This window comes from Monodon monoceros, unplaced genomic scaffold, assembly GCF_005190385.1.
Source record: "Monodon monoceros isolate NGI ecotype Baffin Bay Population unplaced genomic scaffold, NGI_Narwhal_1 Super_Scaffold_13, whole genome shotgun sequence".
Classification (NCBI taxonomy): Eukaryota; Metazoa; Chordata; class Mammalia; order Artiodactyla; family Monodontidae; genus Monodon; species Monodon monoceros.
This window is the reverse complement of record NW_021703769.1, coordinates 58,211,911-58,283,999: the sequence shown is the minus strand read 5'-3', so window position 1 is coordinate 58,283,999 and position 72,089 is coordinate 58,211,911. Positions and strand designations below refer to the sequence as shown.

The window sequence follows — 72,089 nt, the reverse complement described above, 5'->3', positions numbered from 1 at the left end:
TGTGTAGATTAAATGAGATTCCTATGTGCACATAAAATAGAAAAGGCTTGGTAAGTGTTGATGTTGTTACTATTGTGGGTAACACTTACTGAGTCTTTACTAAGCCTTACTAAGCCTTTGACATGTGCTGCCTTTTAAAATCCTTACAACAACCCTATGAAGTCGCTAATATTTCTATCCTCATTGTGTAGTTGGGGAAAACTGAGGTCTGTAGGGAATGGTCATGGTTGTGTACTAAAATACAGCCAAGTTAGGATTCAAATCCAGGCTATCAACCTGAGAGCTCCCATAGTGAATCACTATTCTATAGTGGCTCCTGTATGAAATTGTTTAGGAGGCCATTCAAGATTAAATGTACCCAGGGACTTCCCTGGTGGTCCAGTGGTTAAGACTCCACACTTCCACTGGTTCCATCCCTGGTCGGGAACTAAGATCCCTCATGCTGTGCAGGCCAAAAAAAAGAGGCAAAGGATCTGAATAGACATTTCTCCAAGGAAGATAAAATAGCCAGTAAATAGTCAGTAAGCACATGAAAAGATGGCCAACTGCCCAACATCATTAGCCATCGGGGAACTGCAAATCAAAACAATGATATACCACTTCAGATCCACTAAGATGACCATAAAAACAAACAGACAACACGGACAACAACAAACATGGAAAATAACAAGTGTTGGTGAGGATTTGGAAAAATTTGAACCCCCATACCTTGCTGATGGGAATGTCAAATGGTACAGCCAGCTTGCAAGACAAGCTGGTAGTTACTCAAAAGGTTAAACATAGAGTTACTCTATGACCCAGCACTTCCAGGTGTATACTCAAGAGAATTGACATAGAGTTACATATGACCCAGTATACCAGGTGTATACACAAGAGAATTGACATAGAGTTACATATGACCCAGTATACCAGGTGTATACTCAAGAGAATTGAAAACATATGTCCACACAAAAACTTGTACATGAATATACTGCCCTTACTCTCTGTTCATAGCCCAGAAGTGAAATAATCCAAATATCCATCCATTGATGAATGGATAAACAAAATAGTATATGTATATATGTATACATGTATATAGTATATATGTATATCAACACAATGGAATATTATTCAGCCATAAAAAGGAATGAAATACTGATACATACTATAACATGGATGGACTATGAAAACATTATGTTCAGTGAAAGAAGTCAGTCACAAAGGACCACACATTTTATGATTCCATTTATACAAAATGTCCAGAACAGGCAAACTCATAGAGACAAAGTAGATTAGCGGTTGCCAGGGACTGAGGAGTAGATGTTGGGCGGAAATGCAGAGTGACTGCTAATTATTAAGAAGATGAAGAAAATGTTCTAAAATTGGTTGTAGTGATGGTTGCCCAACTCTGAATACACAAAAAAATTGAATTGTTCACTTTAAATGTGTGAATTGTATGACATCAATAAATCTCTTTAAAAAAAGTTTCAATGTATAAGTAAATTTTAAGACCTTTGTATTTGTCACATACCTCACACACATCAAGTAATCCTTACTGAGACACATGTCACAATTTTTACTCTGGGAAAGCAGAGTTCATGGGCCAGGTCCCAGAACAGACACCAGTTGAAAAACTAAGAACTCACCAGCGAATGACCCAACTCATTCTAGTCACATGCCAGACCCAGAGTCAGTTACCTGTAGGGCTGGGGGCTGGGCAAAGCCTATTTGGACACGTAGTGGTACGTCTCCCTTCTAGATACCTCAATTAAATTGCTTACAGACTGTCTTTATTGCTGTTCAGTGGTGCTTTACTCTCTTGATGAAAGATGGGCACGGTTCATGCTTTCCAGCAACTGTATCACAGCAGATGATCTAGCAGCTGATTTCTTATGCTTTGGACCATCCCGTCCTGTTTCTAACTGATACAATTTCTCCAGGACTCTGGAAAGCTGGAGGAGGGGGACATGCTTTCTCCCTTGCCCCTCATCCCTTTTCACCATCAACTTACCTGTCAGACCCTAAGCCAAAATTAAGGCTAACATTAAAATTAACCCTCCCTAGGGTCCAAATGAAATTTAGCAAATCATCAGTGTCTTAGTCTGTTTGGGCTGCTATAACAAAATACCATAGACTGGCTGCTTTATAAACAACAGAAATGTATTGCTCACAGTTCTGGAGGCTGGAAGTCCGAGATCATGGGACCAGCATGATCAGGTAAGGTGGTACAGAGTTCTCCCTGTGTCCCCACAAGACAAAAGGGCACAAAGGAGCTCCCTGGAGCCTCTTTTAAAAGGGCACTAATCCCATTCACAAGGGCTTGGCCCTCATGACTTAAGCACCTCCCAAACACCCCACCTCCTGATACCATCTTATTTAGGGTTAGGATTTCAACATATGAATTTGGGAGAAACACAAACACTCAGACCATAGGAATCTATAAAAGTAGAAAGCAAAGATGTCTGCTGATCTAGTGAAGAGATTCCGCCTTGCCTGTCCAAAGGCTCCCACTTCCTGTGAGGAGAAGGCAGGAATGCTATGTCACACACCTCCAGGAGACAACATTCAGATCATTGTTCCCGGAAAAGTGGCGTCCCGATTTGAGCAGGCACAGCCTACACAGCTCTAAAGAGAGGAGATACCTCTCCTCAGAGCGGAAACAAAGGATCCCTGCACTCATCTTCATATCCTCAAAACATCACTTCACCTCCCAAAGTAGCATCGACCACACCGCCTGGGGCTCTGTGGACTTGGTAAATATTTTGTTTCCCCAACAGTATTCTAAGCATTGAAGGCAGGGAAGATAACTTATTTTCCTTGGAATCTTCCACATAACCACGTAAATAGTTATAAATCAAACTTTGGACATATGGAGTGGTAGGCTGAATAACAGCCCCCCAAAGAAATCCCCCAAAGAAATCCACATCCTAACCCCAGAACCTGTGAGTGTTACCTTACATGGTAAAAGGCACTTGGCAAATGAGTTTGCAGATTGAGTTACGGATCTTGTGATAGGGAGGTTATCATGGACTATGGGCTCAATGCCATCACAAGGGTCAGAGAAAGGTAAGAGAAAGCCATGAGGGTCAGAGTCAGAGAAGGAGAGGTGACAGCCGGAGCAGAGGTTGGAGTGATGGAGGACTACGAGACAAGGAATGCGGGCAGCCTTTAGAAGCTAGAGAAGGTGAGGAAATGGATTCTCCTCTAGAGCTTCCAGAAGGAAGGCAGCCCTGCTGACCCAACTTGGACTTCTGATCTCCAGAGCTATAAGAGAATAAATTTGGTTGTTTTAAGCCATTAAGTTTATGGTGATTTGTTACAGCAGCAACAGGAAATACACATGGTACCATCTTCCTCCTCTTGTTCATCATTATCTTGGTGAACACTGATTGAGTTTACTGATGTAATCTTTGTTAAAATGAATAAATGGAAGGTACTATTATTACCCCTATCTTACAGGTGAAGAAACTGAGGCTCAGGGAGATTACATAATGGAAGGTTTTGCTTTTGTTTTTGTTTTTTTGGTTGCAAACAGCAGAAAGAGACTCTGGCTAGCAGAAAGGGAGAATGACCCCAAGTAGTATGAAACATGGAGGAAGTACGATCTGGGCAACATGGCAGCCGCTGAACATGTGTCTTCCCTAGTGACACTTTGCCCTCCACTACACCTTCTTTATGAACTTCTTGCCTTTCATTCATGAAGTATTTGTTGAGATCTTACTATGTGCCAGGCCCTAGGCTAAGCACCGGGGATATAATGTTGAACCAAAAACCTGGCACGATTCCTACTCTCATGATGCTGTGATGCTTACAGCCAAGTGAGAAAACACATTAATCAGATCATCACCCTGAAAGACAATACACTGCAACTGTACTAAATGCTGTTAATGCAAAATTCGAGGAGTGCAAAGGACAGGGGAGCAACAGGTGAGCTGATGTGTGGGGAATGAGTAGGAGTTACTAAGTATTAAGAGTTGGAAGGGAACAGCCACCTGCTCCTCAGTGGTGTCCTAGATGATAACAGAACATTTTAAAATTTTTGGTTCTCTTTCTCCATATTTAGTACCACTGCTGGAAGAGAGAGATGCAGCAATACCACATGGAACTTCCTGCTGATGATAACGTTTTTTTCTATTATTTCTTTATTGTGGTTATTGTGATAAAACATATGTAACATGAAATGTGCCATTTTAACGATTTTAAAGTGAACCATTAATTACAGTGGCATTAATTACATTCAGCATGTCATACAACCATCATCATCACTATCTCTTTCCAAAATTTTTCATCACCTCCAACAGAAACTCTACACTCATTAAACAATACCTCCTCATTCCCTGCCTCCCCCAGCCCCTGGTAACCTCTATTCTTTCTGTCTATGAATTTGCCTCTTCTAAGTACCTCATATAAGTCAAGTCATACGAAATGTGTCCTTTTGTTAGCATAGTGTTTTCAAGGTGCATCCGTGTTGTGGCATGTATCAGAACTTTATTCATTTTTATGGCTGAATAATATTCCATCATATGGAGATGCCACTCTAAGCCTGCATCCATTCAAATATAGTGCTAGGCCTTCGAGTGAGTTTCTTCTTTGGACACATCTCTATGTTTGTTTCTCTTATAGTTTCCCCATCTGTAAACTGGGAACATTTCTTAAAGGCAAGGCACCACAGAGAAGGAAATTCTTCAGCCAAAGCTAGTCCACAATATCTTGGGGCCACACTGTAGATGGAGCAGAAACGGATGAGATACACAGAACTCCAGGTGTGTGTACTCCACCATCTGTACAGTCACCCCTCAGTATCCATGGGGGATTGGTTCCAGGATCCCCTCAGATACCAAAATCTGTGGATGCTCAAATCCTTATGTAAAATGGTGTAGTATTTGCATGTAACCTACACACACCCTCCCATATACTTTAAATCATCTCTTGATTACTTATAATACCTAATACAATGTGAATGCTATGTAAACAGTTGCCAGAGCACGTGGCAAATTCAAGTTTTGCTTTTTGGAATTATCTGGATTTTTTTTTTCCCCAAGTAGTTTTGATCCATGTTTGATTGAATCCACAGATTCGGAAACTGTGTATACAAAGGGTCAACTGTACTCCACCCAGCAGCCAAAACGCACCTAGGAAAGATGTTCAAATACCCACAGTCCTGCATCCCAGGCTAAAGCAGGGCTGCCAATCCTCCTGTCTCCCCAGGGCAGGCAAGCAGTAGAAATGACAAAAGCAGACTGAGCATTAGAAAACCAACACAGGCCTGAGGGTAAGTGGGAGACAGTGGGGAGCAGTGGGGACTGTGGAGAACTGGAGAGAACACGGTCCCTATCCGCTCCCATCACTGCCATGTGGGAATATGAACCCAACGCTGTCAGAGCTTTCTGTTAAAATATGCTGGAAATCTGGGGTTTTATGTGAATTTGCCTGATTTTAAATGCTGGCAATTAATTTTAGAATATTAAACACAAAGCAGCCAAACAAAACATGTCTGCTGATTGCATATAATCTGAGGATGGCCAGGTCCAAGAGCCTACTACTAAGAAAATACACAAGACCAGTGCCTCTCCCCCATCAGAACCAAGAACTGATGGTAGACGGCAAACTTCTTCTGTCTAAATTGCTGTGTGGTCTTGAGCACATCACTTCCCCATGATGGACCTCAGGACCCTTAATCTATGCAATGATGGGGTAGACCAGATGTCCTCTGAGATCTCTTCCATCTCTGCTATTCTAATATTGGACCTTCTTTAAGACTCTGCCCCAAAGAGAACCCGGGGGATGGTCTGTTTATTTTTTAAATTGTGGTAAAATACACATAACATATAATTTACCATTAGTGGCATTTCGTACATTTATAACATTGTGTGTGCAACTATCACCACTATCTACCTCCAGAACATTTCTTCACCCCCAAAAATCTGTCTTCCATGTGCCTGATTTTCAAGGAAAAGGACGCTCATATCTGATCCTGAAATTTATTGCCTTAAGAAATAAACCAGAACCCCTTGGTAGGTGGGGTGCAAGAGAGAGGAGGAAGCGAAGGAAAGAGGAGCAAGTCACAGTGTATCAGGTGGTAGCTTAAGTCTCAGGAGCACAGCCATGCAGCCAACTGATGCCACCCGCAAGGCTGGCTCTGCTCTCTTGAGGTCTCAAAGGGGCCCTCACCACCAGCTGAGCACAGACAGAGGGCCCTTGCTGCCTTGGGTCCAGCTGTTATTTTCCATTCAAGTACAAAGCATTTCATCCAGCAGGAAAGCCCTCCCTGAGTCTGCAGCTCCCTTCCCCCACTGGGGACACATCACTAGGATTAGATGAAAGGGAAGTGCATCCATGAGTTCCTGGTTTAGGGGGATCTTCACCTGCACTCTTTGAGAGGCTGATGGTTTGAGAGCCCTGCACATTGTAATGACAGCAGCATACAAGTCCTTCCCTCATTAGCAGGAAGGGAAGTGAGAGCAGCCAGCCCTCAAGTCTTCCTTCCTCTCCCCAGGGTGTTTGTGTAGCCAGTTTCAGGGTGAACTGACAAAAGCGGGACATGGAACAAGTTTTTCCATAAGGCTAATTGTGCCCAGTTGAAAGGCTGGACTTTTCTGAAAAGATGTTATTGATGTTTATATGATCTTCCTTTTATGAAATGATGACGGAGTAGATGGGAGTTTTAAAATTTTGTTTGGTTTTCTTTTGTTTTAATTTGGCAAAAGGAAAAGTTGACTTTGTCCTTTACCCAAGTTTTTGGAAAATTCACGTATCTGTGAAATTCTAAATTCTGGGGAGACCCTGACCTACTTGTGACTACGAGCAGCCCCCAAGCAGGGAGGGTTACACAGGCAGGATAAGAGCACCGCGCTGCTGCTTTAATTGTCCTGATGAAGGAGCACGTCAACCCTTCAAAAAGTAAAGAGGACAGTGTAACAAACCCTCATAAACCATCACCTGGCTTCAAAAATTATCAACTATGGGCCAAGCTGGCTTTATTTTTACCCCCACCTACTTCCTCCTGGATTATTTTGAAGCAGTGCCCAGATATCATATCATTTCGACTGTAAATATTTCAGAATGTATGTCTAAAAGGTAAGGACTCTTTTTGAGAAAACCTAGCCAAAATATAGTATTATACCAATAAATTTTAAAATTGAAGTATATTTGATTTACAATATTGTATTAGTTTCAGGTGTACAAACTGATTCAGTTATACATATAAATTTTTTCACAGTTCTTTTCCATTATAGGTTATTACAAGATGTTGAATATAGTTCACTGTGCTATACAGTAAATCCTTGTTGTTTATCTATTTTATATATACCAATAATTTCTTAATATCATCAAATATCTTATTAGACATTCCTGACACACATTCCCTCTCTCTTTCTCTTAGTCTCTTCAAATCAGGATCCAAATAAGATCCGCACATTGCAACTGGTTGATATGCTTCTTAAGTGTCTTTTAATCTACAGGTCCTCCCTCTGTCTCTTTTTTTTTTGCCCCTTCCAATTTACTTGTTGAAGAATTAGGTCATCTGTCATTTGTCCTATAGGGTGCCTATGTGGAGTCATTTCATATCCCCCATGGTCCTCTGTATTTCCTATTAACTGAAAGTTAGATCTACAGCCTTCTTTATATTTAGGTTCAAGTTTTTTGCCAAAAAATTATTTCAAAAATGGTGCTGAGTGTGTGTTCATCACAGGCACACAATGACTGTCTTTCTGTGGTGTTAGAAGCCATTGATGCCAAGATCCACCAATTCATTAGGACTGCTTCTATATTTCTATTTGGTGAGGTCATCGGGTGACCAGCTTCTCCTGGTTTGCCTGGGACTTTCCCAGTGTTATTACGTTGAGTCCTGCATCCCAGGAAACCACTCTGTTCCAAGGAAACCAGGTCAGTTGGTCACCCTAGCTGAGGTTCCATGTTCTCAAGAAGTGATTCTTCCCATGACCCCTCCTTCCCTTTGCCATCCTGGGCAGAGAACTCAGAGACCAAATGTGGGTAACAGAGCAGAGAATGCAGGGGTAGGGCCACCGTGTTAAGCAGCCAGTCTTGGGTGTGGTTGACACCTTAGTGGCTGCCCACTCAGCTTTCGTCTCTACCTTCCTTGCGATACCCTGATTTTTGTCTAGGTAGTGATCTCTACTCACATCCCCAGTGCTTCAGAAGAGCTGACCACAGCCCCAGCTCCAGGGATGGGCTTTCCCTTTCCAGAACCAAGGCCCAGACCAGTAAGTACATGCCATTCCCCAAGCCACAGCTTGGGCCACTGAATCCCAAGAAGTGGTTTGCTAGGGGCATTGGGAAAACATTCTCTCTCTTTTTTTTCCTAACGTACTATGAACCATTTCAAGCACACAATTGAATGATATTTAGTAAATTTACTTAGCTGTGCAACAATCACCACAATACAGTTTTAGAACATTTTCATCACCCCAATAAGACCCCTCATGATCATTTATAGTCAACTCTAGTCCCACTCCAAGCCCCAGGCAACCACTAATCTATGTTCTGTCTCTATGGATTTGCCTCTCCTGAACATTTCATACAAAGAATCATACAGTGCACGGTCTTTTGTGACTGACTTCTTTTACTTAGCATATTTTTGAAGTTTCTCCACATTGTAGCAGGTATCAGTACTTCACTCCTTTTGATGACCAAATAATATTTCATCATAAGGATGTACCACATTTTGTTTATCCATTCATCAGTTGATGGGTTGTTTTGATTTTCTGGCTATTATGAGTAATGCTGCTGTGAACATTCTGTACAAGTCTTTATGGGGACATATGTTTTTATTTCTCTCAATTATAAATACCTAGGAAATTGATTGATCATACGGTACATTTATGTTGACGTTTTTAATAGACTGCCAAACTGTGTTCTAAAGGGGCTGCACCATTCTACATTCCTACCAGAAACGTATGAGCGTTCCTGTTTCTCCACACCCTCACCATCTGTTAATTCCGTCTTTTTGATTATAGCCATCCTGGTAGATATGTGGTGGTATCTCGTGGTTTTAATTTGCATTTCTGTAAGGCTGAATGTTGTTTAGCATCTTTTCATAAAGCACATCCTCACTCTTAAGAGCAAGGCATGAAGAAAGAGCAGTCTTGTTTCTTCTAAACAGATGTGAGGTCCGTGACCTTCCCATTATTCTAGGACCAAGTGACTCAGAGGAACAGTTTCAGAGCACTGATGAAACAGTACTCAAAGTCCATCCAACCTCCAGACTCCTTCAGTCACAGGAGCCAAGAAATCCTTCGTATTGTTTAAGCCAGCTTGAGATGGATTTTCTTCAACTTGCATTTTATTGAGTAGAGTAGAGAAAGGCACATTTCCTTATCAATTCTGAAGCAAAGACCAAGCATTTGGAGTGAACTTTGCATGCGTGCTGAGGTGAGGACAAAGGATTCAATGCAAATAGCACAAAGGACTTGATATAGGGAAGCAACTGCCTCTAGCAGAGAGATCAAGGAATAAGAATAAAGGAAGGTAAGAGAAGAGAATGAGCTAAAAGTGGGAAGCTGAAGAAAAGAGCACTAAACTGAACCACAGCCAGAATATTATTTTAGCCCAAGCTAAGAAATGTGTAAAGGTCCTTCGTGAGAAAATACAAGAAATATCAGAATGAATCCCATTGTATAGAACACATAATCCACTGCATGCCTTTCTATTTAAGTTATACAGTTTTCATTCCATAGTATGGGTTCGGTCATTCTCTATTTATCCTTTTCTCATCTTAATAAAGTCCCAAAAGCCCCAATATTGGTTAGATGTTGGATAATTAATACCCAATAGTTGCATAGATAAAATAAGATGGAGAAAATTATATGACTTTAACAGCAAATTAAGAATCCCTTCTAGGGAGGGAACTGTCTTGGTTGGTAAAGATGACTAGATAAGTGCTTGGGTTAGAAAGTGAGTCTCCTCTTTTTTCTCAGGCCTTAGGTACCAAGGCTTCAGAGGAAGTGGAAATTACCCAAAAGAAGAGAAAGAGAAGAAGCTGGACTCCCCAGGGGAATCCTAGAGGGAGAGGATGGGGGGCAGAGACAGGAAGAGGAGAGGATATACAAAGCCAGTAAGATGGTAGGAAGCTATGCACTATATGATGGGGCCACTCTCTACAATTTCCCCTAAAATCTCTGCTTGATTGGACGTTGTGGAAACTGAAGAAGTTGAATTCACATTGGGTTTGACATGGTGCGGGAAAGAGACAGCACATAAACAAACCAGAACCCCAAGAGGCAGCGGACACCAGGAAAATGTAAACCTCCTGGGAAGAAGCAGAAATCAAGAGGAGGACTTTGGGTTTCCACATGCCCTGGGTGTAGGATGGAAGGTGTTTCTAAGACAATTTCTTATTTCATCTAGCTCTACTGTGGCAGGAAGGTCCCCAGCTGGTGTCTGAGTGACACACACATATCTGGACTAGATGAAGCCAGTGAAGCCCCTGCATCCATACGCTGGAGAGAGACCACAGCAAACTCTGGGTCCCACTCTTAGAGATGCCTATGCCTGTGGGGTTCATTCTATTCAGAGGAACTCCATACATCTTCCCCACTCTCGCTGCAAGACCACTACTGTTTGCTGGATTTCAGGCTATCTCTATCCATCGTGGAAACCTGGGTTCAAATCCCAGCTCTGACAGTTACTAGCTGTGTGACCTCCAGCAAGTTACTGATCTTCTTTCTAAGCTTCAGTTTACTGCTTCAGTTTACAGCTACCTAATAGGGTTGTCATGAGGAATAAATATGGTGATGCATGCAAATGGCTTAGCACAGTGCCTCACATACTATGCATCCATTACATGTTAATTACATGTTGGCAGTTATTGTTGTTGTTATTACTATTACTGTTGTCCCATCTAAGGATAAAGTGGGAGGGCAGCTGGTGGCAATAGCTTTCACAGAATCATTTAATCTCATAAAGTCCTTGATAAGGACTTTGTCATGTAGCCCAATCTCCCAGCTGATGTTTGATCCTACTAGGTTGTCTATAACACCATTCTCTTCCATCAGGTGGCCTGTTCCATCTTTTGGACCATTGGAAAGTTCTACCTTGTTGCTGAGGACATTTGGAGCTGCTTCCTGTGCTGAATGGTTTCCACTTACCCATCCAGATTCACCCTCTACCTCCTTTACCCTGCTTTTTGCCCCAGGATGCTGAGAAGTGTGGACCACATCAACAGTAGTTAATCCTTGCTCTCTTGCTCAGAGTTGGGTTCAGCCAGTTGAAGACATTGGCAGGAGAATAGCCCACAGGAGGAAAGAGGCTGGGGTATTAATATCCTTAGCTCCTTCCCTGCCAAGACACAGCATGTTGGCTGCATTCCTCTACCAAAAGCCACAGCTCTTGCCAGGCAGCCCTGTTGTACATCTATAGCTCTTTTTTCTGGGTTCTGTTAACTGGTCTCTCTGTCTGCAAATTCAAACAGGAAGGTAAGTGCTGTGATCAGGGAAGCAGAGACTGAGATGGGAGCAAAGAGAGGGGGCATCCAACTCAGACTGGGGGAATAAAGAGGGTCAGAAAATGTTTACCTACAGGCTCCTGAAATTGCAAGCCTTCTGCTTGTGATCAAAACTAGTAATTTTCCTTATGTTTAGGCCAGAAGCATCTGGGGCCAGTGAACTGGTCTGGTTTCCAGCAATTTTCCACAGGTCAAGGTGAGCTTGGGAGGGCAGGAAGCGGTTTCGCTCACTGCTATGTCCTCAGAACCCAGCACAAGGCATGAGGCTGCCAAGCTGTACAACCCAGGGGTACCATGTACTTTGTATCCTCTGTGAATTGCACCCCATCCCCCAAGAAGTGCACAACATAGGGAACTCTATCAGTAGGCACTCAATCAATACAGATCTGTCAAATAAATGGATGAAAGAATGAGCTCCAGTTCCCAAACCAAACCAGCCACAGACTCATTTCATTTGGAAGATTTCTCTATGGATCATGACAGGGAGAAAGGAAAAAAGCCTCAAGTAAGTGGTTGTGAAGTAAGTGAAAGTGGTTGCATTAGTCAGGGTTCTCCAGAAAAAGAGAACCAATAGGAGACATATATTTAAAAAAAAAAAAAAGGCTTATCAAAAAACAACCCGCTCCCACCAAACGCAGTATCTGTGAAATGCAATAAAACAAGGTATGCCTGAAATAATAATAAAAATGCCCCCCCACACACACATAGGTTTATTTTAAGGAGTTGGCTCACATGATCTCGGAGGTTGAGAAGTCCCAATGTCTACAGCTGGTGGGTTGGAAACCCAGGAGAGCCAATGGTTGTAAGTTCCAGCGTGAGTCCTGAGTCCCAAAGCAGGAAGAGACAGATGTCCTGGCTTGAAAACAGCCAGGCAGAGAGCATGAATTCTCCCTTACTTACCCAGTTCTCAGTCTGGAGAACTGAGTAGTTCTCCAAAGAATTGGATGAGGCCCCTCACACTGGGAAGGGCAATCCAATTTACTCAGTCTATGGATTCAAATGTGAATCTCATTCAGAAATACTCTCACAGGGCTTCCCTGGTGGCACAGTGGTTAAGAATCCGCCTGCCAATGCAGGGGACACGGGTTCAACCCTGGTCCGGGAAGATCCCACATGCCATGGAGCAACTAAGTTTGTGCGCCACAACTACTGAGCCCGCGTGCCACAACTACTGAAGCCCGCACACCTAGAGCCCATGCTCTGCAACAAGAGAAGCCACCACAATGAGAAGCCTGCGCACTGCAATGAAGGGTAGCCCCCGCTCGTGGAAACTAGAGAAAGCCTGCACACAGCAACCAAGACCCAACGCAGCCAAAAATAAATAAATAAATAAATAAAATTTTTAAAAAAGAAAAAGATATACTCTCACAGACACATTCAGAATAAGCTTGAACCAAATATCTGGGCACCCTGTGCCCACTTGAGTTGATACATAAAATTAACCATCACGGAGATAAAGCTTTCAAAAGCATTAGAGCCAAGAGTACCTGATGGCCGGAGAGTCATCCAGGCAGAGCAACAGGAGTACCTGGGCATCCAATCTTCAATCCCACCTTCCTCCCCAACCAGGAACGGTTGGTTGGTTATGCATTTGCTCACTAGGCAGAGATGCTGGGACCACTGCCAGTTCTCTAGGAAAACATGGCAAAGGCTGGAAACAGCCAAGAAATCTCTCCACCAGCCTCTGCCAGGTCTCCATGGTTGTACCTAAATGCCTCTGGGGGAGGGCAGAGCTGGAAGACAGCTGCCCTCCATTCAGGGGCCTGGGAGGCTGATGAACCTTTCACAGCTGGGCCGGTGAGGGGTGGTGTAAAGAGGAAGGGGCGGAAGACCACAAGAACTGGCTTTTATTAACCACCCGAATCTTACTAAATCCTCACAACTGCTGCGCCGCCCTCCACTCCTCCTCTCACTCTAGTTCATTTCTTGGAGCAGAAACTGAAGCCCAAAGAAGTTAAAGGACTTGCCCCATTTCACAGATGAGGAAACTGAGGTACAGGAAGGTTAGATGACTTAACCATGATCACAGAGCTGGCAAGTGGTGATACTTGAAAAGATGACGCCAGACTTTCAAAGGAGAAAGGAAAAGGGAAAAGGCCACTGGTCAGGGAGGGGATGGAGGAGAGAGCCAACCCATTCCACATTTTGACTTGTCCTTTATTTTTCATTCCTATTCACCATCCCAAACCTTCTCTGAGATGCCTTTCCTGACTCCCTCCCTTCCTCCAATTCCATCCTGCAAACTGACAGCCTCCAACGAATTTTGTTATTAACCCCAAAATTGAGAGGTTGCACACTTTAAATATCTAGATTTCTAGCCTCTCTTAAAAATGTAGGCATTTTGGTAGTCCTGGGCCAGGACTGCCCCATGGCAGGGGGAAGGGTCTGCACCATTAGCGGAGGCCTGAGCCCCACCCTCTGGGTCCCTCATCCCTCAACCTGTTTGAACTCAGTTCCTTCTTGAACTCTGTTCCAGCCACATTGTCCTTTAGGCTTTTGCTCAGACATACCCCGCTCCTTTCCAACAAAGGACAGAGGCCCTGTCCTATACTCAATCTGTTCTTGGAGCCCTCCTTCCCTGGTCTCTGTCAATTGTCCCCCCACAGAGCACCCAACCCAAAAGAGCAGTATGCACCCCCCTCGTTATGGGTTGAATTGTGTCCCCCTAGAATAAGATACATTGAAGCCCTAATTCCCAGTACCTGTGATGTGACCTTATTTGGAAGTGGGGTCTTTGCTGATATAATCAGGTTAACATAAGGTCATTAGGGGGCCCCTAATCCAATACTGGTGTCCTTATAAGAAGAGGGAAATTTGGACATAGTCACACAGAGAGCAGGCCCTGTGGAAACAGAGGCAGAGATTGGAGAAATGCTTCTACAAGCCAAGGAAGGCCAAGAGTTGCCAGCTATCCCCAGAAGCTAGCAGAGGCAAGGAAGGATTCTTCCTTAGAAGAATGGCAGCTTCTGAGCCAAGTCCAACCATCCTTAGTCCAACCATCCGTGGTAAGTAGGTGGAATAACTAGTACAAACACAACCATCTAGGGTCACCTCTTTTGAAAGCATATTGTGGGTACTTCCAAAGAAGGAGGAAGTCGGGACTTCCCTGGTGGTCCAGTGGTTAAGACTTTGCACTTCCACTGCAGGGGGCGTGGGTTTGATCCCTGGTCGGAGAACTAAGTTCCCGCATGCCATGCCGTGGGGCACGGTCAAAAGATTAAAGAAGAAGAAGAAGAAAGTCACCCAAAACAGGGAGGAAGAGAGAGATAATGATGATGGTGTGCCCCAAAGCACCAATGACTAAATCCCTGGACAACATTCAACAGGTTTTTATTGAGCACCTACTCTGTGAATGCACCAGAGTTTAAACTCAGTGCCAATGGTTCAGCTATTCTACTTAACCCACATAAAGACTACGAGTTGATAAGGTACATCCCTCACAGGAACTGAGAGCCTTGATTGTGTTCAAAACAAGTTCAAATGTCTCTGGCCCAGGGACGCTAGCACCCAAGAAAGCATTAACAGACCTGAAGCAAACTTTATCACCATGAATACAGTTCTTGTTATACTACTTCCTCCTCAAATGTTCTACTGCAAATTTCTGCAGGAAGATCCCGAAGGCACTGACAACAATGGTGATAATAATGGCAACAATAATAATAGCTAATATTTACAGAGGGATTAGTCTTATATTCCTGATGCCTACTAGGCATTTTTACATTCGTTTTCTCATTAAAGGGAGGCTATGATTATGATTATTATCGTGTCTCTTTATAGATGAACCTGATGCACACAGAGATTTGATTACTTATTCAGGCTGGTACATGGTGAAACAAAATCTCTCTGAGTCTAGGGCTTTAGACCATTATTTTTTTTCTCTATCTTATGCTTTAATTAAAAAATTTTTTTTTTTAGTAGGGGAGTGACAGGATCAGATTGGAGCTTTTCTTTTTTTAAATCCTTTCATTTATTTATTCATTTATTTATTTAGGCCACGCCTCGCTGGCGTGCAGGATCTTAGTTCTCCAACCAGGGATCGAACCCATGCCCCCTGAGTTGGAAGCATGGAGTCTTAACCACTGGACTGCCAGGGAAGTCCCTAATTTAAAATTTTCGTGTATGTTTTATAATGTACATAATATATTAGTGCCATAGGACATGTTACAAAATAAACAACTAAATATTAGGCACACACTGAAGTTTGGGTTCAACCTCAGAATTCAACCAGAATCTTAATTGACTGTAGACCCCTATTTTTTATGCTATCTTCCTAAAACTGGACCATCCATTCATGACAGCTGATGCAAGAGAATAAAATAAATGTCATGTAGATACAAGAAAAGTGGGAAGCCGGTTCACTGTCACAAAGACAAAGCCATTTTCATTTGAATATCACTGCCCAGATCTGCACAAGTCTTCTGTATCCCAAGGCCGAAAAACTATGGGCAAGTGGAGACAAAACTTCAAGACCGAAAAACTATGGGCAAGTGGAGACAAAAACCAAATGCATCTTCAGAAAAAAATATTCAATAACAAGGGTACAAATATTTATCCAGGAAGTATCAGAAAATATCAGGCAAATTATCATTCTCTGATTTTATGTTTAATTAGAAACTGGAAACACTCAGTTTCCTTTCAAATGAACAGTTTGGTTTGCTAACTGGAAATCAGCCAGTCTTTCCACCAAGTAATTATAAACAGACTCTAATCGCCTGTCTGGAAGTGAGATGCAAGCTTGCTGAGTCGAATGCTGCTGCTGCTATTCTTTTTTTTTTAAGATTTTTAATTTTATGTATTTATTTACTTATTTTGGCTGTGTTGGGTCTTTGTTGCTGCATGCGGGCTTTCTCTAGTTGCGGCGAGTGGGGGCCACTCTCTGTTGCGGTGCGCGGGCTTCTCATTGTGGTGGTTTCTCTTGTTGTGGAGCACGGGCTCTAGGTGCACAGGCTTCAGTAGTGGTGGCACACAGGCTCAGTAGTTGTGGCGCACGGGCTTAGCTGCTCCGCGGCATGTGGGATCTTCCCGGACCAGGAATTCAACCCGTGTCCCCTGCACTGGAAGGTGGATTCTTATCCACTGTGCCACCAGGTAAGTCCCTACTGCTGTTATTAGCTTGGTGACATTAATAGTGTTTAGTAAGAGCCTCAAGGATTAGCACCCGCCAGCTGGGCTAATTTGACAAAGGCAACTGAAACCCCAAAGAAACAGGACGTAATTATAATTTACACTGTGGGCAGCAGTGTAAGCAGTGCAACTGCTCCACGAGGCATTAGGGAATGTGGGTTGAAAGGGTCTGAAAATATATATATTCTTTGACCCAGAAGTTCACATCCAGGAATTTATTTTATAGAAGTAAGGAAGCCGTCAAAGATTTGGTTACAAGAATGTTCATCATCATGTTGTTTAAAACTGTGAGAAATTGGTTTAATCAACTGTATAGAGCATCTATACAATGGAGTACTATGTAGCTGTGAAAAAAAGATGCTACAGAACTAGATACCCTGACGCATAAAGAAGAGACTTTTTTTTCAAAGAAGATCTGCAAATGGCAACAAACACTTTAAAAATGTTCAACATCACTAATCATTACAGAAATGCCAATCAAAACTGCAATGAGACACCACTTCACACCCACTAGGATGGCTACTATTAAAAAAAAAAAGGAAAACCAAAACAGAAAACAAGTGTTGATGAGGATGTGGAGAAGTCGGAACACTCATGTGCTATTGGTGGGAATATAACAGGGTGCAGCCACTGTGGGAAACGGTATGGTGATTCCTCCAAAATTTTAACTTAGAAGTACTATATGATTCCGCATTTCCACTTCTGGGTATATACGCAAAAGAATTGAAAGCACGGACTCGCTACAACATGCATGAACCTAGAGGACATTCTGCTAAGTGAAATAAGCCAAACACGAAAAAGGTAAATACTTTATGACTCCCATATACCCTTTCCTGTAGAGCAGAGATCTGCTGATCAAACCAGCACAGGATTCCAATCGCCTCAGCAGTGACATTTTTCTAGGTACAGTAATGAACTGACATTTTTCTTTCTATATCAGGTTCTTAAGATTTTCGTAATTATGAGTCAGTCTTTGAGTCTAATAACCTCTGAATGATATTATGTGCTGAATAATTAAATTATAATGGAACACAGATAGAGATGCCTCGGATCTCCTTATCTCACATTTTAACTGATGGCACGGTCATTATAAAATGACTAAGGGTGAGGAATATGAGAGAGAGGAGTAGAACACAAACACACCCCTTCTTCTCTCCGCAAAGCCTTTCTAGCAACCTCTCCCCTCAACCATCCAAGCTATCTCCCAGTACTGAGATGTCGCAAGATCACCCTTGACTTAAACCCCAGTCTCATATGAATTACCACAAAAGCATCTTATTCTCTGATAACACATCTCACATCAGGTTCTGTAACTTAAGGCTCCACGAGGGGGTACTTCCCTGGTGGCACAATGGTTAAGAATCCACCTGCCAATGCAGGGGACACAGATTCGATCCCTGGTCCAGGAAGATCCCACATGCCACGGAGCAACTAAGCCCATGCGCCACAACTACTGAGCCTGTGCTCTAGAGCCCGCAAGCCACAACTACTGAGCCCACATGCTACAACTACTGAAGCCCATGCGCCTAGAGCCCGTGCTCTGCAACAGGAGAAGCCACCGCAATGAGAAACCGCGCACCTCAACGAAGAGTGGCCCCTGCTCGCTGCAACTAGAGGAAGCCCAGGCACAGCAACAAAGACCCAATGTAGCCAAAAATAAATTATTAAAAAAAAAAAAAAAAAGACTCCACGAGGAATCCTGTAGCCTTTCCAGCTTCACATGACGCCCCCTCCTCTCTGCTTTTGTTCATTTGGGTGTGACTTCACTTCCTCTTTGCACATCAAATAACTGACTTGTTTTCCAGGTATGCAGAGGAAGACTCAGAGTGGGAAACAGAGATATTTTGTAGATCTTCTAAACTGACTCTCCACCTATTACAGACTGACTGTGTGCCACTCCACAATTACCAGTCCCCTGCTGTGCCCTTAGTATGAATTTTGATGTCCTCTGATGACCCTTATCAACATTCTCAAAGCCATACATCATGACCTGGATGCATCCCTAGAAAGCAAACACAGCAGAGTACTCATTGTCTGGGGCTACTGATCCCTTGGACTGTTCTCTGGGGCTGAATCAGATGTCAGCTCAAGGAGTTGCATTTCTACCTCCTTAAATTCCCTCTACAACTTTCCATAACATAAACTTTGCCTACTCACACTGTTCAGGAGTGAAAGATCATCAGGGTCTCAGGCCACAAAGGTCAGTTGCTATTTCCAGAAGCCTGGCATGGTACATGAAATGATTTAGGAGGAATATGAGAAGACTGTGTATGATAAAGAGGCATGCTATTAAATAACATTAAGTCACACAGTGCGACAATTATTCTCCACTCAATTACCCTTTGATTAGTTCTAGAAGACAGTCCCTGGTGAATTCTACCCTGTTTTTAATGCATCTCCAAGGCCTGCTAACCTCCACCTTGAACACAGAGAAAGTGGATCTCAAGCAGGTAACAGTATCTGGCCAAAATGTAATAATATTTTGTTTCATTTGTATGTAGTTTTTAAATTATCTTTTTTTCATGGTACGGGAGGCTTGTTTTCTATTTACTATAGTAAATAAAGTTTCCTTTTAAAATAAACTTGGTGAAGAAAGGGTGTCCATTTAAAGAAAAAAGCATTAAGTAAATAATAGTACAGATGGTAAGCACAGATGGCAAAAATGTGAAGACTGAAGCTGGGGTCCTGGTTTGGGGTCAGATGCAATAGCACAGGGAGATCAGCTCGGTGCTTTGTGTCCCCCTAGAGGGATGGGATAGGGAGGGTGGGAGGGAGATGCAAGAGGGAGGGGATATGGGGATATATGTATACGTATAGCTGATTTACTTTGTTATACAGCAGAAACTAACACACCATTGTAAAGCAATTATACTCCAATAAAGATGTAAAAAAAAAACCAAAAAAGAATGGCCTAGGTTTGAATTTTGGCTGTGCCACTTGGTAGCTCTGGGATCCTGGGCCAGTTATTTCACTTGTTTGAGGGGATAATCCATTCCCTATGGAGTAGCTGCATGGATTAAATATGTGGATTAAATATGTAAGCGCGGGCTTCCCTGGTGGCGCAGTGGTTGAGAGTCCGCCTGCCGATGCAGGGGACACGGGTTCGTGCCCTGGTCCGGGAGGATCCCACATGCCGCAGAGCGGCTGGGCCCATGGGCCCGCTGAGCCTGCGCGTCCGGAGCCTGTGCTCCGCAATGGGAGAGGCCACAACAGTGAGAGGCCCGCGTACCGCAAAAAAAAAAAAAAAAAAAAATATGTAAGCGCATCACCGAGCAAGGTATGTGACTCATAAAAGCAGCCCACTCAATGGATACTTTTGGTATGACTATTGCCCCGCCTAACTCTGGACCACAAGTTGTGTTTGCTTTCCAGACTGAGGAGTCTGCCCCCACAAGGGTCCATCCCTGGCCACATAAGCAACACAGAAAAGGCTGTTTGTGGATGAGCCCCACACTGGCACGCCTGGATGCTCTCTGCCTTCATCTCTTCCATGGTCATCCATCAGTGGACTCTCCCAGCTCCTGACCTTCCCTCCTGAGTGCAGACAGCCCGATCTTTTCATTCATTTCTTCATTAATGGGACACGTACTTATTAAGCGCCTGTCAGGCACAGGGGAGACAGCACTGACCGTGGAAGCCGAGCCGCAGCTCTCAGAGCACCTCCACTGCGGATGAATGCAGACGAGCAGTAATCAACAAGAAGACACAGACATGGAACACTTTCAGATAGTTTGTGCCCTGATCTCCTCCTGAAAAGGACACTTGCTTACAATGTGAGAGCAGAAACAAGAAGGCAGAAGACAGCTTTTCCCCAGCTCAGCAGGGAATGTGCATGTCAGATGACAGAAATTTTTTGTCACTCTACACGTGTCCAAGAATGACCGAGAAAGTGTTTCGAGTATTGATTTGGGGGTTACAAATAAATTCTAGTGAGCAGACATATTCGCAATATCAAATCTGCAAATAATGAGGACTGACTGTAAATTAGTGTGATGTGATAGAGAGTGAGGAGGAGGAGGTTTCAATTTTCAATGGGGAATCTCTCTGAGGAAGAGGTAACATCTCAGCTGAAACTTGAATGATGAGATGAAGCCAGTCATGTGAGGTTCAGGGGACACAGTGTGCCAGGCAGAAGGAGCAGCAAGAGTACAGGATGGGAGAAAGAAACAAGCTTGGCGAGTCGGGGACTCAGAAAGGAGCAGCTGAAGTGTAGAGAGTAGCCCGTGATGGGGAGAGAGGCAGGAGATGAAGTTGCAGAAGTGAGGTTGGGGTGGGTTGGTCCTCAAGCCCACATAGATCCTGGCCCATCACCTATATAAAACTCAGATCTTCCTCTAGACAAGGGGCTCCTTTCTGGCCACCCCCATGGTCCTACCCTCAGCTCCTACCTCTGATGGACCCTCCCAAGTAGCCCTGGCTGGCTCCCCCTGGCAGCCCAGACCCTGCTCTCTCTCTACCTTGGGCATGCTAACAAGTAGGAAGTTCTTTCTTATGTATAACCTAAATCAGTGTTGCAACAATTCAAATCCATTTTCTGTTGTCTTAAGTAACACTATAGGAGAGTTACCATCACCATCCTTAATATATTACAATTCCTTAACATATTACAATTAGCACTTTCTGAGCACAAGCAATATGCTAAGAGCTTTAAGGGGAAAGGCTCAGAGAGGTTAAGTAACTTGTCAAAAGTCACACAGCTAAATGCTGCAGGAAGATTCAGACCCAGTTCTATCTAACTCCAAGCTGAACTCTTTCTGTTATGTTCTACTTCCCTCCCCTGGCTCTTCTCAAACATACAGACTCTCAACACTTCTCTTTATGGATGGTCACAATAACCTGATTTATCTATATATAAACAACTAGGTGGCTTTTCTTGTTCCCCATACCTTGCCCTGTACAGGCTGAATCAAGAGTCAGTCTCTATACACACTACTATATACAAAATAGATAACCAACAAGGACCTACTGTATAGCACAGGGAACTATACTCAATATCTTGTAATAACCTATAATATAAGAGAATACAAAATATATATATATATATGTATAACTAAATCACTTTGCTGTATACCTGAAACTAACACAACATTGTAAATCAACCATATTCCAATATAAATAAATAAATAGAGTCAGTCTCTACGGCTTATTCTTATTTGCAAAGTTTGTAATCAGCAAGAGTCAGTTCAGTGTATAACCAACGGCATATTATTTAAATCCTGAAAATAGTAGATGTGAAATAACATTTGTTAAATGAATGACAAACCAGGAAGGATCACATTCTGCTAGTTTGGCTGAGGGGACAAATGACGTGGCATTTGTCAGGCAGTAGCCATGCCCTGGCATTTGTCATGCTGTGTCCACGTTGGGTGGACATTCTGCTACCCTTCAATAATTAGGTCATTTCAATAAATAAAACTTATTCTGCTATAGAATTATTGGACCATACACTTCCCCAAGGTCTCTATGAATTATGCATATTATGCAGAGTTTATATTGAGGATCATTTCCCTGTGCTGAGTAATTGGACCTAAATATTGTGAGAAGTCCATGCAGCCTTCCTCAATCAACAAATCTTGATATCCTTTCTCCCTTCTCCCCTTTTTCTATCTTGGTTTCTGACTTTTCTCTTGTTTCATGCTTTTTGGCATTATTGTCCCTACTGTTTTATTGTAAAATGCTTCCAATCTTCTTTGGAAATTGATAGGGTTTCAAATCAGTGACATTTTTAGAATGTGCGGCCATCCTGTTGGAATCAGTGAAGGTTTTAAAACCACAGATTTGTTTTTAATCCAACTGATCAGAAAACAGCTTATTTGTTAAAGCAAAGCTTTAAAATATTCTTTACAGGAGCTAGTTTGTGCAGTTTCTGATTGAGTCCCTATGCAAGACACACGAGTGATGTTAGCATTATGTGTGAAGATGTGGAGGATGAGCCCCAGCTTTGCAGTCTGACAGATCCAGGTTCAAGTCATTCAATTTCTCTGAAGTTGAATTTTCTCCCTTTGACAACGGAGATATGACCCTTCAGGGCTGTTGTGACACTAAAGATAAATAAATTTTGAAGTTACAGTAAAGATAATAACCGTAAGAGCCAGCAATTCCACTTCTGGGTATATACCCAAAAGAATCGAGAGCCAGGACTCAAAGATACTTGTATACCAATGTTCACAGCAGCATTATTCACAATAGCCGAAAGGTGGAAACCACCAAGTGTCCATCAACAGGTGAAAGTGTTAGGGGAAACACTAACTGAAACCCTGGCCAGGCAAGATAGTAGCCACTTGCATGAGTTATCTTACAACAGCAGGTCCTGGTAAGGAAAGCGGAACTAACAAGCTACCACCAAGAATTCGGGAAAGGTCAAAAGGAGAGACTCTAGTCCATATGTCCTACCAACCTCCCAGAATCCTTCTCACTGGAATCCGTCTTGGCTGAGCGATGTGTGCGCCACCAGGAAGGACCCTGAGTCAGAATGATTGGCCAGAGACAACCTGGAAACTAACCCCATCACCATAAAACCCGAGACTGCAGGTCACGTGGCAGAGCAGTTCTCCTGGGTTCCCTTAACCTGCTGCTCTCCTCCCGGGCGCCCCTTCCCAATAAAGTCTCTTGCTTTATCAGCACGTGTGTCTCCTCGGACAATTCATTTCCAAGTGTTAGACAAGAGCCCACTCTGGGGCCCTGGAAGGGGTCCCCCTTCCTGCAACAAATGGATAAACAAAATGTGGTATAAACCTACAATGGAATATTATTCAGCCTCACAAAGGAATCAGATTCTGATACAACATGGATGAACCTTGAAAACATGCTAAGTGAAATTCACCAGACACAAAGGGACAAATACTGTATGATTCTACATATGAGGTGCCTAGCATAGGCAAATTAACAGAGACAGAAAATAAAATAGAGGTTATCGGGGGCTGGGGGAAGGGAGTTATGGTTTACAAAGTTTCTGTTAGGGATGATGAAAAAGTTCTGGAGATGGATGGTGGTGAGGGCTGCAGAACAGTATGGATGTACTTAATGCCACTGAACTAAAAGTGATTAAAATGGTAAATTTTTGTTAGATATATTTTACCCCAATTCTTTAAAAATAAAAAATTAAAGATAATAAAGATAGTTATTTTTGTTAATAAATTATAATTGCTGTCACTACATATCTGTATAATATATACATGATTTAGTAGGCTAGCTGTGCAGCTTAAAACTACTGAACCTAGTCGGAGTTTCCCTCGTCTTACCTGTACCAGACCTTTCTCAACAAGGGGTCTGTAGAAACGTGCGGGGACCCTGGACAGAAAGGTACAGGCTCTTAGGTGTAAAACATCACAAGCACTATGGAAATACCTCAGGAATAATGAATGCTGATTTCTGCAGAATGAATCAACTTTTCATCTGAGTCAGCTGACTACTATCAGACTTTCTGTGCTCTCTGTTATGGGTCTTTTACGTTCACAAAGGGAACGTAATGAGATAATCATTAGCCCTCAGACAGCTATCTCAAATGTAAATCAATAAGCCCGTGGAACCTGGGGACTGCTGCTATTTAGACACCTTTTTTTTTTTTTTTTTTTGCGGTACGCGGGCCTCTCACTGCTGTGGTGTTTCCCGTTGCGGAGCACAGGCTCCAGACACGCAGGCTCAGCGGCCATGGCTCACGGGCCCAGCCGCTCCGCGGCATATGGGATCTTCCCGAACCGGGGCACGAACCCGTGACCCCTGCATCAGCAGGTGGACTCTCAACCACTGCGCCACCAGGGAAGCCCTAGACACCTTTTAATGGCCAACCTCTGCTAACCCAGGGAGACAGTTGGGCCCTCAGTTGGGCTGAGGAAACAGGCAGCTCTTAGGGTGGTCCTGGTAGTTTCATTCTGCTTCAGGGGGACAAACCCATTTACAGGGAACCCCAGGAGGTCCGCGATCATTAAACTTCTTGGATTTTGGCCACGGAGGGCACTGGGATTACCTTGACTAAGATCTCTGAATACAAGCATTTCCTTCAGATGAATGAGCAAAGTGACGTAAAAGATTTACTCACAGAAGCATCTCTGATTCCTGGGGAAACCAGAACAACGAGTTTTCCTGGCAGTTCATTGGAAAGGTGGTTAACACACAGGAGCCGGTGAGGAAGCCAATTTCAGGACAAGAACCAGTTGATTAACCAAGACGGAGTTCTCAGGCTCAAAGTCATTGTGATCTTGTTGGCATCACCAAGTTTTAACAACATTGTAAGCAGATAGGGTAGGGTCCCCAGAGAAACAGAAACAGGCATGGCTTTCTTGACATAAAAGAAGGCATTTTGGGTCTAAGCCATTTTGTGATCTAAGCCTGGCCACAAGGCTTGCCCTTGAACAGGTCTCAGTAATTAGTGATCTTAAGGGAAGTGAGGGAATGCAGGAACAAAGGAAAAACAGTCAAGAAACAACAGTTCAGCGATAAAACAGAGTCCTAGTTCCTTCTCAAGGGATACACATCACAATCTAATACAGTCTTTGAGTTCTGCAGGAACTCAGGTGGAGGACAGAATGATGTTGACCCTCGTGACTTCAATCAACTGAAGATTGGACTCTGTTGACCTTGGCCCCAATTCTATGCTGACTTCTCTTCGCAAGCTCCTTCATGAATATGCATGTACCCTTAGCTTAAAACCTCCCCAGTTTTGCTGTTCAGGGAGACACTGCTTTGGGAAAGATCCCCGGTGTTTCTATACCTGCTGCAGATGATAAATCCTTCCTTTCCCTGCTCCTTGGCTTGGTTGTGTCTTTTGGCTGGACACCCACCCAGAGGCGAATCGAGTTTTTCAGGTAACAATATCACTGTCATCATCGTCATCGTCATCTGCTATCAATTCAGTCTTCCCTTACCTTTTTTTTAAAAAATTTTTATTTATTTTATTTTTGGCTGTGTTGGGTCTTTGTTGCTGCACGTGGGCTTTTCTCTAGTTGCAGCGAGCAGGGGCTACTCTTCCTTGTGGTGCGCGGGCTTCTCATTGCAGTGGCTTGTTGAGGAGCACCGGCTCTAGGAGTGTGCGTTTCAGTAGTTGCAGCACGCGGGCTCAGTAGTTGTGGCTTGCCACTCTAGAGCGCAGGCTCAGTAGTTGTGGCACACAGGCTTAGTTGCTCCGCACCATGTGGGATCTTCCCGGACCAGGGCTCGAACCCGTGTCCCCTCTGTTGGCAGGCAGATTCTTAACCACTGCGCCACCAGGAAAGCCCTTTTCCCTTTCCTTTTAAATCTTTTACAATGCAATCTTCTTTGTGAAGAATTGTTTATGTATTTGTGACTCATCGAGACCCCTTTTGATGTCACCTCTTAGGTCATTTCATTTCAAACTGCATTTCCATTAATCTAGACTTAAAAAACAAACAGGGACTTCCCTGGTAGTCTAGTGGTAAAGAATCCGCCTGCCAACGTGGGTTCGATCCCTTGTCAGGGAACTAGGATCCCACGTGCCATGCGGCAATTAAGCCTGTGCGCCACAACTACTGAACTCGTGTGCCTCAACTAGAGAGCCCATGTGCCGCAAACTACAGACCCTACGTGCTCTGCAGCCCGCACCACAACTAGAGAGAGAAAACCCACACGCCACAACTAGAGAGAAGCCTCCACGCCACAACAAAGACCCGACGCAGCCAAATAAATAAATATTTAAAAATAAATAAATAAAAACCAAACAAATACCACGACGTTTGGTGATGGTGTCACACCTGTGAATATACTAAAACCACTGAGTTGTACGCTTTATTGTTAATTTTTAAATATTTATTTAATTTATTTATTTGGTTGCGCTGGATCTTAGTTGCAGCTCGTGGTCTCCTTAGTTGCAGCTTGCTGGCTCCTTAGTTGTGGCATGCAAACTCTTAGTTGCAGCATGCATGTGGGATCTCGTTCCCTCACTAGGGATCGAATCCAGGCCCCCTGCACTGGGAGCATGGAGTCTTAACCACTGTGCCACCAGAGAAGTCCTGAGTTGTACCCTTTAAATAGGCAAATTGTATGGCATGCAAATTAAATCTCAATAAGCTGTTAAAAACAAACAAACCACACAAAATGAGAAAGTCTAGCCAAAATGCAGAACCAGTCAATTTACCACAGTATTTGTTGCCAATTTCAACAAAATGTTTGCTGGGTGAGGAAATCAAGCAGCAAGCAGTGTATTTTCTATTCATTATTGCTATCTGGGCTGGCATGCCCCTCTGGTTCCAAATTTCTATGAATAATTCAGAGTTGGCTACATTTAGCAAGAACAAAAACTCTGGTGGGGCAGGGAGGGATAAATTAGGAGTTTAGCGTTAACATATACACACTACTATATGTAAAATAGATAACCAATAAGGACCCACTGTATAGCACTGGGAACTATACTCAATATTTTGTAATAACCCATAAGGGAAAAGAAACTGAAAAAGAATATATGTATATTCTTTTCAAGAATGGTAAAGTGGGGACTTCCCTGGTGGCACAGTGGTTAAGAATCTGCCTGCCAATGCAGGGGACACGGGTTCGAGCCCTGGTCCAGGAAGATCCCACATGCCGCGGAGCAACTAAGCCTGTGCACCACAACTCCTGAGCCCGCACACCACAACTACTGAGCCTGTGCGCCTACAGCCCGTGCTCCGCAACAAGAGAAGCCACCGCATTGAGAAGCCTGCGCGCCGCAACGAAGAGTAGCCCCCGCTCGCCGCAACTAGAGAAAGCCCACGCGCAGCAACAAAGACCCAATGGAGCTAAAAATAAATAAATAAATAAATAAATTTATTTTTAAAAAAAAGAATGGGAAGGTGATCAAATTCTGGCCAATGACATGAGAGGAGATACCTCATAGAGGCCTTCTGGGAAAAGTTTCCTCATTCCTAGAAGAGGGCTGCAGGATGATATGCTCTCTCTTGCTTCTCTGGACGTGGCATCTGGAACTCTCATCTGGAGTCCTGCAGCCATCTTGGGACCAGCCTGAGGATGAAGCCAACACCCAGAGCAGCAGACAGATGGAAAGATGTAGGTCATTGGTGATGTCATTAAGCTCCCAAACAAATGGACTAAGAAGTCAGTCCTATCTTAGGGTTTATAGTTATGTAAGATAATACATTGCTCATGGTTAAATCTAGTTTGAATTGAAATTTCTGTAACTTGCTTCTGCAAGGATCCTGACACGTGTACAAGTACTGTCAGTGTAACAAAAAACTGGCAATAACCTAGAAGTCTATCAATAGGGAAATGGGTAAAAAAAAAAAAATGTATAAATAGATGGAGTTATTGTATAGCAGTTAAAAGATAAACACATGAAAGAGATTTTGTATACTATATGTAAATCTTAAAACAACATAGTGTATCTTTCATTGATTTGTATGTTATATGTATATAAATATGTCTTTAAATAGATTCAATGGATCACATTAAATATATGAGTGGTTGCCCTTTTTGAGGGGGTAGAATAGGACAGGGTTGGGTGTAAAGAGGTGGCCTGTGCACTGGAATTGTTCTATTTCTGATCTTAAAACATGAATCAAGATAATGTTAAAAATTGACAATCCTGGACTTCCCTGGTGGTGCAGCAGTTAAGAATCCGCCTGCCAACGCAAGGGACACGGTTTCGAGCCCTGGTCCAGGAAGATCCCACATGCCGCGGAGCGACAAAGCCCATGTGCCACAACTACTGAACCTGCGCTCTAGAGTCTGCAAGCCACAACTACTGGAATCCGCATGCCACAACTACTGAAGCCCGTGCTCCACAACAAGAGAAGCCACCACAATGAGAAGCCTGCACACCACAATGAAGAGTAGCCCCTGCTCAACGCAATTAGAGAAAAGCCTGTGTGCTGCAACAAAGACCCAACACAGGAAGGGAGGGACAGAGGGAGTGAGGGGGGTGGGAGGGAGGAGGGAAGGAAGGAAGGAAGAAGGATTAAAAAAAAATTGACAATCCTGACATGCACACGCTGCTATATTTAAAATGGATAACTAACATCGGCCTACTTTTAGCACTGGGAACTCTGCTCAGTATTATGTAACAACCTAAATGGGAAAAGAATTTGAAAAAGGATACATGTATATGTATAACTGAATGATTCTGCTGTACACCTGAAACTAACAGAACATTGTTAATCAACTATACTCCAACACAAAATAAAAAGTGAAAAAAAAATTGACAATCCCGCGATTGTATGTAGCTATGTGAGTGTTTGTGATTCTTTGTACATTCTATATTTATAAAATCCTCAAAGGTGAAAAAAAATCTCCCTCCCCCAATGCTACCCCTGGCGCAAACAAATTTAATTAAGAAAGGCAGAAAAAAAAACATTCTTTTGGTAAAGACTTGGGAACTGAGGCTAACGTCTGTATAATTACAAGTGGGCTCTAAGAGTTCAGAAAACATGGCTTTTTGTTAGTATGAGAGTTTTTAACCTTTTAACTTTTTATTTTGAGGTAATTAGAGGCTCATAAGAATTGGCAAAAATATTACAAGAGGTCCTATGTCCCCACTACCCAGCTTTCCCCATGGTAACATCTTACATAACTATAGTACACTATCAAAACAAGGAAATCGACATTGCCACAATACAATTAAGTAGATTGTATACCTTACTGGGACTTCACCTGTTTGGTTGCACCGCACAGCCTGCAGGATCTCAATTCCCCAACCAGGGTTGAACCTGGGCCACAGCAGTAAAAGCTGAAAGCGCGGAATCCTAACCATTAGACCACCAGGGAACTCCCTTTAATGTCTTTAAGTTATAAAAACAATTTGCTCATCAACGAATTAATGGATAAACAAGAAGTGGTACATCCATACAAGGGAATATTTCTCCACCATAAAAAGGAATGTAGTACTGATACATACTACAACATTTTGAAAACATTTTGCTAAGTGAAAGAAGCCAGATACTAAAGGTTATATATTGTATGATTCCACTTATATGAAATGACCAGATTAGGTAAATCCTAGAGATAGAAAGGAGATTGGTGGTTTTCAGCGGCATCGGGGAGAGGAGATGGGGAGCATGTTCCCATGGGAATGGGAACCGTTACCACAACAGTTATGGGTTTCCTTATGCCATGATGAAAATGTTTTGGAACTATATAGAGGTGGTAGTTGCACAACACTGTAAATGCACTAAATATCACTGGATTGTTCACTTTGAAATGGTCAGTTTTATGTTATTTGAATTTCATCTCAATAAAAACATTTTAAAAGCAATTTGCTTGTTGTAGGGAAGTCCAAACATAAAAGTATAAGCAAAAATTGACAATTTTTTCTTCTCCCAGCTGCTCGCCTCTCCACATCCAATCCCACCGCACAAATACACCTTCCCTTAACTGCTTAATAGGTAACAGCCCATGTTTTAAAAAGCTTTGTAACATACAGAGAGATACATATGTTTCCTTCTCTCCTGAATGTTTACTGAGCACTTTATCCATGTCAGGCAGGCAATGTTGTACCTTATGGGAAACTCCATGGTGAATAAGACAGACTGATGGAATTAATTTTCTAGTAAGAGGTGGGCAGTAAGCATGGGAATGAATATGAATTTCAGATTGTGAAAAAATGTGAAAAACTAAAAGTAGATAAGATGGTAGAGAGTGATGTGGGTTGGCAGAGGGCCAGGGTGGCTAGGAGAGGTCTCTGAGCTGAGGACACAACATGTGAGCCGAATGACAACAAGCTAGAGAAGTGAAGATCTAGGGAAAGAGCATTCAAGGGAGAGGAAAAAAAGCTAGCTATCTTTACAGAAATAGGAGTGTACTAGGTACATTGATCCACTAGGTACATTGATCCACTAGGTACAATGTACACATATTAGATATCTTGCTTTTCCCCTACTTTGCCATATATTATACATGTATTTCCATGTTGGCCTCTCACTCTTTTTAATAGCTGCATGTTATTCCATAATATTGATACACCATCACTTAACCATTTCCCTGTTGATGGACATTCAGGTTGTTTCCAGTTTGGAGCTACTGCAAAAAATGTTGGAAAGAACAGCTTTTCACACTTGTGTTCATATTTCTGTAGAAAACATCTCGAGGAGTGGGACTGCTACATCAGTGTCCATTTGTGTGCGCACATTTTCACCCACTAAAAGCCCGGGACAGCTTTGACTCTTCATATCAGTCTCATGTTCAGAGGTATAAAAGATAAACTCTTAGGTTAAAAAAACAAAACAAACTACTGTGTATTTGATTAAAGGTGCTAATGCTGTGACCCTGATTTAAAGGCAGAATAACTAAGCTGGGGGCTTGGATGACCACAGAGAATGAGAGAGAGAGAGAGAGAGAGAGAGAGAGAGACTAGGAATGCCAGCAGGGGGGATTTGCATTGGAAGATGGGAATATCTGTGGTAAAATGGCTCAGACTTGAACAAGCATAGCTTTGCAAAGTTAAGCTGTTGTCAAGCTAACCTTGTGTGTGTATCACAGGGAATAGCAGGACGTCCTTGGAAAACTATCTCTTAAAGTTGACAATCCTGTGTCTCAACAGTCCCAGATGAGTGTAAAAGGGCAGTAACATCCCAGACTCCCTACTGATTCCTGCATTCAAAATTTATTAAGAATGTTTTTTATGCCAGGCATTATACTGGGCATTACAAATATAAAGAAGATGAATAAAAGATTCTGACCTCAAGTTGCCCAGTCTTAACACAACAGTAATTATCAAGACATTGTAAATCAACTATACTTCAATTAAAAAAAAAAAAGAAAAACGTGGGAAAAAAAAAAAAGAGCTTCTCCCTTTTCTATTTGGAACAGTGTCTCTACTCAGGCAGGTCAAAGCTTTTGAAAACAGAGTGGATTCTTTCCTGAATAATTATCCTATTCAGGGACAGTTAATGACATCAACTTTTCTAAGCTGCAGTCTTAGCAGTTTCTTTGTTCCTACAAAAAGCACCAAAAGAAACTCTGCTAATTTAATTAGATGTGAAGAACTAACCTATCAGAGTGATCACCCAGTGCCCTCCGGGTGATTCCTCTTGAAGTATGGTATCTGATGACAAGGGTTGAAGAAGGACAGTGTGGTTCACCATCTGAGTCAGTTGCTTGTGTTGACACTTTCTTAGGAGTAGGTTGGGGAGAGCAAATCTTGAGTCAGAAGTCACTTTAGGCACTTTATTTCTGACACATTGTGTTTTCTTCTTCTTGTGACTCTGAGTCAATAGCAAGGCAGGTCTCCTATATATGAAAGAAGGTCTAATTTTTATATCAATCATTGGTAAATTCTCTGTAAACCTGAGGGCAATCACTTAATACCAACTTTAAAGCAGGTCACATAAGAAAGATCCAGTGGGGTCTTCAGAGAACTATATTAATAGGCTGTAAGCAGATTTTTGTATTAATCAAAGGAATAAATCCTCTGTTGTGGGGAGGAAAAAAATATCAACGTCCAGAAGATTTCAGGGAGCATGAACCACAGACCTGTCGAGAAACTTAAAGCCAGCCTTGTGATAATTGAGGTCACTGGTTTCTTTACATTTATAGGGCTCAATTTCCCAAGTGTTATGTGTTAAAGAAACAAAGCATCCATCAAATTTGCTAATTTAATATTAAACACAATTTCAAACCACTTAGGACTGGTTTTCAAAGGTAACTGACAGCTTTGTTTTTGATTTGTCTCATTAGGCTGAGTCCTCTTTTACCTTTAAAATAGACGTTTAAAATTAATACCTAGATCTAGACTTTGGACCTTAACATAAGGTTGTTAAGAAACATTCTTTCTGTGTTCCCCCCTGTACTCTGTTATTTCTAGCTAACAGGTTAGTTGCACTCTGTCTAGGCTTCTTGCTGAAAAATATCAACAATGTTTTTCTCTGTCTTGGGATCCACAAGGGTGAATTAAAAGAAAACTTAACAGGTACTTTCCTACTTCGAGCAGTTGGGTCTACGTATTTATCTTTCGCTTTTTTTCTTTTCCCATGTTTACGGAACCGCAACCTGGCAGCGTGAGATGCAGTCAATCAAGTATTTCGGGAAAACCTGAGCAAATCCGACCATTCAAAAGAAAACCACTTCACCTGAAGGTGTATAACGACGCTGGACGCACAAAAATAACCCTGTCAGTTGGGTCCAGCTGGCTACATCATGGAATATGGCAAACTTCTGTTTAGTTTGCAAAGCCCTTGACCGGGAGGAGGAAGGGACGGAAAAGTTTGAGTGAAGGCTTTAAATGACTAGTCATACAGACAGTGAGTCATTGTAAGTTTCCAGTTAATAATCCCCTCTGCCGGGGTAGAACCTGGGCCGGAGCGCTTTATAAGCCACTTTGCAGTTTTAGTGGTAATGGGTCACGGTTTTATTGTCTCTTCCACCAAATGAATACAGAAAATGAAGGACGCCCTGCGTCGCCTTTGAAATGTAGGGCAAACTCTGGCTGGGGGCGGGGAGGAGGAAGGTGGAAAGAAAGAGAACACTGTGCGGAGACTGTAAGGCAGGGAACGCAGAGGGCTGGTGAAAAGAGAAAGAAGGAATGTTCAGGAGTTGAAAGCTTTTTTCTCCACCTTAGAACTGCTGCTGTTCGTTTTCCCGCGTCCTGTGTAGAACAGGACGGAGCGGGCCACCCCCGCGAGCTGAGAGACTCACGGTCCGCCGCCCTGCGCCGAATCGCACCAGGGCTCGCTCTCACCCCTGCCCCCACCCGGTGACAGGTGGGGCCGCCGAGCTTCGACCAGACCTCCGCCTCCTCGCGCTGCATGCCGGGAGCCGGCGCCGCTTCCGGTTGCTTCCGGCCCCGAACTCCGACTCCCGTCTGCCCCCGGGAAAACCGCAGAGGCGTCGCGCGGATCCTGTCGGAACTCGTAGTTCCGCCTTCTGCCGCGCTTCATAGGTGGAAACGGGGTTGACCGGGGCCGAGAACTACCGAGGCGAAGGTACGGGTAGCGGCGAGGGGTCAATCTGCTCCGGGCGTGGGGTTGGCGCTGAGACGGTCGGAGGTGGTTGGGGCTGGGTGGGAGGAGATCCGCTCGCACACACGAGGAGGGTTGAGCCGCTGCTGCCGTTGTCGTCGCGAGTGCGGAGTCGGGACTGGAGCTGCTGCCGCGACAACGTCGGGAATTGTGCCGCTAGCCCCCGGGCTTTCTGCCTCGCCGCTTCCCTGGGTCAGCGCGGCCTGCTCCTCCCCGGCCCATAGCCCCCGCCTCCATTTCCCGCCCTCGCTTTACCACACACACGGCCCCCCCGATCATGGATCCTGGCAGTGGTGGCGGCGGTGGTGGCGGTGGCGGCGGCGGGAGCAGCAGCAGCAGCGACTCAGCACCGGACTGCTGGGACCAGGCAGACATGGAAGCCCCCGGGCCAGGCTCGTGCGGCGGCGCCGGCGGTCCCTTGGCGGCGGCGGCCGAGGCCCAGCGTGAGCACCTCAGCGCGGCCTTCAGCCGGCAACTCAACGTCAATGCCAAGCCCTTCGTGCCCAACGTCCACGCCGCCGAGTTCGTGCCGTCCTTCCTGCGGGGTCCGGCCCAGTCGCCGGCACCCCCACCTGGCGTCGCCGCCAACAACCACGGAGCCGGCAGCGGCGCGGGAGGCCCTTCGGGTAAAGGGCCGGGACGCGGGGCAGCCCCGGGACGCGGGAGGTAGCCGGGCTGCGAGGGCGGGAGCAGCCGGCCTGGGGGCCGGAGCTCACCTGGGATGGAGCCCGGGATGGGGTCGAGGGCGCGCCTCGCCGGGCCGGGGACGCGTGGCCGTGGGGCCGGGCGGCACGTGGGGCGCTGACAGCGGCGCCCGCTGTCCTGGGTGGGGCGGCCCCGGTCCGGGGAGGCGGACTGCGTAGGCTGACCGCGGCGGAGGGCCGGTCGGGGCGGGAGCAGGGTGCCGGGCACACCGGAGGGGCCTGGTGTCCGCTCCTCCCCCCCGGGGCCGCACTTCCCCGCTGGAAGTGGGAACAGTATGGGACGGAGAGGGGGACGGCCGCGGGTCAGTGCCACGAGGCCTAGAAGCGAGGACAGATGGAGCCAGGAGGAGTCGGCCGGATGGGCGTTGAGAGAGATGAGGAGTTGGGGAGGACGACTGGTCGAGTTTTCCCTTCACCTTGGGCCTAGGCGAGAGAGCGTCTCTCGCTGCAATTTCTGTTACTGAAACTGTAATTACATTTAACAGATCTACGGCACCGAACCGTCCTGAAGGAATCCCAGGATGCATTGCAGTCTTGCGATGGGGCAGAAACTGTTGGCTATCTATAGATCTTTTTCACCTTTAGCATTTTGTAAGCTTGTGAAGTTCATAGTGTCCCAAAGTTAAGAGTTCCTCACTTAACATTAAAGTGCGTAGGAGGCTACGCTGATTTGTGTGCCCTTTTTATAAGTGGGATTTGGACTCTTCTCCTTAGTTGGTGACACGTTTAGAATTTTTATTGCGTTAAAATCGTTTGCCTTATTAAGGTTGCTTGGTGTAACTCTCTCTCTGTGCTCCTGTGTCAGGAATTAGTCTGTTCAAACTTATTAGGTGTCACGCGTCGTTTTGACCATAGCGAGTAGACAGGCTTTCTGTGGTTTCGAGTTAAGTTGTCTTCAAAACTCTTTGAGTATTTAGGGGCTGCTTAAGTGATGGCATGCTTTCAGGTACTGATTTTGTAGGAATGTCAAATGAGTGAACTTGATTTCTCTTTAAAGTTCTATATTGTAGCATTTCTTGGATAAGTAGACATTGTAAAAGTGCTCTAGGAGTTTAGTTTCTTCAGAGACTTTGGCTACAGTTTTCTCTCTAGAGGCAAAAAGCGTGTTTGGGGAAATGTTTTTGGGAAGTATGTCTGTGAGCACAAAGTTCGGATTTGCTTGTTTTATTGACTGGTATTTCTTTTACTGTGTGAAGCCGTTGAAGTTTGCCCTTTGAATAAGGAAGCTTAGCTTTGCTTAGACCAAGTCCTTTGGGCCACATAAACTAGTTCGCTTACCAACTCCTAAAAGTGCCTCTTTCCCCAAACCTTATCATGAAGTTTGCTTTTATCCAGCCATTTTAGTTTTTGGCCCTCCCTCCTAACTCTGGAGTTGCCAGTCATCAAGGGACCATCATCCTTAGAGCAGTGGTCTGGAATGGTGGTCGTTCTTGAGTAAGTAGGCATTACCTCTTATGTAGAAGGACTGTCTTTTCTCTTCCCGGTATTTGCCAATTTGCAGTTTTAATCCTTTGCTCTGTGACACTGCTAGAAATTGGAGATGTAAGAATGTATAGGAAAGTGGTTGTCCCTACCTTATGGTCCCTACATTGTGGTCGGTTTTTTCTTTTTTTAATCAGAAACCTATCTTGGTGTTACTGACTCTATCAGCTGCTTCTGCAAAATGCCAGTTAATGTTAAAACAACAACAGCAACAACAACAACCCATCCTCTGTAGGATGTCTGTTTGGAAAAGAATGGATTTTCTAAATTGAGGTCCAGAGTTAATGTGGCACCGTTGGATTGCATGTTCCAGCTCATTCAGGTCCATAAATTACCAGCATCAGAGCAGAGAACTACGGAAGAAGCAGGGAAAAAATTGGAAATAGCACTTAGGTTGAAATTTACAAAGGGGAAACCATAAAGTTTGCAAGTTTTTTATACTGAGGAAATGGACTGTAGGGCTAGCATGTTTTCTTCTGTTGTTAACCCATAGCTGAAATTGGTGGTGGGTGTGTTTTTAAACTAGATACCAGGGGAGCTCTTGAAGGAGTCTAGAGGTAGAGCACTAGAATGAATGACTTTTAAAATGAATGAACGACTTTTAAAATGTCTATGTCTAGTATGAATATCTGTCATTCTCTGGAAAGAGGGCTAGTTTTCTCTTTTTCTCTCTTCTTTTCTTTTTTATTCTTTCTTTTTTTTTTTTTGAAATAATTTCAGTGGTGCTTTGAGCAGCAGGTAGAGGAAGATGCTTTGGCACAAAGCGTCATTCACTTTCACTGGCAGGCTGCTGGTTAATGCTTATATCCAGCTATCTTGAGTCAAAACATGGGATTCAGTGTTGACCTTGGATTCCTTTGAAAATTTTTAATATAGGTTTCCAGATTAATGATTAAGTAGAACTCATGTAAGTGTAATTAAGTATAATTCACTTAAGAGCAGTTCTCTACAGATGCAAGTAAAATGGCTAAGTGATGGTCGTTTAGAGTCCCTGAAATGAATGAAAATGTAGACAAGGGTTGTGTGTGCTAGAACATTTTCTGTGATCGAATGTACTTATTTTCAGTTTCAATTTGCACCAAGTTCAGTCTTGCTCTGTCTTTTTTAGTGTGAAATGAGAAACAGGTTCAGCAATGTTAATCAGGGTTACTTGGTGTCTTGGTCTGATTGGGCTGCTATAACAAAATACTGTAGACTTGGTAGCTTGTCAGCAACAGAAATCTATTGCTCACAGTTCTGAAGCCTGGAAGTCTGAGATCAGGGTGCCAGCCTGGATGGGTGAGGGCCCTCTTTCCTCTTCTGGATAACAGAATGCATACTGACTTCTTTCTGTGTCCTCACAGGGCTGAAGAGGCAAAGGAGCTCTCTGGGGCTTCTTTTAGAAAGGCACTAATCCCATTTATGAGGGCTCTGCCCTCATGACCTAAGGCCTCCCAAAGGCCCCACCTAATACCATCACTTTGGGCATTAGGATTTCAACAAACGAATTTTGGGAGGAACGCAAAACATTCAGGCCATAGAATCTGGACTTTTAGACACTGCCAGAGCTTCTAAAGTAATGGTGTAGAGTTCGTAGAGTTGTTTCTGTCATCCCACCCTCAATGCCTCTCAAAACTCTGCGGTTGTAAAATGGGTATAGAATAAAAGTAGCAGTCCCCAGTGAGCCCTTAGAGGGGGCTTATCTCCCAAATGTAACGAATTATATTGAATTTTAAAGAGAAATGTTCTGTTTTGTAGTGTTTGGTTTTTGCTGAATGCCTTGTGGAGAAGGGACTTTTTTTTGATGATTGTTATGATTCACATACCATAAAATTCACCTTTTAAAAGTTCAGTGGTTTTTTAGTATATTCACAAAGTTGTGCTACCGTCCCCACTTGGTGGATGCTTGTTAATCACTGAATTTTCCCAAAGGTGACCTCCTCAGGGCCACCGAGTAGAGAAGATCCAGAGTCAAAGTAATGGTTGTTTTGTCCTGAAGGGCTCTTACACTTTATGTTAAAGAACACCAGCTGACTGATAGTTAAGTTTACATAGATGATAGATATGGTTCTCCACTTGACACTTGTTTTTCTTTTCCTATGTGACTGAAATGCCTGCAATAACAATTCTAATAGAAAGGACTTTTCAGATGGGACAGTGAATGGGATAAGTGGGTTGAGGAGATTAGAGAAAGTATTGTTCCTGGAGTATTATTTCTTTTCCTACCTTGACTTACTGATTATTAGAGATCATTCGGTTTTGGCTCTTGTTTCATGATTTTACATGTTGGAACGGCTCAGGTGTGAGGATATAGGGAACAAGTGAGGGCATCCGCTAGTGCTATGCCATGTTGAGCAGCTGTTTAAACTGTTAGAAATTTTGATTGGGAATAAACCTTCTTTATTTATTTATTTTTTTGGCCATGTCACTGCACGTGGGATCTTAGTTCCCTGACCAGGGATGGAACCCGTGTCCCCTGCAGTGGAAGAGCAGAGTCATAACCACTGGACCGCCAGGGAAATCCCATGTGAATAAACCTTCTTTAGAGCAGGTTTTATTCAGTGCTTTTTGCTTCTGTGTGTGTGTGTGTCCTTTGTTTATTTTTCACCTTTTCTGGAATTGTACTGCATGAAAAGATAACAATTAAAACATATCACAGCGAGTTAGGGAAATATTGTAGAGAACAGATTTTAGCCTTGTTTTTTTTGCTGGGGAGGAAAGTTAAAATAGCGTTGTCTTTCTGATTGGAGAGAAAGGAAGGAAGAAGAGATTTGATAAACTTTTGGGGTGAGTTAGCAGTATTAGAATGAAATTTTTTGAGATATGAATCTCTGGTTTTGCTCAGATATATGTATAGCAATTAGTGAACAGACATTTGCCTGCCTACAGAAGGCAGGATGCTGTGCTAGGCACTTGAAGTGGTACCACCAAAATGGAGAACTGTTTCTCAAGGAGTCTAAAAAGGGATCAGATACCCAGTTTAATGGAAGACACTTCTTGGTAAGAGGGCCAGGTACAGGGTGTAGAGGGCTTTCAAAGCTGAGAAGAATTGTTCACAGGTACCCTTGTATAAATTCAGTCGTGAAATCTTAAAACCAAAGATCTATTTTCTACTAAGTGTTCTTTGTGAATACCATAAGATTGGGGGTGGGTTTTTTGAGCTATAATTAACATATAAAATTCATCCTTTAAGTTTGTTAGAAATTTGCTAAAGTAGAGCATCAGTCATCTTTACACTACTTGTAAGTAAAGGCTTGTTTATTTCATATCAAACAGCAGTGAGTTACTGTGATTCTGGCTGTCTATTAGGCATGTTAATTTAGAATTTCATCATTCTATTCACAGTTCTTAGAAATGTTGGGGAAGCAAGAATTTGGCTACTAGTTGAAGGTCCTTGATCTTTCTGCTGTCCTCAGACTCCTTTTTTAGCTGTCAGTTGCTGATTCATACCAAAGCTTCTTAAAAGGTGTGTCCTTGTTTTCAGTAGATTTTAACAAAGCGTGGCTGGACTACAGATGTGTAGTTGGTTTTTTCCATAAATGACTTTGTTCTAAGGAAACCTAGTCGTTACAATACTCTAAGTTAAACCAGTGCCCATTATACTCTACTTCCTAGGTGAGAGAAACACTTAGCAAGGATTTTTTGAGCATCTTTCACTAGCCTAGCTTGAGAGTGGTCACACCAAATTCCAGACCACATTCTGAAAAAGTAATTGTATGTCACTTCACTTGAAACAAAAAAAGCATACCTTAGCAAACTACTATGTATAAAATAAATAAACTACAAGGATATATTGTACAGCACAGGGAATATAGCCAGTATTTTATAACAACTATAAATGGAGTATAACCTTTAAAAATTGTGAATCGCTGTGTTGTACACCTGAAACTTATGTAATATTGTGTATCAACTCTACCTCAATTAAAAACAAAAGTGCGTACCTTAGGATGTCCCTGGGGAAATTTCCCAGTTGACTAGTTCTATAGAACTCCAGTGGGTTGCTGTACTGCTAAGTAGTCTGTGTCCATCTTCTTTGCAGAGTTTGGTTGCACATGGGTGTTTTTCTGTTTTCTTTGTGCTTTTTTGTGGTATCTGAAATTAAATATCTCATTGTTTTTGCAGTAGATAGGATATAAATCATAAATAAGACTATCTTTTAGGTTTGTTTTAAAAGAGGGGAATTTTAGTTACTCTACAGAAAAGCCTAATCAGGTTGATATGTGGCATTGCTTTAGTGACTGAGTAAATAGGTTCTTAGAATGTTAGGGCTAGAAATGACCTGGCAGTAATACAGCCTCATTTTCAGATGAAGAAACTGAACCCTACAGATGCTGAGTGAATGCCTAAGGTCACTCACAGATTTAAGGACACAGTTGAGTCTAGAATCCAAATTTGCCAGCGCTAATTTAGTGCTCTCACTGCCACACCATGCTGTTTAATAATGGGGAAAAAGGGCATGCCTAGAGCTAATTACTACAACCTGCATGGATTTTCTGAGAGAGTGGCCCTGGAATTTGCTTTTCTTTATTTCATTCTTAAAAGTTTTTGTAATTATTATGGGGCTTTGAAATGCTTGTAATAATAATTTTTTTTTTTTTTTTTTTGTGGTACGCCGGCCTCTCACTGTTGTGGCCTCTCCCGTTGCGGAGCACAGGCTCCGGACGCGCAGGCTCAGCGGCCATGGTTCACGGGCCCAGCCGCTCTGCGGCATGTGGGATCTTCCCGGACCGGGGCACGAACCCATGTCCTCTGCATCGGCAGGCAGACTCTCAACCACTGCGCCACCAGGGAAGCCCTCGTAATAATAAATTTATTGAGCAGTTACCATGTGGTTAATATGCCCTTATCTTCACAACAACCTCTTGAGGTATAGGTACTGTTGACCCATTTTTACAGATTAGAAAATTAAGGTTCAGAGAAGCTAAATAAACAGGTGAGGTGACATCCATGAATAAATGGAGGAGTTAGGATTAGAATCTAGGTCTGATTGCAAAGCTTATTCCTAGTAATAGTAACTCCACTAGTTTCTTTGTGATTGGACATTAAAAGACCTTTTTGGCTGAGACACTTTTTCAGAAACTGGGCCTATGAGTTTGTGCACTATGGCACCGTCTCTATGTTCTTTCTCAGTAGTAGCTGGGTGACATTGTCATAAGTAGGCAATGCTCTAATTTAAAGTAATATTTTGAAATTACTTCTTCATACATTTTAGGAAATCATACTTTAAACAGCTCTGTTCACCACTGTCTGTAACATTGTGTGTTTTTATTTTTAGAGTGTTAGGTAGTTAAGGCAAAACCAGGGACTCTTGTATATGTTCTGTGGGCTTTTCTTTCTGATGTCTGCCTTTACTATTTAACAGTGTTGTCTGTGGGAGAAAAATGCCTCAACGTGCAGTTTTGGTAAGACTATATGGTCACCTGTGTGCTAGAGAATTTTAGTTTTTTATTCAAGCTGTACTTTAACATCTCTTGGATATTGTTTCTCTAGCTCCTTTCTTAGAAAATTGGCACATATAAAATTGTTTTTACTCTACTGAACCCTAACGGAAACTGCTTGAATTAATTCAGTAAAAATTAACTGTATATTTATTCTATACAGTACACTGTGCCAACCTGTGGAGATTACAAGAGTAGAGACAAAAAAGCCTCCATATTCCAGAAAACCAGTCATTCTGGCAGTCCATAATCTCCTAGGGAACAAGAACTAAGCTATGTGTGTAGGTGGATCTATAATTGAAAGAAGGGTCATATCCTAGAGGAGTTCAGAAGAGAGCTCATTAGCCCTTCGGGGTGGTGGGGTGGACCGGGAATGGGATAGAAGTGGAAAACCAGATAAGGCAAGTTCCTACCGCAATTGAGGAGACTACTCCTTCAGAGGAACTAGAACTGTGTACATGTGGCTATTTAATTTTAAAATTAAATAAAATCTAAAATTCAGTTCCTCGGTCACAGTAGCTACCTTGCAAGTGCTTTAATAGCCACATGTGGCTAGTGACTATCATCACAGCACAGATATAGCACATTTCCACCATTGTAGAAACTCGTATTGGACAGAATTGTCACACTGTTTCTCACTTCCATGCAGTGTAGGACACTTGTGACTTCTGTGACAACGCTGAAGTTTTTGTTTTTTTTCTTTAATGAACACACCATTTAGCTAACAGGCGTAAGATATTTTAGTTAGGATGGCTATTTTAAATATCTGTATTCAGTGTGTAAAGAGGATTAGAGATTGGTTTTATATCTAAAGCAATGCAGATTTAAATTGCTTATTTATGAAATATATGGATTAAGCACTTTTCAAGAATTGGCCATACGTTTGGGGCTTCCCTGGTGGCGCAGTGGTTGAGAGTCCGCCTGCCGATGCAGGGGACACAGGTTCGTGCCCCGGTCCGGGAAGATCCCACATGCTGCCGAGCGGCTAGGCCCGTGAGCCATGGCTGCTGAGCCTGCGCGTCCGGAGCCTGATCTCCGCAATGGGAGAGGCCACAACAGTGAGAGGCCCACGTATCGCAAAAAAAAAAAAAAAAAAAAAGGCCATACGTTTGTGTTTAAAACATGTAGCCAGAATTAAAACATGGTTTTCATTACCTGACACATGTATGTTCTTGACTAACCTGTGCTGTACTGTGAACTGGCAAAATAGGAGTCTCCATGTTGAAGTCCTTTGATCCATGATCAAATCTTTAAAAACTTTTTTATATTCTTTAAAAAAAATCGAGCTGAAATCCGTATAACATAAAATTAACCATTTTAAAGTGAACAATTCAGTGGCATTCAGTACATTCAGTGTTGTAAAAACCATCACCTCTGTCTAGTTTTTTTTCTAATATATATATTTATTTTATTTATTTTTGGCTGCGTTGGGTCTTTGTTGCTTCGCGCAGGCTTTCTCTAGTTGCGGCGAGCGGGGGCTACTCTTCGTTGCAGTGTGTGGGCTTCTCACTGCGGTGGCTTCTCTTGCTGTGGAGCATGGGCTCTAGGCCCATGGGCTTCAGCAGTTGTGGCACATGGGCTCAGTAGTTGTGGCTCACGGGCTCTAGAGCGCAGGCTCCATAATTGTGGCGCATGGGCTTAGTTGCTCCGTGGCATGTGGGATCTTCCTGGACCAGGGCTCGAACCCGTGTCCCCTGCGTTGACAGGTGGATTCTTAACCACTGCGCTACCAGGGAAGTCCCCACCTCTGTCTAGTTTAAAAATATTTTCATCACCCCAAAAGGAAACCTGTACCCATTAAGCAGTTACTTCCCATTCCCCTTTCCTTCCAGCTTCTGGCAACCACCAATCTGCTTTCTGCCTCTCTGGATTTACCTATTCTGAATATTTCTTGTAAGTGGAATGGTATAACGTGACCTTTTGTGACTGGCTTATTTCACCATGATCAAATTTAACTAGCAATTTTAAGACCCAGATTATCATCTGTGTTAAACCACAGTCAGTACTGTTGCCCGACTGTTTTTTGGTAAAATCTTTTCTTGTTTTAAAAATTGTGGTGATAATTTTACCACAGTTACTTCTCTTTTTAACTTAGGGTGTGGCAGTTTTATTCACTCATACACTCTGATAACTTTCCTACTTAATTAGAATTATTCCTTTGAACACTTGATAAGGTTATGTTTCTGAACATGGAGATACCATTGGAAAATATGAAACCATAATTTCATTCCTTGGGAGGTTTACTTCTCTTTCACTAACAGATATGAACCATGCAGGACTTGAGAAATCAAGCACTAATAGTCACCTGTTTGCTAACCATAAACAAATGACTTTGGGCCTAGTAGAATTCTAAGTCCAGGATCAATAGTAGCCAGTAAATCTGGATGTGATACGCATTTTGAGTAAGACCAGAGTAGAATGAACAAGAAGGGGTTGCGTGTGTGTGTGTGTGTGTGTGTGTGTGTGTGTGTGTGTGTGTAGACTGGCTACAACTATACTGAGAAGCTTAAATTTAGGGAACATCTTATTATTATATCTGTGATTTTTCTGGTTCATTATTCCAAAAACATCTATTACTTTGCAGATGTCTCTAGCATTGCCATTAAGTTTATAATGTTATCCGTGGTCTGAATGCATGGAAAGCTTTTTTCCACTATGGGAAAACTATGGTCAACTTCTTATTTGGGGCCCCTTTAATAATACCATGAGGTGTATATTAAGCATTTAATTGCTTTTGGTACTTGACTCTGTAAGCTTTATAAACTTAAAACAAACATACTATAAAGGTTAAGATATTTTGAAAAACCGTGAACAGATTTTGCATTATGCATCCATGGGGGTGATTTCATGACTGATGTCACTGTCATGAGAAGTTCCTTACAGCCTAATGCACGTATTGTATACTTGTAAATTTAAGAGTTGGTTCTAGAACTAGGTGATCAGGTGTATGTACTACTTCATTGCTCACTTGCAGTTTGGGTCATCTTAATAAGTGACAGGAGAGTCCACCATACCAGTTATCTCAGTCTTTTCCTGCCTTAAAATATTTGTACATCATCACTTACTCTGTTTACTTTTTCTTTTTTTTTTTTTTTTGCGGTACGCGGGCCTCTCACTGTTGTGGCCTCTCCTGTTGCGGAGCACAGGCTCCGGACGCGCTGGCTCAGGGGCCATGGCTCACAGGCCCAGCCGCTCCATGGCATGTGGGATCTTCCCGGACCAGGGCACGAACCCGTGTCCCGAACCCGTGCCCCCTGCGTCAGCAGGCGGACTCTCAACCACTGCACCACCAGGGAAGCCCTCGGTTTACTTTTTCTGAGTGATTTTCAACAGGGGCTGTCTGAGGAAGGGCAAGATGGCACTTACATAACTTGGAAAAGCCCAGTTGAGTCTGATACGTTAGATAGTAGTTATCTATTTCATAGGGTCTTCAGGGGAATTAAATGAGACAGCAGTTAGCACATAAGGGCTCAATAAAAATTAACTGGAGTTAGGGTAATTTGCCACCAACTTCACCCCCATCTCCAGCACTGTATGGATTGGTGAGTGCTTCTTATCCTTGTCTAGCCCATAATAGACACTCAATACATGTTAGCTGATAGAATTGAATTGATACTCAGTCATGTTTGTAGGTGGAGACTCATATTTGTTGAATATCTACTAGGTGCCACAAGTTATTTAATTGATACTATACAAATGTATTCTCTCATTTAATCTTGTCTGGCAGATGGCATGCCATTTCCATGATTCCAGTGAAATAATTGTATCTCATAATTTATAAATGACAAGCCAGGATTTAAAGCCAGGAGTCAGCTCAGTTCTGCCCTCTTGCTACTACCCTGTGCCACCTCCTCCATCCCTAGGGTGGTATGTGAACTTGATTCATTTATAGCACTGCCTGGCTTTCTCTGAAAATTGAGTAGTTTTTCCTTATCTTACCTATAAACTTTTTAAATAGGAAAACAAAATAAGTATATTACGTCTGAAGTACAATTCCTGTTACCTTCCAAACTGAGTTCAAAGGATTTTTCCCCCCAGTTTCTGTTAAAATACCCTGCTTAACCACATAAGTTGGGGTCATCTTAGACTTTTCATACTTCCTTTCTTCCTACTCCTGTCAGATACTGCTCCCATTATCTTTGCACTTAACACCTCCTCTAATTGTACTGCTTATTTGTCCTGATGGCATACTTTTTATAAGTAGTGTTTTTGGTCTTTCTGCCTTGTAGTCTTTACCTCTCTGGTTCATCTATGCACTACCATAGAATGATCCTCCTAAGTAACACTTGGCTGGTATGTCACTTCTTTCCTCAAAAAATTGGTTGCCCTTTACCTTTCAGGGATAGGAATTACATTTTTTTTTTTTTCTTCTTTTTTGGCCATGCCGTGCTGGCTTGCAAAATCCCAGTTCCCTGACCAGGGATTGAACCCAGGGCCATGGCAGTGAAAACCTGGAATCCTAACTACTAGACCACCAGGGAACTCCCAGGAATTACTTTCTTCAGCACTTCATGTTATTGAAGATTGGGCCCAAAATTTTGTTGACTTATGGGTGTTAATACTTTCTGGGCAATGATTTTATTTTTTTCACACAAATCAACAATGTATTTCAGTTATTTTAGATCTAATAAAATTGCAGCTGTAGAATTCCAGATTCTATTCCATAATACAATAATATTAGTGTTGATTTTATTTTTAAGAATTTATTTTTTTGTTAGTTTCTGCTTTATAACAGAGTGAATCAGCTGTACGTATACATATATCCCCATATCTCCTCCCTCTTGCATCTCCCTCCCACCCTCCCTATCCCACCCCTCTAGGTGGTCACAAAGCACCGAGCTGATCTCCCTGTGCTATGCGGCTGCTTCCCACTAGCTATCAGTTTTACATTTGGTAGAGTATATATGTCCATGCCACTCTCTCACTTAGTCCCAGCTTACCCTTCCCCCTCCCTGTGTCCTCTGAGCAATGATTTTAAATGTGAGTTTTGCAGGTTATTCTTTATTGGTGTGCAGGATTTATGTGACTTCAAATTCTTTGATGTCTTTGTGCATCTTGTGTATTGTTGTTTTTTTTTTTTTTTTTTTTTTTTTGGCGGTACGCAGGCCTCTCACTGTTGTGGCCTCTCCCTTTGCGGAGCACAGGCTCCGGACGCGCAGGCTCAGCGGCCATGGTTCACGGGCCCAGCCGCTCTGTGGCATGTGGGATCTTCCCGGACCGGGGCATGAACCCGCGTCCCCCGCATCGGCAGGTGGACTCTCAACCACTGCGCCACCAGGGAAGCCCTTGTGTATTCTTTAAAGCAAGAGTACTTAGATATTGGAGTATCATTTAGGTTTATCAGATATAAAAAATAAACTTATGTATTGGGGTATTAGAGTATATTTCACATACATCTCTTCCAGTGATGTCATAAGATTTGCAGTATGACACTTGTGGAAACTGGATTGTTGCTTGACCTTAGAATTCTAATATATGACAAAACTGGCATCATTGTAGTCACTTTTTATGAGATGTTGTAAGGGCCTATATGCATTTCAGAGACTATATGAATGTCCTTTTAATTTTATTGGTATTGAATAGAATTTATTCAAGGATCTTGATAATACATATGATTATAGAATCTTAAAAAGGACTGATCATTGCCTTCTTGGGCTAGAGCTACCAAGGGAGAATCTAGAGAAGTAATGTGTATTTGTTGAGCAGAATCTTACTTATTTGATCTGTGCTGGGCTGCAGATTACTTTTATAATATCTGTAAAGGAAAAGTTTATGAAGCAAATTCAGAGAATAAACATGGTTTTGTGAATACATTTTAGTTACTGAAAATGTTTTAAAATTGGCTGTGATGGGTAGATTTTTTAGTAAGTTAAACAGAGGCTTCTAATTTTAAAGCCTAAATTAGTTGCCATTGTTCTGAATTATTGAGGGTTTTGTTTTGTTATTGAACTTCTATTTTTCCTGTATTTTAAAAGGTATGTAAAATGGATGTATAGGTCTCAATTTTTAATAGAAGTTATTTCTATTAAACAGCACCTGTGGAACCTTCTCAAGAGGAACAGTCATTGTTGTGTGAAGGTAATTTTCTATGATGTGACTCTTTGAACATCTAATTCAGAAAACATTAAGTTGTCTGTGGTGTGTAAAGCTAGATACTATTTTGTAAATATATATTATATCTCAATTTCTTGTCTAGGTTCAAATTCAGCTGTTAGCATGGAACTTTCAGAAGCTGTTGGTAAGAAAATTTCTGACCATATTAATACAGTAATATGAAACTCTTTCACTCTCAAGATTTAAGGTACAAATGTAAGTGTTATGCTTATTATAATGCCTACATTTAAAACTGAATCTTTGCTGTTAGGATTTAGAAAACAGAACTAATTGGGCATTAATACTGCCATGATTAATTAATTAATTAATTTATTTATTTATTTAATTTTTGCGGTACGCGGGCCTCTCACTGTTGCGGTCTCTTCCATTGCGGAGCACAGGCTCCGGACGCGCAGGCTCAGCGGCCATGGCTCACGGGCCCAGCCGCTACTGGGGCATATGGGATCTTCCCGGACCGGGACACGAACCCGTGTCCCCTGCATCGGCAGGCGGACTCTCAACCACTGCGCCACCAGGGAAGCCCCATGATAAATTTATTGATGGCAAATATAAAAGAATCGAATGGAGGAAATGCAGAAGTCAGTTTGAATAGTTGTACTTGATCCATTTACTTTGTGAAAATTTTCTTCTTTTTTGTAATGTTCTTACCCTTAAGGGTTTCATATTCCCAAGGTGATTAATAACGTCGATATCAAAGTTCTGTTACTTGAAGAGGAAAAAGAAAAGATCTAAATCTTTTCACACTTTTTTTATTCTGATTTGGAACTTCCCCTTTCTTCTACTGTCAGGACATCTTGACGATGGAATAACTGGGCTGTTAGGAATGTTGGATCTGCTGTTCATGTTTTGTTTGTCCTTATGAAGATGAAGCTACGTTAAAATAGTCTCTTCTAGTCTCTGAGTCAGAGCTCTGATGTCAGCAGTGAGGAGGCTAGCTTGTCCGTTTCTGTTGTGAAAGAGATTTTCTTGCTTGTGTGTCACTAGAGGTTAGGAAATGGAACTGAATATGTTAAGTTCTATTTGTTATTTGAAAGCGTCTGTGTTTTAAAGTACAGATGATAAACGTTTTTCAGAATACTAAGCTAAAATGTCTTATTTCAGTAGAAAACGGGGAGACAGAAATGTCCCCAGAAGAATCATGGGAGCACAAAGAAGAAATAAGTGAAGCAGAGCCAGGGGGTGGTTCTTTGGGAGATGGAAGGCCCACAGAGGAAAGTGCCCAGGAAATGATGGAGGAGGAAGAGGAAATACCAAAACCTAAATCTGTGGTTGCACCACCAGGTGCTCCTAAGAAAGAACACGTAAATGTAGTATTCATTGGGCATGTAGGTAAGTTGTACTCATAGCAGTGATAAGAAATGACCAAAGTTATTGGGTACATCAAACATAGAACATCTTATTTAGCTACTTGGAAGTGTTTCATAAAACTGAACTAAATTAATCTAAAATGTCCTGATTTTTTTTTTTTTTTGGTGTTACACGGGCCTCTCACTGTTGCGGCCTCTCCCGTTGTGGAGCACAGGCTCCGGATGCACAGGCTTAGCGGCCATGGCTCACGGGCCCAGCCGCTTCGCGGCATGTGGGATCTTCCCGGACCAGGGCACGAACCCGAGTCCCCTGCATCGGGAGGCAGACTCTCAACCACTACGCCACCAAGGGAAGCCCTAAAATGTCTTGATTTTTAACTCAATAGATTTTTTTTTTTTTGCGGTATGCGGGCCTCTCACTGCTGTGGCCTCTCCCGTTACGGAGCACAGGCTCCAGACGCGCAGGCTCAGCGGCCATGGCTCATGGGCCCAGCCGTTCTGCGGCATGTGGGATCTTCCCAGACCGGGGCACGAACCTGTGTCCCCTGCATCGGCAGGCGGACTCTCAACCACTGCGCCACCAGGGAAGCCCTCAATAGATTTTTTTTTTAGCTGGCAAGACATTGCCAGTGCTTTATTTTTGAAGGTTGTGATGGCATCGAAGCTGGAAGAAAATAAGCTTCAGTATATTTGTATGTAATGAGTAACTGGTCTATAGACCACTGATGATGGCTCAACATATTACGACATCTGTTAATTAATATAGAAAATGTACCTATATTTTTTGTGTGAACTCCAGTTGATTTTGCGGTATTAACTTTACTAGGTAGTTTAATTTTGTGTGTGCAAAAAATGAATAATTTGGAGTAACTTCTGGATGTTGTCAGCTTGCTGGTTTAGCACACAAAACAAAACCCTATTTCATTTATTCAGATATTCTCTGCCAATCTCACTTGTCAGAGAGAAGTGAGAAGAAAATAAGGGAATTATGTGCCCCTTTTTCTTCCCTTTATCTTATCTCTGCCTTGCCCTGACGATACACCGTTCTACTTTTTTTTAGTAGCAAGAACTCCTTTGAAATTTGTAAAGGAACATCTATACTGGCTAAAAGTGAAAAAGCAGACTACCTAAATGTAGTTCATGGGTCTTTGGCTACTTTTGTTCTCCTTCGAGGCTCCTCTTGGGTAATTCATATTCTGTTGCTGCTGCAGAAGGTCAAGGAGCAATCTGTTAAAGTCTTTCTTTCTTTATCAGTAAAGTAGCGCTAAGTCACTGCAGAGCTGCAGGGGGTCTTAGCTTCAAAGGGAGAAGGTGACTAACCAGAGCTTATGACCCAAATTTCTATCATTGCAGTTGCTTTTGCAAGCTGTAATTATGATGTTAAACCACTTTAGTTGTATTCCTATATAGTGATGGTGTTTTGTTTTGTTTTTATTACACCTGTGGTTTGCCTATTGTTGATGATGTTACTTTTTAGATGCTGGCAAGTCAACCATTGGAGGACAAATAATGTAAGTATATTTTTTGTTAAATATCTTAAGACTCTCATGGAACATTAAATGTATTTCTAATAGCTGTCTTTTAGATTTGTGTATAAAAATATAGAACCCTAGATTATAAGAAATCTTAGTGTGCTTTAAATATGATTTTCATGGGAATAATGAATCTGGGGAACTGGTTTTTCCTCATTCATCAACTCCTTGAATATATGTGGATTTAATCAGACAGTCTGGCTAACATGCTGAATAGTTTTTTTTATCACACATATAGAAGGTATCTAAGTATGAAAATGCCATGGTTGACTTTTAGTGATATGTTCTAGAATTGAAAAATAATTAAAATGTCTTTTTAATCTCTCCTAAATTAGACTCATTTCTTTAAACTGTGTCATCAGAGGATCCAGAGGGCATATCTTCATTGTCTTGCCTTGTTAAGTAATCTTAATCAGTAATCTTGCCAATTACTTTTGAAAATTTCCACAACAGACCCTAAAGCAGGCCGTTACACAGGAATCCTTATTACCTAAGGCTCTGTGGAAGGAAGTGACAGGCCCAGTTGATGCTGTGTTTTAGGAGAGTGTATATTTTTTGCTTATGGGCTGGAATTTTCATTGGCATTTCACCAAGATTCTATACCAAAATGGTTAGAAGTATGCACTGTAGATGACTCTGCAGAGAACAACACATAGAGACTAAAGCTAAGAACAGGATTTGATTTGGATTGAGTCAAGGGAAGCAGTTAGGTATTACTAAAGAATTATTTAAAAATTTATAATCTCATTTTGACTAATATTTTTAAAATATTAAATATTGAAATGTATTAGTAAGATATAATTGCTTGGACAACAGTTGGAATTATTTTCTTTTATACAGTATTTACATTTGCTTTTTTAAACTTTTATTCTGAAATAATTTTAGACTTAACAGAAAGGTTGCAAAAACAGTACAGAGTTGCTATACAACTAATTTTACCATATTAAATAACCATAGTACAATCATCACAACTAGGGAGTTAACACTGGCACAATACTGTTTACTAAACTACAGATCTTAACTTGAATTTTACCAGGTTTTCCACCAGTGTCGTTTTTTTCTGTTCTGGAGTTCCACATTGCATTTAATTGTTACGTCTCCTTAGTCTCCTCCAACTTGTGACATTTTCTCAGTCTTGTCTTTCATGACCATCATAATTTGAAGAGTGTTATTTGGTTATTTTATGAGATGTTCCTCAATTTGGGTTTGACTGATGTTAACAATTAGATTGAGGGTATGCATTTTGGATAAGAATGTCACAGAAGGTATGTTGTGCTCTTAACAGAGCATCCTATCAGGGCGCACAAAATAGCAGTATTCAGTATGTTTTATTTATTACTGGTGATAATAGCCATGACTACTTAGTTAAGGTGTTGTCTGCCAGAATTCTCCACTGGAAAGTTATTTTTTTCCCCATTATCTTGGGGGAAGTAATTTGAGACTGTAAATATCTTTTCCACTGAAACGTTAATTCAACATCTACCCCAGTGGTACTTGTACTTTAAAGTAGCTTTTTGTGGAGTTCAAATTCCCCTCAAAAGAGGTTTAAAGGCTTCCTCACTTCACAACTGAATAATTTGCGAGTAACTAAATGTTGTTTCTCTTTTCTTTCAACATCTTCAGGTATTTGACTGGAATGGTTGACAAGAGGACACTTGAGAAATATGAAAGAGAAGCTAAAGAAAAAAACAGAGAAACTTGGTAAACTTTTATGACACTATAAATTACTTTTAAGGAAACTCTGCCTACTTAATGCTTTTGTAGTCTACTAAGATGTAAGTTCATGAGGTCTAAAATGGTGTCATAACAAAGGAAAAGTTTCCCTTCCCCTCATACTACCTAGTAGATCAGTTCCTGATGACTTCATAACTTTACCCAGAGAAAATCTGGAAATATCCAAACATCCAGGATAATAATAGGAGGCTTGTGGGATAAATTATAAAATATCTATTTAATTAAGTCATTACCTGGCCACTAAAATTTCATTTATAGAATTTATAGGAACCAGGAATAGAACTGATGTTACAGTGGAATTTGGGGAGAAAGCAGGTAACATAATAGTACTTTAGGGTATGATCATTATGTGAATAATGAAAAAAGAATAGACGGAATTATTGACAGTGGTTGCCTTTGCATGGTGAGAGAAAGGGTCAGCTTTTTTTTCTTCTTTCTAACCTTATTTAAGTTAACAAGCTTTATCTAAATAGGACATTGATGGTCTTTTTTTTTTTTTTAATTGTATTTCTGTGTTAAGGGAAAAAATCCTAATCAGTATAACACTAAAAAATGGATTACTTACTATGAAATACAGATGATGTCATCTAAATTAACACCTACTGTTAGAGATGGTTTAAATTTATATAAGTAATTCTTATATAGCGAAGAAATGTCAAAATAATTTTTAGCAAGTAACCATTGCTCCCAAATGGTGGATTAGTGGCCTTTACTTTTGAAAGATACCCTTAGACAGCCTTATTTGTATTATACTTTGTGCTAGATGATTTTTAAAATGAAATATAAAGGAACTTATTATTACTTAACTCATGGTGATATTGGCATTGGTACTAAATAATCTTTCTTTATCAGCTTGTTCTCATACATAATGTTTGCTTATAGAATATATAATTGACACTGGATATATATAAAAGCACTGAGTGTTTGAGTCACAAGAATACAAGTTTTAGTCATTTAATTTTTATTTCTACCCAGTCTTGTTCATGATTTAAATGTTGGTAGAAGAATGTTTTTAAAACTTTCATGTACTTACCAGTATTATTCTTATTTTAAAATTATTTCAGGTACTTATCTTGGGCCTTAGACACAAATCAGGAAGAACGAGACAAGGGTAAAACAGTAGAAGTGGGTCGTGCCTATTTTGAAACAGAAAAGAAGCATTTTACAATTCTAGATGCCCCTGGCCACAAGAGTTTTGTCCCAAATATGATTGGTGGTGCTTCTCAAGCAGATTTGGCTGTACTGGTAAGGGAAGACATTTCCAATTCATCTGTGTATTTGTTAACAGCCCAACTTAAAATGTAAACTTTTTTTTTTTTTTTGGCTGCGTTGGGCCTTCGTTGCTGCATGCAGGCTTTCTCTAGTTGCGGTGCGTGGGCTTCTCACTGCAGTGGCTTCTCTTGTTGAGGAGCACGGGCTCTAGGTACATGGGCTCAGTAGTTGTGGCTCGCGGGCTCTAGAGAGCAGGCTCAGTAGTTGTGGCACACAGGCTTAGTTGCTCCATGGCATGTGGGATCTTCCCGGACCAGGGCTTGAACCTGTGTCCCCTGCATTGGCAGGCGGATTCTTAACCACTGCGCCACCAGGGAAATCCTAAAATGTAAACATTTGAATTTACCTTCTAAAAGCTAGAATTTAGGTTACAGTGAACTATAATATATACATAGTCACAATTTTCACTTCTGTCTCTCTAATCTGCCCAATAAATCTTCATAATTTGATTTACTCATGAAAATGTTCCAGTTTTTCTCTGCCCTTTATTACCTCTTACTGTGCCAGAAATTAGTGTCCACTGACTGCCAAGCCTAATCCATTTTGTAGTCAATAAATGTACTGTGGGTACAAAACTGAGTAAGAAATTATCCGTTTTAAGGTCTTCAGTCATTTTGCAATTTTTTTTTGGCGGGGGGTGGTCAGTGTACTAGCACTAAATCACATACATAGAATTTTAAAATATAAAAAGGCATACTAGATTTTGGAAAATTGGGAATCAAGAAACATTTACCAAAATCTTAAAGCATTTAGACATTGTGATGTTCAAAAGTATGTATGTTATAACTAATTTACTTATATTTTCTTGGAAGAAGCTTCTAATAAAACTGAAAGGAAAGATGTTTTATTGCTAGAAGAGTGTACCTGAATGTGTAAGAATAAACTGTTTAATTTCTTGGAATAGGTAATCTCTGCCAGGAAAGGAGAGTTCGAAACTGGATTTGAAAAAGGAGGACAGACGAGAGAACATGCAATGTTGGCAAAGACAGCAGGTGTAAAACACTTAATTGTGCTTATTAATAAGATGGATGATCCAACAGTAAATTGGAGCAATGAGAGGTAAGTTTGGATGTCTTACTGTTGTTTTTTTTTTTTATAGACATGTTAGTGGAATAAAGGATGGTTTTGTTACTGTATGCTTTTTTTCCCCTGGGGTTTTTCTAAACCTTAATTTGTGTAGTGTTGAAACTAGAGTTCAGTTGCTTTACATTATAATTGAGTTATTTATAAATATTAATAGATATGAAGAATGTAAAGAGAAACTAGTGCCGTTTTTGAAAAAAGTTGGCTTCAATCCCAAAAAGGACATTCACTTCATGCCCTGCTCAGGACTGACTGGAGCAAATCTTAAAGAGCAATCAGATTTCTGTCCTTGGTACATGTAAGTAACCTTTTTAAAAGTTTGTGTCTTAGTAAGTAATTTAAGAAAATATTGACTGTAACCTTGGCATTAAAAATACCATGACCTTTGTCTTTTAATTGGGTTGTCTTTTTGTTATTGAGTTGTTAAGGGTACTTCACTCACCTGATAGAAGTCCCTTATCAGATATGCGATTTACAAGTATTTTCTCCTATTCTGTGGGCTGTCTTTTTACTTTCTTGATGGTGTCCTTTGAAGCACAAAAGGTCTTAATTTTGATGAAGTCCAGTTTATTTTTTTTCTTAATTGTGCTTTTGGTGTCATGCCTAGGGAAGTGTTGCCTAATCCGGTCATAAAGAGTTAGCCCTGTTATTTTCATTTAAGCCTATTGAAGCTCTTAGGGGAGTGTTTCATTTTGGATTTTTTGTAAGGTAAAGTCTTGATTACTTTAGCTTTATATGAGTGTTTAAATTGGGAAGTGTGAGTCTTTGAATTTTTTTCCCCAAAATTATTTTGGCTGTTCTGGGTCCCTTGAATTTCCATATGAATATTAGGATCAGCTCATCAATTTCTGCCAAAAGGCAGCTGGGATTTTACTAAGGATTTCATTGAATTTGTAGATCGGTTTGGGGGGAGCATTGCGATCTTGGCAATATTAAGCCTCCCAATCCATATACTGTAGTTTTAAAGGGGAAACTATTAATATTTTATAGAATCCTGATTTCAGAGCTGGAAAACTCCATAAAAATTAAGTAATAGAGTGGAGTCATTTTATTACATGTGGGCTATTTGCCATAAAATACTTTTCTCAATTTTAATAAAATAAGTTTATGGGGAAGTTGTTTCATTATATTGAGCTATTTTGTTTTTTTTTAAATTTTTCTGAGGAATAAGCGAAATGAACTGGATAATAAAAAGGTTGAATGAGAAGACTACATGGGTAGAATGGAAATATTGTTATAACCACTTTTTTTGGTATAAAGTTAGAGTCATGTAATTTCTTAAAACTTTAACATTTATGTTGACTCTCTTTAATGGATATTGTTCTCAGTGGATTACCATTTATTCCATATCTGGATAATTTGCCAAACTTCAGTAGATCAGTTGATGGACCAATCAGGCTGCCAATTGTGGATAAGTACAAGGTACCCAAAATGTTCAAGAACTTGGGTTTTATGGGAGGTGATAAATTGTTTTGTTTTAAATTATGAAATAACTTTAACAACATAACATAGATGTCTCTTTTTTAATGGTTATATATTATTCAGTGATATAGATAGACCATAATTTAATCAACAAACTTAGTTTATTTCAGCTATTTTCCAGTGAGCCAATGATCAGTTTTAGAGAGAGACTCCTATAAGTAAAACTGCTGGAAGGGTTTGTGTATTAACGTTGATGGATACTGACAAACAGCCTTCCAGAATACAGTGCTAACTTACATGACCACCAGCAAGCAGTATATGAGTGCTAGTTTTCCCATAGCCTCACCAACCAGCTGGATGTTAATCTTTAAAAAAATAAGCTTCACTATTTTTAACTAGGTTTTTAAGTATTGCACTACCAATATGTAATATTTTGCCCTTCTCAAAGACTTCATTCTTTGATTAGCTTCATGTTAAATTTCTTGAACAAGTATTTTTCCAATTTTATAAAAGAGAGAAAAGTCTCAGATATTTTTGAGAGAACCTGAATTTGAACAAATAATTCAGATCTTCAAACAAAATTCTGCCCTGTCTCCTGCAGTGTGCTTTCTTTTTAAATCCTAAGCCTCCTGTTTTTTAGTATTATAATTATACATATGCTTATGACACAGATATAGAGTATTTACCTGTGTTTGAGATTAATCCTAAGCATTCTACCACTTGAGCTAAAGATTTTCTTTTATGAGTAAGCCCTGCAAGATTTCACTTTGGGTTGTTGAACTGCTGTAGAGTAGTAATAGAAGTCTGACATTTGGTTTTTCATTTTAAATTTAAACAGGATATGGGCACTGTGGTCCTGGGAAAGCTAGAATCAGGATCTATTTGTAAAGGTCAGCAGCTTGTTATGATGCCAAACAAGGTAAGAATTAGTAATGCTCTTGCTCATTTAAATTTTCTCTTGAAAATATTAGCAAGGAGCCAGAACTTTTCAGTCTTAGGGATTTCATTAAAAGAAACAACTTTTTAAATCCAGGATTATGTTTTATTAATGTCAAGTACAAAATTTAATCAAGAATATGTGATGTTATTTATTGACAGATGGAGAAGGGACAGTATTAGCTCCATGTTAGAGTTAAAAGGTGCACCATCTGGCTTCCCTGGTGGTGCAGTGGTTGAGAGTCCGCCTGCTGATGCAGGGGACACGGGTTCGTGCCCCGGTCTGGGAAGATCCCACATGCCGCGGAGCGGCTGGGCCCGTGAGCCGTGGCCGCTGAGCCTGTGCGTCCGGAGCCTGTGCTCCGCAACGGGAGAGGCCACAGCAGTGAGAGGCCCGCGTACCGCAAAGAAAAAAAAAAAAGGTTCATCATCATGAAAGCTTCAACTCCGTTTTTGTTTTTTTATTTATTTATTTTTGAATGCATTGGGTCTTCGTTGCCGCGCGCAGGGGCTACTCTTAGTTACAGTGAGCAGGCTTCTCATTGCAGTGGCTTCTCTTGTTGTGGAGCACGGGCTCTAGGCACGCGGGCTTCAGTAGTTGTAGCACGTGGGCTCAGTAGTTGTGGCGCGCGGGCTCTAGAGCACATGCTCAGTAGTTGTGGCACACAGGCTTAGTTGCTCCGCGGCATGTGGGATCTTCCTTGACCAGGGCTTGAACCCGTGTCCCCTGCATTGGCAGGCGGATTCTTAACCACTGTGCCACCAGGGGAGCCCAACTCCATTATTTTACAGGAAGTAAATAGAAATCTGAAGTGATTAAGTGACTTGCTTAAGTGACTTGCTTAAGTGATTAAACACACTGGATTAGTAAGTGAGCCAGGGATGAAAACTCAGCTTTAATCATGATATAATTAGCTTCCTTTTATTTTTTGTACATCGTTATGTTGGGTACTATAAAATAATGTGTCTAACCTATGTTCCTAATTTATTTTGGGAGAAGAGGATTTGCCTTTATCATAAATGGGTCTTTTCCTAACTCTTTCTTTCTACCTTATTGTAATTTCTTCATTATTGGAGAGGGTTTCATTAAGTAACATACAAAAATCTCAAGCTATTCCTTTGTGTTATTTCTGACTGCTCAGTTGCTAATAATTGCACATGACGTGTTACTAAGAAACTGTTACCTGTTTTCCAGAGGACTTCTCTAACAATCTAGAGGTATTAGTTATGTAGGAAAACAGGCCTGAATCATCAGAACCTCCAAATAGAGACTTTGTTAAGATTTAACTGAGAATTTCTTTCTTTCTTTTTTTTTTTTCATAAATTTATTTATTTTTGGCTGTGTTGGGTCTTCGCTGCTGCACACAGGCTTTCTCTAGTTGTGGCGAGCGGGGGCTACTCCTTGTTGCGGTGTGCAGGCTTCTCACTATGGTGGCTTCTTTTGTTGTGGAGCACGGACTCCAGGCACATGGGCTTCAGTATTTGTGGCTCGTGGGCTCTAGAGCGCAGGCTGAATAGTTGTGGCACATGGGCTTAGTTGCTCTGCGGCATGTGGGATCTTCCTGGACCAGGGCTTGAACCTGCATTGGCAGGTGGATTCTTAACCACTGTGCCACCAGGGAGGTCCCCTGAGAATTTCTTTACCATGCTTATTCCAGGCACAGTGAATTACAAAAGGTAATTGTCAATGTACTGTTTAGGTATAATTGGGGTTTTTTTTTTTGTTTTTTTTTTTTTTTTGCTGTACGCGGGCCTCTCACTGCTGTGGCCTCTCCCATTGCGGAGCACAGGCTCCGGACGCACAGGCTCAGTGGCCACGGCTGACGGGCCCAGCCACTCCGTGGCACGTGGGGTGTTCCCAGACCGGGGCACGAACCCGTGTCCCCCGCATCGGCAGGTGGACTCCCAACCACTGCGCCACCAGGGAAGCCCTACTTTGGGGTTTCTTGATGCCTTGGAGATGAGAGTATCCTATCTTTTTTCTAAGTTTCTCTGCAACTTGAAGGTCAATGATAAATGAATGGAAATAATGGTCAGTTTGAATCCTTGCTCTATTTTGTCTGTTCAGCAGTCACAGAAGTTGAGTTTGCTTGTGGAGATGGAAGCAAGGGGCTTGGGGAAGAAGAATGGGGAGTGATTGCTTAATGCGTATAGTTTTCTTTTGGGGTGATGAAGGTGTTTTGGAGCCAGATGCTGGTGATGGTTGTACACCATTGTGAACGTAGATGCCACTGAATTGTACAATGTAAAATGGTTTAAAAAGGTAAATTTTATCACAATAAAGAAAAGAAAAGTACTTATTATGGGCAAGTGAACCTAGAGCTGGGCTATAGCTAAAGGTAAAGGGCCTTAATATACTAGTTCTTGTAGAAGCTGTCACTTTATACTAATGACTAAGCAGGTCAGTGTAGCATATCTTACAGTTGTTAATCAAGCCTTAAAAACTCTGTTCACTGAGTTCACTAGTCCCCTGAGTCTCAGTGGAATAGAATGAAATGTTTTAAAAGATGTAGATGCCAGGCTATTTTACATTTAAAAATTAATAGGTAGGCACCCTACAGAATGTGGGTAAAAAATTGTATATCATAAATCTGATATGGGGTTACTATCCATAATATATCAAGAACTCCTACAACTCAACAACAAAAAGAAAACAAGCTGGGCTTCCCTGGTGGCGCAGTGGTTGAGAGTCCACCTGCCGATGCCAGGGACACGGGTTCGTGCCCCGGTCCGGGAAGATCCCACATGCAGCAGAGTGGCTAGGCCCGTGAGCCATGGCCGCTGGGCCTGCGCGTCCGGAGCCTGTGCTCCGCAATGGGAGAGGCCACAACAGTGAGAGGCCCATGTACTGCAAAAAAAAAAAAAAACAAAACAAGCTGACTAAAAAATGAGCGAAGAACTTAAATAGACATTTCTACAAAGATGTACAGTGGCCAAAAAGCACATGAAAAGATGCTTAACGTCACTAATCATTAGGAAAATGCAAATCAAAGCCACAGTGAGACCTCACACCCATCTGGACGGCTACTATCAAAAACCCCAGAAAATAACAAATGCCGGTGAGGATGTGGAGAAATTGGAACCTTTGTGCACTGTTGGCAGGAATGTAAAATTCTGCAGCTGCTGTGGAAAACATAATGGCATTTCTTCAAAAAAATTAAAAATAGAATAATCATGATCCAGCAGTTCCACATCTGGGTATATACCCTAAAGAACTGGAAGCAGACCTTGAATAACTGAGGTTCAGGGACTTCCCTGGTGGCGCAGTGGTTAATAATCCGCCTGCCAATGCAAGGGACACGGGTTCGAGCCCTGGTCCAGGAAAATCCCACATGCTGCGGAGCAACTAAGTCCGTGCACCACAACTACTGAGCCTGCGCTCTAGAGCCCGTGCACCTAGAGCCCGTGTTCCACAACAAGAAGCTCGCACACTGCAATGAAGAGTAGCCCCAACTCGCCGAAACTAGAGAAAGCCAGCGCACAGCAACAAAGATCCAACGCAACCAAAAATAAATTTTAAAAGAACTGATGTTCATAGCAGCATTATTCATAATAGCCAAAACGTGGAAGCAACCTGTAGTGTCCATTGATGGATGAATAAGCAAACAAAATGTGGTGTATACGTACAACAGAATACTACCTCAGCTTAAAAAGGAAGGAAATTCTAACATAGGCTACAACATGGATGAACCTGGAGGGCATTATACTAAGTGAAATATGCCAGACACAAAAAGATAAATCATGTATGACTCCACTTATGTGAGGTACTTAGAGTAGGTAAAATCCTTAATACCTTTCACAAACTAAGAATTTTGTTGGTCTTAATCTTAACTTTTCATAAGTATGGATTAGAGATTAGACTTGCTCTATTTTGTTCAGCTATAAAAGTCCTTATTTGGGGAGAGGAGTTAATTATGCTGGATTATTTGGGCAAAAAGTATTAAACAATACTTGTTTAGTTGTGTATGGTGGAACTGCTAGTTTCTACCCCTTTATCCCATTACTGTAAAGAATTTGCTAGCAAATATGGCTATATTACCAGTTCTTGGAATGAATTTCAACAGACAGGTATCAGTAAGGTATAAGCTGCCTTTTGGGAAAGAAAGCCATTATTTGTGTATGTGTGTGTATGGGGAAACTACTAGAGTTTAGCAAGTGACAGTTTGTAGAATTCTCGTATGGAATATAGTGATTCTGGATTCTCTACTGTATGTCCACCATCATGAGAAAGTTCATTTTTGTCTTGAAGGCTTTGTTTGTTTTCTGCCATGTGTTTTAAAAATATGAATTACCTCTAAGGGCAGAAGTGGAATAAAATGAGGGAATACTAGTGAGTATTGCTTTTAACATTTTTTTCCCCATCTATATTCTCTTTAAAAAAAAATTATTGTGGTAAAAGACATATAAATTTTACCATTTAATGACATTTAGGTACATTCACAGTTTTGTGCAGCCGTCACCACTGTCTAGTTCCAGAACATTTTCATCACCCCAAAAGGAAACTACCTATTAAACAGTCAATGTGCTTTAAAGCTTAGCTGTTCAAATAACCTTAGAAAAGTACATTCTTTGGATGTTTGGGGGATTGATAGGTAATGGAAGCTATGTCTGTTAACTCCTGGAATTTAACAATAATAAAAATTACATCCATAAAATTAAAATCCAAATTTTAGATTTAATGTTGTAATTTTGAAAAAGTAAAAAAAGACAAATGTTACTTTATACTTGTTCTATTTGGAAATTATTAGGATGTGACAGATAAATCTTCTAATTGGCAGTTTGTACTTCTAGGATATGATTTTTTTCATTAAGTTCGTGTCATACAAATGTTATAAAGTTTCACACTCAAAGAATTATTTTGGCTAATCAACAACCACAGAAAAATGTGACTTGCAAGTCTTCAGCAAACAGATAATTTTCCGTTCTATAATGCAGTGAATGTGTCAAAAAATCCCCAATCTTGGTTTCTTTTTAAGCACAACGTGGAAGTTCTTGGAATCCTTTCTGATGATGTAGAAACTGATTCTGTAGCCCCAGGTGAAAACCTCAAAATCAGACTGAAAGGAATTGAAGAGGAGGAGATTCTTCCAGGGTTCATACTTTGTGATCCTAATAATCTTTGTCATTCTGGTCGCACATTTGATGCCCAGGTAAACCAGTTGTTGTAATTATTATGATGATGTTCACTGTCTAAATGAAACTAGAATTTAAATCTCCTTTGTCCTGATTATTGGTGACATGCCATTGTGTGCAGAAGGGGAACTAAAATAGAATAAACCATATATAGAGATCACAACTGTGATGTATATCTCATACACATAAAGTCTTTAAGATGGTACAAGTACTGGGTAGGTAGTATTCTTTGTAAGTTCCCTATTTATTTCCTGTTGATAATATATATTGATACTTACATTTTGCTCAAAGTGTTTTTCACTTTAAGTAGAGAGTAGTTGCCGTGGAAGTCATGGTTTGTCTGTTCATTCAGAGCAAATAACTTTCCAGACAGAAAAACACACATAATTTCTCGATGTTATTAGCAACCTGACCTCCCCAGGACAATGAGAGTAAGTGATTGGTACAGCTCGCAGAATTTTTGAGTTCTAAGATACGATGACTAATCAAGTTAGATTTTGATGTCAGATACAAGGTTGTTAACTTTGGACCTTGGATACTGGGAAATGGATAAAACTATAAGTTCACATCTAGGAGGAAAAAACCTAGCATGTGAGCAGCAATGATTAATTCCTTGGTGGGGAGTATAGAGGAAAGCCTTCCCAGAGAAGAAAGTCTGCCTGTGTCTTTAAAGTTTGTGTGCTTGCCAAGAAGATCAGTGAGGTAAGGATATCAAAGCTCATGCTTGGAGGTAAGGCAACCTGATCTAACACAAAAATAAGTTGGTGCCCTATTGAGATTGTGAGTTACACGTTCAGTTCTTTTTTACCTAGGGATAAAGATGTGAATTTTTTTGTTTGACAGATAGTGATTATAGAGCACAAGTCCATCATCTGCCCAGGTTACAATGCGGTGCTGCATATCCATACCTGTATTGAAGAAGTCGAAATAACAGTGAGTTTTAAGATAACTGAGGTTTTTGTTTTAAGACCATTTCATCTTGATAATTTTTGATCAGCAACAGTGATGTATTCTTATTTGCACTTCTAGTATTAAAGATTCTTTTATTTGACATTATTCCAATCTCATCCTTTTTTGTTGGATAGGCCTTAATCTGCTTGGTAGACAAAAAATCAGGAGAAAAAAGTAAGACTCGACCCCGCTTTGTGAAACAAGATCAAGTATGCATTGCCCGCTTGAGAACAGCAGGAACCATCTGCCTTGAGACCTTTAAAGACTTCCCTCAGATGGGTCGTTTTACTTTAAGAGATGAGGGTAAGCCTTTAAATTGATGTCTAGTGTTATATCTAAGATGCTTAGCTTTGGTAATCTTCATCTGAGTGCAGCGCACATTGCAAGTTCATAGGAAACTTGGATACTTGTTTTATAATATATTCATATAATAAATGTTTTATGAGTTGAACAGCAGACAGACTTGACAACACATCTTAGTAGTGATGCTCTAGATGAATAATCTTAATATTTTGCAAGCAGTGGATTTTGAGAGTCATTTTATTTATTACTAAATAAGACATTTCTATGATGAAATCCTCTGTAATATGTGTGATTAAAACTCTTCTTGGGGCTTCCCTGGTGGCGCAGTGGTTGAGAGTCCGCCTGCCGATGCAGGGGACACGGGTTCATGCCCTGGTCCGGGAGGATCCCACATGCCGCGGAGTGGCTGGGCCCATGAGCCATGGCCGCGGAGCCTGCGCGTCTGGAGCCTGTGCTCCGCAACGGGAGAGGCCACAACAGTGAGAGGCCTGCATACCGCAAAAAAAAAAAAAAAAAAAAAAAAAAAACCTCATCTTGAAGGACTCTATCCTGTAGAGCAAATTTTTGCTAAGCAAGCCTCTGAGGTAGACAGCTTTTTTTATGCTCAGAAGAAATCATTTTAAAATCAAATATGATAAACATTAACCACATCGAAATGGGGGGAGATAAAAGGGGTACATAGATTGATAGTCTTAACACCTAATATTTCAGAAGTTTAATATTCATGTTCTTTTGTGTGTGTGTCCATTTCTGCCTACCTGAGTGGATTGGAACAGCTGTAATTTTCTTATCTCACAGCCATGAAACTCTGGTATTATGGAAACAAAATGACATTTCTCTATAGATTATTATATTAACTTAGATAACTTTTAAGACTATGGAAAACTTTACATAAAACTTCATGGCTGGGCTTCCCTGGTGGCACAGTGGTTGGGAGTCCGCCTGCCGATGCAGGGGACGCGGGTTCGTGCCCCGGTTCGGGAGGATCCCACATGCCGCGGAGCGGCTGGGCCCGTGAGCCATGGCCGCTGAGCCTGCGCGTCCGGAGCCTGTGCTCCGCAATGGGAGAGGCCACCGCAGTGAGAGGCCCGCGTACCGCAAAAAAAAAAAAAAAAAAAACTTCATGGCTCACTTGAAATATAGAATAGTCAGTTCACATATTAGTTCCAGTTTCATTCAGCAGTAACTTTACTGTATATCTACTGCATGGCAGGAGCCATGCCAAGCACTGGGAATATGATGAATATGGTCCCTGAGCCTTATTTTGGAGAAATCTGTATAAAGGTGGTATCCATTTGAAGTCATTATCTTAAAACTCTTCTTGGTGAAACTGGTTACTGGGTTTGTCCCATTAATATAACAAAACGAGAATTTTAGTTACCTGATAAAATCAGGCAGAAGAAATTAATGTAGCAAGAATCTTTAACCCCAGAATTTTTTTTCTTTCTAAAGAGTAGTTGGCTTTTAGGTTTTTCACAAGATCTACATGGGTTTTGTATCTCTTATAATAGGACTGAGAGCCCTGTTTAACAGCTTTTAATAATTTACATACCATGAAATTGACCTGTTTTAAGTATACAATTCAGTGAATTATATGTTTACAGAGTTGTACAGTCATCCCCGCATTCTAATTTTATAACATCTAGAACATCTAAAAAGGAACCCTAATACCTGTTTACAAAGTCACCACCTATTCCCACCCCTAGCCTTAGGCAACCATAAATCTACTTTTTCTCTCTGTTTGCCTTTTTTGGGACACGACATAGAAAATAGAATCATATAGTTTGTGGCATTTAGTGTCTAGTTTATTTTACTCAGCATGTTTTTGAGCTTCAGTCATGTTGTGGCTTGTACTGTATGTAATTCATTCCTTTTTATTGCCAAATAGTATTCCATTGTACGGATATCCACATTTTACTTCTCCAAGCATAGATTTTTGAAAGAAAATCATATCTTCAGTTCCCCTCCATTAATCAGAAATCATGTCTTTGATGGTAAAGCCAGTTAATTAGTCATTTACATTGTAAAATAATGATTTAAAATATGATTTAAAATAATAAATTTTAATATCTTACATAGCCTTGCTGTTAACTACTGAAAAGGTTTTTTAAAAATTTCATTTCTAGGTAAGACCATTGCAATTGGAAAAGTTCTGAAACTGGTTCCAGAGAAAGACTAAGCATTTTCTTGATGACCCTGCACAATACTGTGAGGAAAACTGACTGCAAAAGCCTACTTCACACCGCCTATTCTTATTTTCTGCCCATTGACAAACCTCTCCCCATGTTTTGCAAAGACAAAAATTCACAGCAAAAGTCCACATTATGTCAGCTTTCTCATATTGAGAGCTCTGCTATGCCACTGTTGAATTTTTCCCAAGATTTTTTTCTTCCCCTCTCAAACTCTGCTTCCTTGGACAGATTTGGCAATAGCTTTGTAAGTGATGTGGACATAATTGCCTACAATAATGAAAACCTACCAGGAATTTTTCAATTTTTCATTTCCCTTAGGCATACTTAGTCTTTTTTTCCCCCAGGCAGATCATTCTGAGTGTGCGAGTGTGTGTGCACATGTTACAAAGACAACTACCATGTTAATAAAATATTCAATTTGAAACCCTTTTCGGTATTTGAATTGCTTTTGAATAATGTTTTTTATCTGGATGTAACACTGTTGCATTAGCTTTTTAACTTTACCAAGTAATTGAGTACATTTTATCACTTGGACTTTTCTAAACTTTCCTTATCCACTACTTTAAATGAGGCATTTACAAACAATGTTCAAGTTTGTATTAAAAGAAAGAATTAGTTTGACCCCATTCTTTTGATGGTTAATGCATACATACAATATCTTTATGCAACTGTGACACTGCTTTATTAGGTCTACCAGTTTCTGCCAATTTATATTTTAACATGATTTCTTAAACACAGTAAGTGGTTTTAAAATACAAGAAGAGCATACTGTAGTTTTTATAAGTATAAAGCATAATAAAATTGTACCCCTACAAAAAATTCCATTAACTTGTTAAATTAATGGAATTTACAATAAAGACAGCATGTTGAGACGTGGCAGAAATGCCTCCTTTAGTATTTATAAGAGCTGCATGCATCTAATATGAAAACTGTATCAACTGCAAGTGCCAGTTCTACAAATTACTCAGTTTATTGTTTGCATTAGTAATTTTAAAGGCTGGATGATTCTTGCTGATTAAAGCTAAATCTCATCCAGCAACTAAATGAACATATTTTTAGAACCATCAGAATCTGCACAGACTAAAGTTAACAGTGATAAATAGAATCAAGCACAGTGTAAGTTTTTCTCAATTTTTCGAAATTGACTGTTTTCTTTAAATTTGCTAAATTACGATTTGGATGAACCGCAATGCAGCATTGTGGATTTTAGGTCAAAGGCTGACTTTCTGTTAAAACTGTGTCACAACTTTGAAATTTTTTAATGAGAATAAATGGGAAATGGAGGGGACACTTTCTGGGTTTATTGGATGCCCCCTTTATCAAAGACTTGGCCTCTTTTAGACTGGTTTATCTCTAAATAAGATACTTTGTAATTGTGTATTTAATGACATGTCCCTTCCATGTAATCATCTGCCTCAGAAAAGAAAAGCCTAGTCAGACTGTATTTCCAGTCACAAAACATAAAAATTAATCTAATCCTGTTTTCTTAACTGTAAAATTCCCATTCATTTCATGAATGAGGCCACATCTTATGGACAGAGCATAGTTACTGTCCTCCAGCATCCTATAACTATACTCATGGCTATTAAAACTGCATGAAATTTAAATAAAATTTATTATGTCTGCAAATCTCTGGGCTTTTATTTTTCTGGGATATGTGGGAGCTTTAATCAGTGCATAGTAACTCTTTTTCTACTTCCAAGTTATTAAGAACAAAATACTAGCAATTGCTTGGATTTTAATGAATCTTTAAAAGCTCAAGAGTCATTGAAATTAATTCCAGAGATAGATTTCCATTTTTAAACTGAACACATTTTTAAAAAAACAGTTATGTTTGCTATTAAAACATTTACACTTTTAGGATATTATGTGTATGTTGCCAAGACTCAAGTAAAATGACATGGATATCAACTGTGAAGGGCCTACCTCTAAAAAAAAAAAAAAGGATAATTATGAAATAAAAATTTCAATGGATTCTTGTACATTTATGCAAGTAAGATTATTTAGAAGAAACCTCATTGTTAATTTAACCAACACCATACATTTTTGTGGGCTTTTAAGTTCTTTGGGAAGAATGCTCACTTAAACTTGATGCATTTTAAACTCATTACACTGCCTGGTTACTTGGATGGGCAAATATAATGTCTGAAGTGAACTGGCAGTGTGTGGAGATGTTGGACCTTTAAAAAGCAATACAGATTCCTACGCTGTCATTTTGTCTTCTGTAAGTACAAACGTGTTTACATTGTTGACAAGGCAAAAATAGGGTAATTGGCTGTAGACTTAGGATATTACAGACCTAAACATTTTTTTCCTCTTTAGCATAGACATGTTAGAATCACAATTTTCTTTGCATTAATGATGTTCTTTATACAGCTTTCATGATATATTATTTAATTATAGTTTTTTAAATTAATGAAATGAATTTAAGAAAGATACTGAAATAAACATCTAAGTAATGGCCATTTTAAATCCTATTTCTTACTGTGGGAGAAGGGGAGATACAGCATTTGCTTCTTGTTTTTAATTTGCAAACAGAACTTATCCAATGAAAATTATGTAAAATCAAACCAAAAGAGATGGACTGAGTATATAATGCCGTGAAACTAAGTGACAAATAGTAAAGTGTTCTTGGGTAAATAAGCCCATGTATATTTGTTTTGAATTGAAATATGTGATAATTGAATGTAAAAATTTTGAAAATTATAAAAGGATACAGGTTCACTGTAACAAGAGGTAATTCATACTTGTCTGCTAGTTACATAAACTACAAGAACTGCTTTTACAATATGGGATGGACTTTGAACGTGATGCAACTGAACAGTTACAGGCATCCTCAGCTGAAGTACTGCAGATATTCTGGGTCATACTCTCAACCAGCCGCAGTTTTGCAACCCAAGAAAAAGGTGAACTTACGGTCGAAAACTGCTTCCATGATGAATTTTTGAAAAAAATCAACTAAACTCCCTGGCAATCTTCAGAAAACACTAGTTGTGACTGTAATTACTCCGTGGTCTTTGATGGCTGTTCCACATGACAGCACTCTAGCACCTTTCCTCATTGGCATGGACTTCCTTGTGGACCGCTGCTTCGTGGATGACAGCTTCACTGCTTTGGGTAGGAATTTAAGGTAGCCAAGGGACAGTTTTTATTGTAGCTCTTAACGTCACGCAACTTTCAGCTTTTAAAAACCCTTTGTGAAAATTCTGGTAACAGCACTATAGCTCTGACTGTAGGATGACTAAATTTTCAGCGTTGGCCTATCTTATCAGAATAAACTGTGCCATTAATCCTCTCACAGACATATACACGTAAGGTAGATAGCAATCAACAGAATTTAGGGGACGATTTTCTGTCTCCAAATAATATGGCTTATATTTCCTCCAGCTAATTTTTCAGTGATTATAACAGATGCCATCTAATACATTTATGATCTTGTTTCTTTCTCTAGAAATCTTGCCATGGCAGCAACTTGTTATATAAATGTAATTACACATGCACAACTTTGAGTTCAAAAACCTAGTAGGTTTAACTTTAGCAGTCAGTTGGTTATATTAGATTTCATAGTAAATGGAATAGGAAGTGTTATTTTCCTGTAGTTCAGTGGATTCCATTTGAACCAGTTTACTGCCAAATTTCAGGTAGGGTAAATTTGGTTCAACTTGTGATGGTTTTGGCTCTAGGATATTCTTAATTTTCAATATGCTAGAACATATTGAGTCTTCCTTTCAGTAAATACACTTTTCACATACCTCTAATCCTATGCTTCCTTGAAACAGTAATATGCTAGCTGAGTTGTTTACTAAGAAATGTTTTAAGGGCCTGGAGGTGTGGGAGTGTTGGGAGTGTTCTCCAAAATAAGGGAGAAGCAGATAGGCACCATGTCTGATTAGGCAGAAAATTAGGCAGGATTTCTTCATCAATTCTCAGAATGGTAATTGTCTTTTCTGCCTTGCCACACATGCCACTGTGCCCTTTAAACCTCAGGTTTGTGGACAGCAAAGGTAGAATTACATTTTGTGCTTCCTGAGGCTACCCTCTGCCAGGCACATTACCTTAGTGCTTCAGATGTCAGCCCAAGTCCCTGCTACCTCCTTCCCTGCTTCCCCGGAAAGAGTGTCTGTGCTGGAGCTGGAGCTCCTGCACTCCTCAGGTGACCATCCACATGCATTAGGTGAAACTGAGGTCTGAGTCCAGAAGGTCTATATCTTAAGGACTCACATGGGGCTCTCAGAAATTGACACACCTCTTAGTTAACTACTTTCTTCTCTTTGCTCTAAAACAAATGTGGCTCTCTCTCAGGCCAGGATTTAGTGACTAGTTTTCACTAGACAGCAGGTTAATACCTAGCTCTCATTTTTTAAAAAGCAGAATTAAAGGGAACTGATTAGGTTTGCTGGGTTTTTAACTAATTCCAAAGCATGGCAGAGTGCTCTAGGTAGGAATTACAGGAATCCAAGGTAAAGAAACCTTTTTCTTATGATTTGTAGCTACCTACTGTGCCTGACTTGGTGCCTGTGTGAGGATTAAGCCCTTAGTCTGCTCTTGCAATTATTCAAATGACTGAAGTTAAAAAAATTTGCCTTTGTAATAACAATAAAAATTGTCATCTTCCCTTTTGAAGGATTTGTCTCTTTATATCACCTGTATTGTATCATACTCTGAGTGAACCTGTTTTCTCTACAGTCCTCAATGTCGTGTTTGGGCATCAGACCACACATAGGCACAGTACTGCAGTGTGTACAAGATTTTACACTTCATGGTCTGTGGAACCAGTTTCAGATACACAAGTTCTCTCTATCAATGCATCTTAAAGCAGAAAAATAGCATCAGTACCCTGGATGTTGTAGCTTTGTAGTGAAGAACTGTATCTCCCAGTCTAGAATAAATGATGGCCAAATTACAATGAAATAAGTTGTATTCTTTGAGTTTAGAGAAGAGTGAGGCTACTGATAATATGTCTACTGGCAAAATAGATTAGCTAGAGAGGGCATAATGGAAGAAAACATATACTGAACTTGCTTTGCACCCTTATTTGTGATTATATTCAGGTTGAGATTTCACCCCTCTGAATTGAGTAGTACAATCCTCCTAAAGGACTTTGTTTGCTTACAAACTACACAAGTTACTTAGAACAAAAGCAATCTCCACCATCTTTGCTATTTCCCTGGCAAATACACTAAGTTTTAGGGTGAGAAAGCAATTTTGAAAGGATTAGGTTCGTAGGAGTAATTAGTATTTTAAAGAAGGTCCAGCAAACAAAGTGTACACAAAGAGTGTTTTTTTTATTAAGATAAAGCTTGCATACAGTGAAATGCACAGATCTCAAGTTTACAACGAGTCTGTCAAGTGTATACAATTATGTAAACACCCCCATCAACATATAGAACATTTTCATCACTACAGAAAGTTTCTTTCTGCCTGTTTCCAATCCATCCCTTCCTCCTGCCAAGGCAATCACGGTTCTGCCAGAGATTAGTTTTGCCTGGTTTTTTTTTTTGGCCTCACCTTGTGGCATGTGGGATCTTAGTTCTTCCCAGACCAGGGATGGAACCAGCACCCCCTGCAGTGGAAGAGCAGAGTTTTAACCACTGGACCACTGGGGAAGTCCCAGTTTTGCCCATTTTTGAACTCCACATAAATGGAATCATATTATGCACCCAATTGTCTTTTTTTTAAGCATGTTTTAGAGATTGACCCACATGTCTTAACAGTAGTTTATTCTCTTTATATTTGCTGGGTAATAATTTTATTTGATGAATATCCCATAAATTTTTGTCCGTCCTTGAAAATTTTAATTTTGTTTTCCAATTAGGATTTTTTCTCCTGTTGGTTGCAAATACAAACAGCCTCGTTTGAATTTATCATTAGAAATGCAAATGAGTAAATAAACCAGAGAGAAAAGCTTTACTACTTCTCCCTTTATCTGCTTTTGTAAAGCTGTTACCAAATAGAAACAGACTATTTAGCCTCCCCAAAGGTGAAAAAACGTGAGCTCCCTTCTGATCTCCCTATCAGTCTTGAGTGCTTGCTTCACTGTTCCCTTTGATGTGCCCTGTCAATTATAAAACTGGATTGTCCCTATCACACTTTCATGTTGCTAGAGGCAAATTCACCTGACTTGTACCTCTACTGATTAACTCTTTTAAACCTCAGGGCTAAGTCCTTGTTTTCTTTTTTGGTAGATTTATTTTATTAAATTACATGTATGAATAACTTTTAGAAGTTCTTTTATTGATCCCTTATTGATGACCTAGCATAATACTTTCAGTGGCTATTGAAAACCTTCCTAATTTGAGTAAAGATGCACTTTGAACTGTCAGTAACATTCACCAGTTATATACTGGTATGGTTAAAAGAACACAGTCCTCCAAGAAGTTGTCAGCTGCTTATCTTCAAAGATAAAAGATGATCAGTGGTACTGAAAACGCTTTTTCTTTTTAAAGCCTAGAGGTCACTTTTTAAAATAGCCTTAATGGGACTTACCGGTGATCCAGTGGCTAAGACTCCACGCTCCTAATGCAGTGGGCCCGGGTCAATACCTGGTCAGGGAACTAGATACCACATGCCACAACTAAAGATCCCGCATCTCACAACTAAGACCCGGCACAGCCAGATAAATAAGATTTTTTTTTTTAAATAGCCTTAATAACATTTCTCAAGGAATATAATTCCTCTAAATTGAGACCGACTGGATTAAAAAGTTGTCTACCTAAATGGTGTACAAGGAAGGGTTGGTGTACATCATGAGACTGAGCAACAAGAGGTGCTCAAGGTACCCACACAGCTATATAGGTACAAGAAGAGAGCTAAAGAGGAACAGCAAACAGGTTGATAAAGTTTCTCTACTGAAAACCTTTTCATTTTCTTCTCTCCTTTCTGGTGATCTCATTGTTCTCTTGCTTCTCCTTCCCTAGGGCCCTCCCCATTTTTTTTTTTTTTAATTAGAATCTAATAAAAATTTCTTGACTTACCAGCCTCTTCTTCCCTGCTTGAGTTTAGGTACAGGCCTCCCCTCTTTCAGGCCCTAAGATGCACATTTCACTTT

The 72,089-nt window shown here is 41.0% G+C and overlaps 1 protein-coding gene across 1 annotated transcript; it reads left to right on the top strand.

The window, feature by feature from the left end:
* Positions 1-33,483: 33,483 nt before the first annotated feature.
* On the top strand, positions 33,484-65,465 carry GSPT1 (G1 to S phase transition 1). The gene is made up of 15 exons (XM_029220050.1): positions 33,484-34,085; positions 47,096-47,140; positions 47,259-47,300; positions 48,278-48,505; positions 49,961-49,994; positions 51,639-51,716; positions 52,814-52,994; positions 53,926-54,080; positions 54,262-54,402; positions 55,433-55,526; positions 56,365-56,445; positions 61,439-61,612; positions 62,439-62,528; positions 62,681-62,849; positions 64,976-65,465. Exons 1-15 carry the CDS (start codon positions 33,737-33,739, stop codon positions 65,026-65,028), a joined length of 1,914 nt encoding a protein of 637 aa, XP_029075883.1. The 5' UTR covers positions 33,484-33,736; the 3' UTR covers positions 65,029-65,465.
* Positions 65,466-72,089: the final 6,624 nt, after the last annotated feature.

Bases quoted from the DNA above. Each gene is read 5' to 3' on its own strand.
- GSPT1 (XM_029220050.1), top strand. From the start codon at position 33,737: ATGGATCCTGGCAGTGGTGGCGGCGGTGGTGGCGGTGGCGGCGGCGGG. The intron at 51,717-52,813 runs GTAAACTTTTAT...AAATTATTTCAG, and splicing joins GAAAAAAACAGAGAAACTTG to GTACTTATCTTGGGCCTTAG. The intron at 55,527-56,364 runs GTACCCAAAATG...AAATTTAAACAG, and splicing joins CAATTGTGGATAAGTACAAG to GATATGGGCACTGTGGTCCT.